Genomic DNA, 66,064 nt, shown 5'->3' on the forward strand with positions numbered 1-66,064 from the left:
TCTCAGGCTGTAGTGACTCACTCTGAGCCTTCCTGGTGTGGCACTGGTAGAGCAAGCCACCCTATTATTCACCATTAAGTTGAGTAAACAAATGTATTTAAGATCAGTTTGGGAGTCACACAGGCTGGTACAGAACAATGTTTATAATAACAAGGACATTCCAAACCAGCAATTAGCATCCCTCACCCCTGCCTCCTCATCACCCCATTCCCAACCTCCCAATGCTAAAGACTAAACTGCTTCTCATGCTGTATAATATAATATCACCAAGCCCATTATAAAGAAAAATGACCAGAGATGAAGACTTCTGTTTAATAATCCTCTTGAGGTACTGCAGCAGATGTGTCACACACTAAGTTGAAGTCTGAATCATTGTGCGTTATCAAGTACAAAGAACAGGGATGAGGAGGAACTAGCACAGCTGCTGGCATCGAGTCAGAAGAGGGACTGGATTCTTTTTAGAGATAGTCTTCAAACTGGAGAAAGTAGTTAGTAAATAGATATAAATAGTTAAAAATGAAGGATATTATCTCATATCTGCCATTTGATCCACAAACCCATCAGGATAGCTCAAAGTTCCTTGTTATTCTAAGTAAAACATGATGAAAGAAGGAAGGGAAGGGGCTAGGGAAACCCAGCTCCCTCATTATAGGATGCCTATAAAATGAATCATTAGAAATCAAGGTCTCCTAATTTCAGAATGCTCAGTGTGACTCCTGGGAAGGTGTGGGGGGGAAGGTTTACAAACAAATATATTACTGGCATAAATGATGACAGTGAGGAGAATTCTGTGCAAGGCAAGATCTCCTTGTATCCTATTGCTGCAAAAACAAAGGAAAAAACATGGAGAGACAGCGAATAGGGATTTATCAATATAAACATTGCCCAAGCAAAGCAGAAAGGAACTTCTACAGTGCATGGAACCCAACTTCTGACAGGAAGAAAACAACCAATTCTTTCCAGGCCCTGAAGAAGAGCTCTCGGTGGCTCAAAAGCTTGTCTCTTTCACCAACAGAAATTGGTTCAATAAAAAATATATTACCTCACCCACCTTCTCTCCAAAATCAATCCTGTGATTTCTAATAGGATTTAAATCTTGTTAATTAGAATATAGTAGGATGCTATTTACAAAACAGAATTTCAAATAACATCCTACCTGACAATTATTTCATTTTGAAACAAACCTCTTTTGTTAGCCATATTTCTAATGAGAGAGAGAGAGTTGCTGGAGTGGTTTGGAAACTAGTTCAGGGCACCAGGAGCCTGGCCTACCTAAGTCTCCACCCAGTTGTAAAATCAGCCCAGCTGAACAGGTTTTCAAAATAGTTGGAATACTAGCCAAAGTTTCCCCAGTGTACACCAAAGCCTAGACAAATGGGCTGGATTCTCTGTAAGGTAAGTTTGTGCCATGCAAAATGGCCTTAAAGCAGCCAGAGAAGGTCAGTGGAGAATTCACCCCATGCAGGTAAACTCTGGTGGTGAAAAGCTGGTGTAGGCAGCAGAACCACCTCCTATGCCAGGTGCTCCACCCCCCACACCCAGCTTGGGGATGGTGTGTTCCCTCCCTGTCCCAGCCATGCTTTGTCCTGGGAGGGGGACTGGCAGAGCAAATCCCTGCTACATCCAATCCACCAGCTTGTACCAGCCCTGAATAAGGGAGCCGCACAGACTTCCTGCAGCTGCCACTCTCCACTACAGCCAAGAGCATTGAACATAATGGAGAATCAGGGCCTGTGGCCCAGCTTCAGTCTGGATGAGTAACAGCTAATTTGTTGGAAAGGATGAAGTTAGGGAAGTCTTTATGCACCAACTTTGCAAATTGGTGTTAAAGTGGCACATCCTCATGGACATCTATTTTACAATCATTTAGGCTCAGGCAGGTTGCTATGACTATTACAGAATGTCTCCTATCACAGTCATGTGTCGTCCTCTCTGGGTTGTTTATGGTACATTTCACATGATTTCCAACAATATCTTTATCCAGTGCAGTGAGATTACAGCGATATAGAATCCCCTTGGTTGTCCCCACTCCTTGGTCTGTTGCTCAGCTGTGGACCAGGCACATATTCGTGGGAAGGGTGTCCTTAGACTTGGCCCGGCAATCTTAGGCTTGGTCATGTTCGCTTTTTGAGCCTCTCCTCCATCTGTTTCTCATACTGAGATTCACCCACAACACACATCTCCAGCCAAGAACATCTCTTTAATTGTTTTTTGCTGTACATAGAAATTCCCACATGAGATCAGTCTTGTGGTCAACCAGTTACCAGTCTGAAAGTAGCCAGTACCAGATGATTCAGAGGAAGGTGCATGGAACTTTACAATAAAGAATTACATTTCTAACCTCATCAGTTAGTTGTTGGCTTACGCCCTAAACATGAAGAATTTATATTACTTAGGATAAAAATAACTGGTTCTATCATGTCTAACGTAACTGTGAGTGATCTCATTTAATCATAAATGTATAACTGTCAGGAGAAACGTGACCTTCTTTGGAGCATCTCATCCAAATCAGCTGGAAGAGGCACATAGGGTCAGAACTCCTCTTCAGAAAAACTGGTCCTAGCCAAGGTTAAGACCTGTATCACCAAAACCCCTGACTTTAGGCTTCTTTTCTCTCCTCCATTCTGGCTCTGTGATGTAGTGACATCACATCCTAACACTGAGAAACAAAGGTGCAATATTGTGTAGCACAGATGTCAATTCTTGGTCCTGCTTTGAAGATTTTGCAAGAGATGGCATTTTCACATGAGCATTTTCAGTGGAGAAAGTATCCCCTGACAAAACACAGTGGGTAGAATTTTAACTCAGATGCTCACTCACAACAATTCAATATAATTTACCAATAGACCAATCAGCCAGCCCTTTACCTCTCACCAGTCTTAGTAACTATCAAATCCTGGAGGACAACTATGTAGTTAGAAATATAAGTGTTGCGAGTTATTTGTTTTACTTGGCCTTATTTTCCTTTTGCCATTTGGCAGGACTATTTCCACCTAAATTCACAACCGTGGTGCTATCTTTGACTTCTCTTCCCTTCAACCTTTATATTCAGGACCGCACCAAACACTGCCATTTTCTTTACAGTATCTCAAATTCCTCCTTTCCATTCCTATTGTTTCTGCCAAAATGTTGATTCACAGGATGGTCATTTATCTTTATTACTGTAAATTTCTCACATCTCTCCCCACTCCACTCCATCCAAAATGCAGTTGTCAAGGTCACCTCTCTCCCCACAAGCCTGACCATTCCTTTCTTCTCAAAACTTTTCAATGGCTTCTTTTCAAATTTCTCCTCACTTCCCAAACATCTTTCTGCAACTGCTTACCCTTCCTTCTGCTCCCTGCGTTGCACTCAAACTTCTCAAACTTCAAACTTCTCTTCAAAAAAAGGGAAGAAGGAGCACCCAGGGCATACAGGGAGATTTTGGCAAACCAGTAAAGTGCCTGAAACCACTATTGCTTATTGCTAAAAGCAGCCGTGTCAGCAGGCTATACATTGGCCATGCAGCAGCCTTAGCTTAACCAAGGGAGGAGGGGAGGGGGTTTAAGGTGCCAGAGACAGGGCAGCTTGACCCGCATCCTTCCTGATAAGAATTGTGTTGAAATTTCTGAAACAAGCATTTTAGAAGAACAGGAAGCTTGTCCATGTGCCCGCAGGAATGTGTCTGACAGGGCCTCAAGGCGTGCAAACTCTGAAAAACCACACCTGGTTAATTGATGACCAGAAGGAAACCTCTTGCTTGACCTTTGAAACTGCTTGTTTAACAAGTTTTCTTTAAGTGACAAGAGGGTTTCTTCAGGGACTCTTCCTCTGGACACATCATGGTCCCCACCGGCAGACGGAAGATTTGGCCACCAGAAGGCTGCTGTTGTGCCACTCGAGAGCCACATTCAGCTTCAGTAATTATCTAGGGTTGGGGGTGTTTTACTAACCTGTTGCGGACGTATGTAAGTGCTTGAGACTATGTAAAGTTTAGCTTTAAGTGAAAGCATTCTTGTGTTGCCCTGTTTGTGCCAGCCATCTATCGGTCAGATGGCTGCGTCTCCCTTGATTTATTTCTTGACACCACCTCACACAGAGTAAAAGTTACCAAGAGCTTTGGGTTGAAAGAACCCCAGGTAACAGGGGAACTACAGACCGGTCAGCCTCACCTCAGTCCCTGGAAAAATCATGAAGCAGGTCCTTAAGGAAACCATTTTGAAGCACTTGGAGGAGAGGAAGGTGATCAGGAACAGTCAACATGGATTTACCAAGGGCAAGTCATGCCTGACTAACCTGATTGCCTTTTATGATGAGATAACTGGCTCTGTGGATATGGGGAAAGCAGTGGACAGGATATATCTTGACTTCAGCAAAGCTTTTGATACGGTCTCCCAGAGTATTCTTACCAGGAAGTTAAAAAAGTATGGATTGGATGAATGGACTATAAGGTGGATAGAAAGCTGCCTAGATTGTCAGGCTCAATGGGTAGTGATCAATGCCTAGATGTCTAGTTGGCAGCCGATATCAAGCCGAGTGCCCCCGGGGTCAGTCCTGGGGCCGGTTTTGTTCAACATCTTTATTAATTATTTATCTGGACGATGGGCTAGATAGCACCCTCAGCAAGTTCGCGGATGACACTAAGCTGGGGGGAGAGGTAGATATGCTGTAGGGTAGAGATAGAGTCCAGAGTGACCTAGACAAATTGGAGGATTGGGCCAAAAGAAATCTGATGAGGTTCAACAAGGAGAAGTGCAGAGTCCTGCACTTAGGACTGAAGAATCCTATGCACTGCTACAGGCTGGGGACCGACTGGCTAATCAGAAGTTCTGCAGAAAAGGACCTGGGGATTACGGTGGATGAAAAGCTGGATATGAGTCAGCAGTTGCCCTTGTTGCCAAGAAGGCTAACGGCATATGGGGCTGCATTAGTAGGAGCATTGCCAGCAGATCGAGGGAAGTGATTGTTCCCCTCTATTCAGCACTGGTGAGACCACATCTGGAGTATTGCATCCAGTTTTGGGCCCCCCCACTACAGAAAAGATGTGGACAAATTGGAGAGAGTCCAGTGGAGGACAAGGAAAATGATCAGGGGGCTGGGGCACATGACTTATGAGGAGAGGCTGAGGGAAACTGGGCTTGTTTAGTCTGCAGAAGAGAAGAGTGAGGGGGGGATTTGATACCAGCCTTCAACTACCTGAAGGGGGGTTCCAAAGAGGATGGAGCTAGGCTGTTCTCAGTGGTGGCAGATGACAGAACAAAGAGCAATGATCTCAAGTTGCAGTGGGGGAGGTTTAGGTTGGATATTAGGAAACACTATTTCACTAGGAGGGTGGTGAAGCACTGAAATGGGTTACCTAGGGAGGTGGTGGAATTTCCATCCTTAGAGGTTTTTAAGGCACGGCTAGAAAATGCCCTGGCTGGGGTGATTTAGTTGGTGTTGGTCCTTCTTTGAGCAGGGGGTTGGACTAGATGACCTCCTGAGGTCTCTTCCAACCTTAATCGTCTATGATTCTGTGATTCTCTCCTGGCTATTCCCTTTATCTCTTATTCTGACTCCTGACTTCATGCCTCGTGTTAAGCTTCCTTATGTGCTTGGAACAGCTTCCCACCTAGGTCTTGTCTAGACTAGGATGAGAACATGTTAATTAACATAGAATCATAGAAATGTAGGGCTGGAAGGACCTCAAGATATCTTCTAGTCCAGCCTCCAGCACTGAGACAGGATCAAGTATACCTAAACCATCCCTGACAGGTGTATGTCTAATTTGTTCTTAAAAACCTCCAACAGCAGGGATTCCACAACCTCTCTTGGAAGCCTCTTCCAATACTTTACTATCCTTATAGTTTAAGAAGGCCAAGACAAACCTCTGCAGGACACCACTATATAAGCCCTTCTAGTTTAACTATTCTGAGTATGGTTTTTCGACCAATTGTGCCGCCATTTTACAACAATTCCATCTAGACCACATTTCCCTGTCTTAACAGTAGGGCTGGCTGGAAAACAATAAATCGGTTTCACCAAAAATGTTGAGGTTTTGGTGTTTGTTTCCATTCCCATGAAGAATAAAACCAAGACTTTATGAAAATGTTTGTGAAAAGAGGGAGGGATGGTGGGCAGGCAGGCCAAGAACCCAATAATCCTGGGATGTGGGAAACCCATGTTCAAGGGCCTGCTCCAAATCAGGCAGAACAGAGACTTCAGCCTGGATCACCTATATCCCAGGTGAGTGCCCTAACCACTAGGCTATTAGCTATTCCGAGATGGGGTGTTCTCTCTTTCTGAAACCTTCCCATTAAAAGTTGCATCAAAACACAGGCTACGTTGGTGTGAAGGCACTCTACCTTGCTTACATTAGGTTGCTACCACCTTCCAAATCCTAGTCTAGACAAGGTCTTAATGTTCTGCTAGTACCTTCCCCAAAATACCATCTATATTTTGATAACACTTTGGACCACCATGACATGCCACCATTTTTAAATGAGCTCTGTATTAAAAACATTGTGCTGTTAGGTTAAGGTCTTTGACAGTGGATTTTCTATCTTAAGTGAAGTCTGCTCTTTTTTTTTGTTTGTTTTTTAAATAAGCACCAACTTCCTTTGTAGCTATACACATTTGTATACCACATAAATATACTATGCACAAATTCAGAGTGCTCTGCATCATGTAGTAATTCATCAAGTCTATATTGATGAACCATCGTTGGTTTTTGCAGGTTGGGGTAATGCTCTGCAGAAATCTTCCTCCATAAGAGGGGAGGGGGAAATTCTTACCATTTGTAAAAATTAGTGATTTAACACAAATTGGAAAAACTGCCCATTAGTCAAAAATTACACATGCATTTACCTCAACAGTTACAAACTGGTAGTTCAAATCTCTGGTATTTGCTCATGTCACTAAGATGGCACTGAAGATTATGGGTGGTTTAGGAGTCTTTTGGCAGACAGGATATTTAAGTCCAATTGCCTGGCATTCTTTCATTACCACTCATGTATCTATTGACCCAGAAAGCCAAGAAAATAACACCCCCCCCCACACACACACACACACACACTCCATTCCCCATAGACATCAATTGTTCCATTTTTAGAAGAGTGTGTCCCAGCCTCTTGCATTATTCCTAGTATGGATACTCCCGTGATCAACAACTAGCTGCCCTTCCCCTTGTGTCCTAGCAGTTCAGTAAGAATGAAAGGTGGAAGCTACTGAGATAGAAGCAGGATCCTTAAGACCATATCCCTGTGTTTCTTCTCCTATCTTCCTCCCTTTGTAGGTGCTGGAACTAGGGGTGCTGGTGGTTTCCATTATATACAGAGGTTACAGCTTGGTTTAATGGCTCTCAGCACCCCCACTATATAACTTGTTCGAGCACCTCTGCCTCCCTTACCAAAGGCTGGCAGAGAATAACAATTTTCACACACCCACAAGAGGACTTGGGAAAAGGGGAGAGGATTGGAAGGAGAAAGAAGAAGTGAGAGGCTCAGAGAACTAAGAAAAAGCTTGAGAACAGAAAATGTCAGAACAGAGCTTTCAGACAGAAGCAGAGAAACAAAATGAAAGATAAACAGAGTGAGATTGTTAGGGAAGGATGGAAAATATAATAGAGATGAATGGAAAATATAAAAGGAAATGGGAGTGGGAGGAAACAGCAATGAGATGCAGAGAGACAAACAGTTGTTTGAGGGATAGAAAGAAGAGCATGTTTGTAACAGCTTTTCATTCTAAAAAGGTGGTTATAGATTTTAATGATGAATACATCTGTAACACCTTCAGATGCCTCATGAAAAATAATAGAAACACAAACACTGAAGTTAGTGACTTGTATCTTTTTTTAGAGTAAAACTCAAGCAGCAATATGCATCACTACTAGTCAGCTGTTTGCTACAATGCTTCAGTTTAGGCAGGCACGAAGGACTCTAGCCCTTTCTCTGTGACTGATCTGTGTAAGTATTTCCCAGCAGTAGTACCTTCAACACTAATTTAAAGATGTTAATGACACAGAAGAAAGGATCCACATGGGCTTGAAAACTTGTCTCAAATTGTGTCTTAATTTATCACTTCCACGTTTGCCTAATACACCTGATAAATCTATTTCCATACACAACTTATTAGCTATTAAAAGCTAATAATGCATTACTGCAATTTCCAGACATATTTATCTTAAGAACATAAACAGCCTCAGGCCCCAGAACATGTGATAGCAGATGAAGATACAGAATATTACTTCTCTGAATAAGCTCTTAGAAGTGCACATATGTTATGATTAATCCGCTGGCTTCCTTTACACTTGCAGAACAGTTAAGCATCACATGACAGTTCTGCTTAAATGAAGAGCTAGATAAAGCAATACTAATACAGACTACTCACATTCTGGTTTTGCTGGGGGATTTTGATATTGGTTAGCTATTGTTTATTGCTCTCTACTACACTGAAGGCAACTTTCTTTGGTTTCTAATGACCCTCGGACAGAAGGCCGTCAGGAAGGCAACTCTCATAGTAAACCAAGAAACAAATGGCACAAACATGTGTGGCCAACTTACTTTGATGCACACATGAACATGGCCCTTCTTCAATGGCTAGGATTTATATTTCAAAATAAAAAGATTGTCATTTAGCCCCATTTTGAGGCTGAGAAGAAATTCTGCTTTTTTGTCTTAGCTACTTTGCTACTGAATCCACAGCCAATGAAAATAATCCAATGAAAATATGTGCCCATTTCCAGCAGAGGGTCTGTTTGCAGTTGCCAACTATTTTAAATGGTCAGTCTCCTTGATAAAAGTGGGTAGAATTTATATTTTTTTCTTCCACTTTGCCCATATAAAAGCATTAAAGTATTTTTTATTAAATAGACAAAGATAGAATAGGACAGAGATGGCTATTGTGTATTTGTAGCCAACACCTAAAGCAAGAGAGATATATTCACTCCTGTGTCTCCAATACATCATCATTCAAAGGGAGTTTTCCCACACTCTTTACTTTGGACTGGGAGAGACTCTTTTGGAGGGGTAAAAAACCCAAAACACTTATGCAACTTTCTGATCCTTCCCTATCAAGGCCACCCTTGCTAAGCATTGACTCATCATCTACAAACTCCCACTCCCTTCCCCTCCAACAAAATCAGTACGCTCATGATGACCTTTGCACTCCAAGTTGGTTCAGTGCAATAAGAAAGGATAGCAGCAGTTGGAGGTTAGCAGATTTTAAGAAAGGAGTAAGTTGACAGCTGAAAGTTTGTATTCATTCTGATATGTCATTGGCTCTAGGAAGCACAAATTCCAGGTACACTGCCAGTGATGGCCATATGCCAGCAAATATCCTTGTTCCAATGCAAATAACTGACTTGACACACTGCTGGTAAGCTAGTCTCTTAATTATAGTCCTCAGTGGGTCTGTTTTAATCATTCTCATGGAAGACAAACATGCAGTCTTACAGTGAAAAATTATTTACAGGTACTGCACTTTAATGTCTTTTTTTCCCCAGTTACAAGGTAATTTGCCCAGAAGTCGTTACTAACAGTAAAGAAGATTCCCAGAATATGTCATTCGATCACCAGAGCTAGCTAGATTTAGATTAGCTATCTGTTAATAAAAAGGGAACAAGTTGCTGGCTGTTTAAGTAGTGACGCAGTAGATGAACTCCATTGTTTTGGGTAGTGGTTATGTAGGCAAGTGTTCCCAAGATGTAAACAGTGTTATGTTAAGTTTACAAATGTTAAGCAGTTAGAAAACTGGATATTTTGGTGAGGATAGAGTTGAAAGAAAGGAGCTCTGTTTAGTTTGGTCTGTTTAACTGTAGGTACATCATAACATATAGTAGTTAGCCAGACAAGCAGAGCCTTACAAGATTAGAAAGATGTCAACAGATTGTTTCAAACAGCACAGTCTTGCACTTAGGTGCTATGAGAAACATGATGAAAACTTTTTCTTTCTTCCCTGAGAAATTCATAAGCCATTGTAGTGAGTGATGCAGTGAATCCCTGATTCTGAATGGCTATGTATGTAATTCCTACAAACCTACAAAGTGTAAATATTAGATACCTGTAAGTATGCCCCAGCATGTTTCCTTACTGTGCCAAAAGCTCTACCTGCCATCTAGCTCTAGAGATCACCATGTGTGCCCCTAGCTTCCTCATTCACCCTCACCTTGTCCCTCCACCCATGACCCAGCAACACCATAACTGGGGAGAGGGATCAGATTAATCTGTTACCAGAGACAAAAGTATTTGACATTTGGCAAAGCTGGAAGAAGTGGAATTGTCTCATTCTTTAGTCAACTCAGAACTGACTGCAATCTAGTTAACTATAGGTACATCTACGCAGCAAAGAAACTCCACGGTTGGCATACCCTATAAGGCCTTTCATATGCAAACTTGTTTATAGGGAAAGAGGTTGGGTTAGCTGATGTCACAGAAAATTAAACCTACAGGGCATTTATATCTGTCACTCAATTCTGACAGCAGATCTGGTAGTGAAAGTAATGAACTGGTACTTACAAACCCTGTTAAAATGAAGTTTAAAAAATTTAAAAACTTAAGACATGTTTAAATGGTAAAGGAGCCTTCCCACAAAGCTCACATCTATCAGCAGTCAGGCTGCAGGTCTGTGTCACTTATAAGGGACAAAGCACTGACTAAACAAGCAAAATCAGGAGCCGAATAAGTCTGAAAAGAGCAGCAATGCCAGCACAGAAACCACAGCACAGGGGGAAAGGGTTTTCTTTTAGGAGAACTGATGTCCACTTGACATGGGCTGGCGCTGTATTTCAGCTTATACCAATTGCTATTTTATAAGGCAATGGAGGAAATAATAGATGAACTGAAGCGTTAGCCCATTTTTTCCTTTAAGTGTTATAGTAAAACAGTCATCACACTCTCATTTCTAAACCCCTGGGAGTTATGAGCTAGGATTTCCCAATAAAGTGTGCATGCCAAAAAGTATGAAGATAGCAGCAGATTCAGACTTGTTAGTCCCATGAATATTTATCTTGGCCAAAACACAAAATGTGTGCAGAACATGCTACACATACTAGCAATTAATCCTTCATTTTAGACCCAAATACGCTCCACAAATTTGCTGTTAACCCATGTTTGGAGCAGGAAGCCCTGCATTAGAAATGCTTAATCATGAAACTGAAGTTATATAAAATATCTTTTAAAAAATTAATCCAACATTTAAAACTTCCTGAATTTCTGTGTTAAAGCCATTCCTTCTGGGACACTGTCAGGTTGAGAACTATAGTACCAAAACCAAAATAGAAAACAGGGAAAATATAAAGCACGACCCCGGTAAGTGGGAACTTTATTAAACTACCAAGTTACTCAGAAATGTATAAATGGTCCATTAAATACATTGTTTTTACAGATATTTATATAGATATTTATTTACATTTTCCAAACACATTTAAATTACTTTTTTTCAAGCTTACTACCAATAAAAGATTTTTTTTTTTTAAAGTCACCTGCTCTCACAAATGTGTACACAAGGACACAGAGAGGGCTAAGGGACACACTTTCATATTTAACCCACAAGGGAGGGAAGATCCTAAAGCTTATAAGATTTAAAGCAATATTCACTCTGAGGTCCTTGCCTGTGAATTGATTATAAAAATTCTCACTTTGAGACAGACTTTCACAAGAGGTCCCATGGAACAGCTGATAGTGTTTTGGTATGCTGTCTACAGTGGGATCTGCTTGGTTAAGGGCCACTTGCTTTATTAAAATCAGCTGGCTGTACCCGACTGGTTGGTTGCTAGCCCATGGAAGTGCATGGGCAGGTAGCTAATTCTGAATGAAGTATACACTCCTAATGGAAGGGGGTAGTGGGAGTGATGTATCAGTAGGCAGAGATAAAATGAAATCTATTTGGAAAGTTGCATGTTGTTGTTTTTTTGAAAATGAGGTTTCATTCATAAGTGAATAAAAAGGCAACTGTTTAAATAAGATGTTTGGAGACAGTCAGTTTCCCCACACCTACATACATTTATCTTGGAAAGGCACAGAGCATGTTAAAACAAGTTTTCCCTCATTCTCTGTATCTTAGTCTGACATGGTGTTAAAATTTGTATCTGCAGAAAAAGAAAAGGTATTTTTTTAAAAAAAGCTTATGAAACACTAGTTTAAAACATGTCTTTAATTCATCCTTTAGCCACTTTAAACATTAAAAACCACATTTGAAGCAGCCAAAGCAGCTTAATTTACAAAACATTGTCCATGTGTAAGCTGTGTGTTTCCTGCTAAATGCTCCTGCTGACAAAGAGAGGAGGAGGAGGCGGCAGGGAAATGGCTGTTTCGGAGCCATAGCAACATTCAAGTAATTTGATAGTAGATAAACCAGTGGAAATAAGGAATGGTAAGAAAGTGCTCGGCACCAGGTTGCAGCCTTCAAATGTTGAGCTGCATCACCTTTGATATGTATTATAAATATGGCACTTTTGTATTACCAAAAGCTGGCAAGTTTGCATCTGACTGAAACGCGTCAGAACATGAGTAATTATTATCCCTAACAGCTACTGGTGATATTTCCAATAGGCATGACCTCCAGCTACGCTACTACATCCAGCACCAGTCATTTTTTTACTATATTCTACTTGTACGTGCAAGACAATTCTGCCACACTCATGGAGAATAAACTTTCTGCTCAGCAGAGTTTTCCTTCCTTCCTACACAGACAGACACACATACACAATAAGACATGCCATAAATTCTTCAATGAGGTTAAGACAGCCACAAACAGTGAATGTCCTGTTTCACCATTTTTAGGCCAGCGGTTCCCAGTGTGTCCAATTGCCAGCAATGGACTTTGCAACAGGCACAGATGACTCCTGAATCCAAGGAATTAAGAGTGACAGAAAGTGTCTTCACCTAAGTTCATTTTCTGCACTATTCCAAAGGCGTTGTTTTAACTTTGAATAAAGGAACCAACTAGTATAACTGCTTACGCCTAAAAAAAAAAAAAAAAAAAAAAGCTCCTGTGTACAAAAACTGGCCATAACCCCCTCTTTTTTTTTCTTCTCATGTCACAAAATCATTTCAATTGGTAGTTTTAAAATTCCTTCAAGTTTGTTTTTTAACAATGTACTATACCACAAATGCACAAAAGATTTGTGGCATTTGTACTCCACCACAGTAAATACATTCAAATTCATGCTTATAGGACGAAGATCAGAACAAAAGTAGTTGCTGTCCTCTGATGGTGTACTGTACATTAGATACCAGGAGATAAATAGTGATATTACTATCTTGCATCTGAAGAAGTGAGGTTCTTACCCACGAAAGCTTATGCTCCCAATACTTCTGTTAGTCTTAAAGGTGCCACAGGACTCTGTTGCTTTTTAGTGATATTACTGTTTTGGATATTTCACAAGACATCCAGTGCTTAAACATGTGTTCATATTCCAAGATGTCAAAAAGCCCAAACCCTTATTTCAATAATGGTTTAAATATCTTCCCTATTGTGGTCCGGTTTGCATCTTTCAATTTAAGGGACGACTTTTCCATTATACCTTGTTCCTTTGCTGTAGGTTCCACTTTAGCACTGAGAATATCACTATGGTCTGTGTTCCTTTTGACAACTCTAGCACTACTTGCTCGTTTTAGGAGGTTTCCAGTATTCTCCTTGGGGATGAGGTCATCAGAGTTTGCTGCAGGCCTCATTCTAGGTAGCCTCTGAGACACTGATCTTGTGATGCTTGGAGTTTTCGAAGGGTTAGGTAGATCCACCTTTGCACTCCTTGAGGAAGAGGCCACTGTGTTCCTTGCAAAGTTTGGTATAGAGGACGGTGTCTTGGGAGCACTGGCTGTTGTGCTTTTGTTAGCATCTGGAGGGGCCTGGGGTTTTACAGTGGAGCGACAAATCTTACTTTCATCTGGTTTTGATTTGGGAATACTTCGGACAGATTTAGAACCTAGCACTTTAAGAGAGCCCTTGCGCTGAACTTGGTCCCTCTCAAAATGGGCACTGCTGGAAGTTGCAGTCCCTCGCTGCAATTTTGGCTCCTCTACTGATAAGCTATGCCTGTAAGGAGTTCTTGGAAGGGTTTCTGTTGTGCCTCGGATAGAGTTGCGACGTGACAGTTGTGTTTCAGCTGTACTGGCCTCTCGAAGTGCTGGTTTGGCTTCTGGCTTTTTCAGACTGCTTGGTGCTTTGTTTGACCTGGAAATGGGCACCACTTTTCTCATACTCACATTTTCAGATGCATTCAAAGTTCTTACTGGTCTGGCAGTAGTTGTCTGGGTAGGGCGAGTGCCACTGGATTTTGAGGAGTTTAGAGATCTATCTTTTAGAGAGTTTCTCTTTGGTCCCAAGGATTCTCTATATTTTACAGGCTTTTCCTTAGGAAAGTTGTGCTTGCTGCTGGAATCCTCTTTGTCATTTGAGGAAGTATGAAGAGAAATTTCCTTTGCAGAGGATGAATTCAGATTTGAGGTGACTGTACTACTCCCACCTCGAGCATCATTTGCACAAGAGTAAGCTCTGCCATCTTGCTCTTTCATTTCATTGCCAACTAATTTTAAATCATTTCCTTCTGAACAGTTGAAAGTCAGAGAACAATCAGTAGTATCAGATAAGTAGAATGTCGGCCCATGTTCTTTACTGCCAGAAACACTTGTATCCATAGATGTGGGGCCACTACTGGCATGCTCTGAAACTTCATTTTTGCAGCTTGCCACCTTGGCTTGACAATCATCGGCCTCTCTGGAACTTTTGTAAGAGGGCATTGGATCATCATTATCCACAGTGCTGAGGGAGTGCAAGCTCAAATCATCTAGAGTCTCTAAGTCTGCTGCATCAACATCCTCTAAGTTTATTAAAGGCATGTCTTCCATAGGTTTTGTTCCTTGAATATCAGACTTATGTAGTCCTTTAACAACTTTACATTCCTCAACAGCAAGGGCCAAAGCATTTATATCTGTTGCTTCCACACCAGGCACACTGGACCTGTGCTGACTTTTGTCGGTATCCTTTTCTGAGTAACAGAGGTTAGTACTGGTAGAGCCCACCTCCATGTCTTGTAAGCGACTGGGCTGAGCTGAAGGCAACTGAGACAGATCTGCGCTATCCATTTTGGTTTCAGATGCTTGGTGTAAATTCAAGTTATTTAAACGGAGATCTCTAGGCTCTTTGGATTCAGTCAAGGCTATGTTGGGTCTTGCTTGTCGTGTGTTTGCACGAGGAAGGCTGTTGAATTTGTTTGGATCCTCATCCTTGGAGATTTCCAGGAAAGTCCGAAGCTCTCTATCTGTAGTAATCCCTAAGGACAGTCGGGAGCGCCTAGTGCTGGGGTTTCTATTCAAAGGACTTTGAGGTCTCTGCTGCAAGAAAGGTAGAAAATCCTCCAGTCCTTTTTTAGCCAACGTCTGAACATCATTTTCACTGCTACTTCTCCCAAAGTTCCCAAGCTCTCCAGCGGCCCAGGATCGGCGCTTTTCCTCCAGCTCCCTTAATCTCTGCAGTTGGTGAATTTCTTGACTCTCTCGTTCCCTATTTTCCTGTCAAAAAAAAAAAAAAGGAGGAGAGTGAGGAATAAATACACATTTCAGAGTGAAGCATCCCTTATTTCAAAACAAGCTAAATGAGGCCACCTATCCCTTCATTTTTTCCTACTGTGGTCAGTTCCCCACTCAAATCACCATGGCAACTATTGTACCATATGGAGAACAGTTTCCTGCCTAACTAATACAGCTCATTAGACCGGCCAGCATAGGAAGCACTGAAAAACACTATCAGACCCCCGCAGAGACCAAGAATATGAACTACAATATGCTAGGTTTTAAGTCCACTTTTAGTAAGTTTTAAGTCAGCAATTTTCATTGCATATGCAAACATTTAAACCAGAAACATTTTAGACAAACAATTAACCTCAGCCATTAAAACAATCTAGTTTGACGCCACAAAGATCCATATGGTCCCCTGGATCCATTCCATCCTTCTGGACTTGACGTATCGAAGAGCTTATACTCAAGTACCCCAGATGCAATTGTTCCTCGACAGGTGGCATTCTATAGCCAAGTTCCTATGAACTCCACAGTGGCATAGCCCCAGATTCTGTGGCATTCTAGTGCCGCAGGCAGGAATTCTGTGGCAGAGACTTCAATCAATTATACATGCAAGTGATGCTCTAATCAGCACAATTAACTTGTGTTCTTTATTTTTATAATAAATTCAGTGTTACGCTGTCCCCACACTCAAAATTGGGGGCAGCCTGAATGTTTTTTCTGCTAAAATCACTGGCAGTGACATAGTTAAAGACAGCATTCAAATTGTCACCATTAGATTTCATATTTAAACTATTAAAGCCTTATCTGCACTACATTGTTTTTTGAAACATGTACACCTATTCCTAATACCACTGCAACTGCACAATGGAGCGAATGCTAGTATAGACAAGGTACTGATGACAGCCATCATTTCCCACTATTTTGCTAAAACCTAATCAGAAGAGGGCTATGCAGCAACATTGAAAGACAAAAACAAACCACACACACCAATATTCATATGGAGGTTTGTCTACCCTAGCACGTCTTCTGTTGCTACAACAAGAGGAGCTGCACTAGTGGTAACAGCTGCAATGGGATGAAAAATTTTCAGAAAAACAAAAAAAATTAGTGTGGACATAGTCTTCAATGGGTGGAGTAGTTCCTACCTCTCTGAGCTACTTTTCAGGCTGCCATCAGACTCAAGAAGATCAGAGATCAGATAGCCTCGGAAAGACCTACAACACTGTTTTTTCAAAAATCAAACTCTCTTCTTAAAAAAAGGGAACGCTTGTATGTTGGAACAAAATTCTGGGGCAAAGGGTTTATTCCATGATAATGGAATGCACTAAATCCTGTCTGTAGGTGGTCTCATTGAAGACCGATCAACTTTAAATAACCACTTTCTAAATATGAATTGGGTAAAAAAAAATTGCATATAATATACCTAATAGTGGAGTCATCCGTCAACCGTCTATGGTTCTACTAATTATTTCCCTTAAAAAAATACACATCTTTTTAAGGAACTTTATAAATTGTTACCATACACTTTGTTGTAATGTATCATTGCATGATGTTTCTCTACATTTTTCTATTTCTTAAGGTTACACATTGAACTTTCTTACCCCAACCAGGATATATTTCTGGGGATTTTCTTATGCTATATTTACAAACATGACATACTCAGACACATTCAAACATATTAATATTCAAAAAACTTCCAAATGCAATTCTTCTGGATCCAGTGCACTCCTAGTATCAAATGAATATCTTCTGTCCTCAGTCTATTTTGCTGTGTGTCTACATGCTGCATTTCCGCCCCCCCCTCCCCCACACACACACTATAACCTCTTATATTTTTTGGAACCATTCCTCTGTTTTAGGGCTGTTTCTTATTCACCGCAAGAGGCTACCATTAGTCTAGTGGCTATTAGCAAATATGAAATTAATTATTCATTTATCTGAGTGTGACCTTTTCCACGAGAAAGAGCCTGGAGGATCACCCGTGGATAATAAACAAACAATTTGTAAAGTTTGGTTATGAAATGCATCCCAATACATGAATTGAACATGTCCTCTATATGCATAAAATCAGCTCTTTCACTATAATTTATTCACTTATCCAAACTCATGGTTTTGTATTATAGGGGCACGCATGCACACACTAACCAGGCTGGTGTAGAGTACTACAAAACAGTATTTTTAAACAAAATATTCTTTTATCATGCTACACACAGAGACTGCTGACCCTCTCTTCCAAACTGAAGAGTATTTCCCTGGTGTAATTTGTCAATCCTACTATATATGATAAAATACCAAAAGGATTTGGATATTTTGTGAGAAGTTGTCAGCAAGTAATAAATTACTTTTTTTTATTTGCTATCCATCCAGAAGTCACCACTTTTATTAAAGTTAACTTTCTATATAAAACAGCTTTCTAGAAAGTTGGAAAATAATGCTAAATTGAAGGTGTTGATACCAGAGGAGACTGCAAGTTAAAGTTGGGTTTGATTTCTTTAATTAAAAAATAAAATAAAATAAAAACCACTAGAGAGAAATCTCTTTAGTATACAACTGGCTAGTTGTGCTTATTCTATGACTTTCCCAATCTTGAAAGCTCTCTGGTTCACAATTGGCAATAAAGTCTGGATTATTTGCAATGGATGTCAAATCTCTAGCTCTATCCCAAATGGAAAGGGTAGCTTGCCTTTGCCAAAAGGGTGGGTTCACATTTCTGGAAGGCATAATTTTTATTATTAATCCATCAGAGCCTAGCAATATTCACACTACTAAAAAAAATTATCTACCCTGCTGTCAACACAGAATGACAGAATATATGAGTTAGAAGAACAGGGGGGGGGGGGGGGGGAGGGGGGAGTCAGACTCTACAAATTGCTGTCCAATGCACAAAGTAAACAAGCAAAAAATTATTATCTAGCTTATTCCAATGTGATTATTTTAAGTGTACAGTTAACAGTATTCAGAACTTTTTTTTTCGTCTTTTGTTGTTGTTGTTGTTGTCAGAAATGCAATCCAGGTTGATGGTATTCCTTTAATATTGAAGTACCCTGTACAGGCTAAACAGAATAAGGATTGGTCTGAGATATTATACATTTTGAATTCGTTTTGTTCAATATAATCCCAATTCAGACTACTTAAACAGGTGAGTAGTCACACTGAAGGCAATGGGACTACTCCAGATGCTTAAATTATTCGTTATGAACCTGGGTATTGTATATCTGTTTTATTTATGTGTATTTATAAGCCGGGAGTATTGTTCAGATCTTCATGTCCCATCCAACAGTACTTTCTAGTGTATTTTTAATATGCCAATATCAAACAGCTACTTAATTGGAAGTTGCCTGTTTATACCATTATACAGCACTGTAGGGGAAAACAGGCATGACGCATTGGATTAAATGAGACAAAGAACATATTTATGTACACAAAGCTGTCCCTGGAAAAAAGCAAAAGCTGCCAATGACAAGAGTAGAGCAAAGGCTACGGAGGCTGCTTTCACACCATAGCTGCCATGACCACACTGGCAGGACTGGAGGTCACATATAATACAAGTCTTGAAATAAATAAAATCTGTTAGTCTGCTTTCCCATATCACCCCCCAAAAGGTCACAAAGTCTCTTCATGGGACCCAAAACACCACTTAATGCCTTCCTCTGGAGGGAGAAAGAATGCAAGTCAGAGACAGGGAATTTTTACAGACTTGTAAGGAGGGTGAGGGAGGAAGTTATCTTATAATGACACTTAGATGACTGGCCTGACGTCCTCTAAATAATCTAATTGGCTAGTAAAAAAATATTTGGGGCAGCAAAACGTTTGACTTGATTATTAGATTGGCTACAAGGCTGGGAGAGGTAGCTATTTTCCAGTTTGCTTAGAGCAACAAAAGCCCTGGAAATGGGCAATTTGCCACATTATATTAATTCAAACAAATATGTCAAATATAGGGATGTTAGGTCCCTGAAGCAGTCTTAGATCACATAAAATAAATCTCTTTATTCTTAAGTGAAAGAAAATGTGTTTTCATTCTCCTTACCTTAACAGCCTTGTTGAACTTTATGCAGAAGTCCCTGAATATCTGGAAGCACTCATCTAGTTTCATGGTTTCTTTGTCTTCACAGAAAAAGTCAATAAGTGTATTTCCTTCCTCCTGTAATTCTCGTTTCCAGTATTCTAGTTCTTTTAGTTCTTTTACAGCAAACTGCAGTAAAACATATACATTGTAAGCCAGACATATTAAGAATTTATACATCTGATAGATATAGTAGGTGCTGATGAAATCCATGTTCCCATCTACCAGCTATCACAGAGTCCAATAAATCAGGACTTTGAGAGTAACATCCTACAATGTAAAAGCAGACGTGTTGCCATTTCAGTGAATTGAGGAAGAAAGAAAAAGAAAAAGATAAATCAAAACAGTAATTCCAATGAGCAAGATGTGTCACTAGATGAAGGATTAAAAGCAAAACAACATGTTTCAAACTTTAACTCTCAGAACAATACAGTCAGGTTGGAGTTGCCTCTTATCAAGCTGCACTAAGAATATGATGAGCTTTCTTGTCTACAGCTGCTGATCCTTCCCAAAATGACTTTGCCTTTCCTGCTGGCAGGTCCCTTCTCTCCCCTAGAATTTACCCTTGCTACACTAATTTCCCATCCTTTCCCTCTGGACTAGATCCATGATTAATTCCATTACTAGTTCCATCCCATTCTTGATCATATTACTGGATCCCAAACCCACGCACATCCCAGAAGCCCTCCTGTATACCTCACACATACAACTCATTCACAGCACCCCAATTATTTAGTTTCCAGGAGCTTGTCTTCATTACAATATTTTATTATGTTTGAACATGGTTGTGAACAATGGAGCTAAGTAACATGACAGTGATGAGTTAGTGTAGACCAGGACAATTTTTGGTCAATGCCATGCCATTGCCCACATTTATATGCCATGTCTGATTGCTCACAACTGTATTTAGGAGTGGCTGAAAGATTTCCTTCAAAAAGGGATTTGATAGAAGATTGGCCTTTCAGCTAATGAATAGATTTAAAAAAAAAAAAAAAAAAAAAAAAAAAAAAAAAGGTGTCTGCTCTCCATGGGTAGTTTCTAATTTTCCATCCCAAACCTGAAATATTTTGATTATGAAATGCTGCTGTGGTGCTTTATGGGAGTTGTAGTTTCAATGCCTCATGCTCCTATTCTCTTCTATAGGGCAGGTTCCCCAGTTGGACTACATCTCCTATGATGCATGACGGTCTCCCCTCTTGGAGAGTGGAGGTGGTTCATCATGTGAGACAAAGTCCATCTGGGGATCCAGGATCATAGAAAACCAAAAATGGAACCCTAAATATTTAGGCTAAAAGATCTTATGTGGGTTAAAAATTATTTCAGATTCCAGTTTTCCAAGGAAGATCCAGACAAATTTCCTCCCCCCATTTTCATGGAATAATACCCCCTCAAAATTTCTGACTAGATCTGGTTGTATTTAAACAGTATAGCATTTTGAAATATACACAAGGTCTGAGGGTCTTCCATGAGGAAGTTGCTCAGATACTACAGTGATGGGCATCAGTGTAAGAACCTAAATAAGAATCTATATAATGTTTTATACAAACGTTTAACGAAAAGCAGGAATGGACTTAGACATTTTAAATCCAAGCCTTTTTTCCCCAAGGAATTGACAAAATAAAAGTTAAGTCTAACAACCACTAAAGACAAACTAGTGTTTGAACAAGCTTAGGATATCGCAATATTGCTCTAAAAAAAATATTGACTAGATTATCTTATCCTCCCTCTTTTCTCTTAAATGTATATACATAAATAGACACAAATAATGCCATCAGCTCTTTTATTAGTTTAATGTAGACAATGAAAGAACAACAGTCTTAAAAGTATAACAAAAAGATGAAAAAAGTGCCAGAGATATTAAAAACAACCTAGTAAACAAAATTGCTGTATAAAGTAGCAGTCTGTATCAGGAGCCTAAGGCTTTATATAGAAGGTGGGGGGGATTTTGGGGGGCGGAGGGGGAGAGAATTACTGTAGGAATAAATCTTTGCTTGTCAGTCTTCAGACACGCAAACACACACACCAAAACAAACAAAAGCTGGATTGAAGATAAACAGGACAGTTGACATGCATGGATAATTAGTTCTACCACATAATATTAGTAGCTTATTCACAGGGATGACATAATGTAAGCTGACTTATCAGTGTAGTTATTGCCCATAATTTAAAAATCTGAAGCATTATATAAAGTATATATTTGTAAAGTGAAAAATGGTTCCAAGATTCCACTTGGAATTTGTCCTAAGCAAGGTTTTAATGGTACGTAAAGCTAGCTATTAAAATAAAAAACATGTTAAAACACAACATTAAGGAGTCTTAATGCAGTGGATAAAAGCTAATCATTCAGAGTGATGGCAACTACTCCATTCTTAACCCACCCTTTTTCTCCATCAACTTCACAGCTCCTGACAAAGTGCAATAGCTAATCCATTAACAACTTTTATAAATTTAAGTCACACCTGCCTTAACAAGTTTCTTGGTAAATCCTGTATTCTTATTTGCAGTATTTATACAAAAAAATATATAAAAGACACAGATACACTCTTACACTTCATTGAAACCCAAGTATAGATTCTTCTACTCATCACTACCCGCTAAAAGGTGTTACACTTACGTGTGTCAAGACTGTTTCAAAAATTAAGTACTCTATTTACATACCAAAAAAAAAAAAAAAGGGACTGGAAAATCAAATAAAACCACCACCCAAGAACGATCATGGGGCTCACACTAAAGTATATGTTAAGGGTTAATCCACAGCAAATCCACACCAACAGCATGATTTTTAATTGCCGTCACTGCTCTTTTACAGGTATGTGAACTGCAGCCCCCTTGAGATGCTTCCCAGAGTACACAGGGCTGTAATGAAATACTCAGTATAATCTCAACTAAAACTGGCATGCTCCAGCATAACAGCAAGTTGGTAAGAATCTAGTTTCTGCGTATTAAATACAAAGCAGTAGAACCATGCAAATAATCTGATATTCTAATCCATCAGCCATTTCACAATAGTTAAACATGCTTGTCTGATCAGCCCTCAGGGCAACATACATCCAATATTTTTTCCTCTAAATAGTGTAGTCCTTTATAAACTCATATTTGACAAACACAGTAGTGCAGTGTGAGCAACTCTGAATGGATGATTTATGATGAGGAAGACATATTAAAGTGAATCTACTGCCTGTTAACATATCCATGCAAATTATGTTAGGCTGAGAAACACAGCTGTATTGAAGTGACAGTAACACATTAGCAAGGATATTCTACAAACCTGGATAAAACCTTCCATCTGGTGAAAGAGTCCTGGGTCCTGTCGAATATGGTCTTTAAGAGATCTTGTCTTGGCAGATAGAGAATGAAGTTCTGCTTCTATATTATCAATGGATAATCTAAAAAATAGCATATACAGAGAGCACTTACTAAGAGAAAGGAGTTGCCCATTGTTAGGTGTTGCATGCTTCATAAATCTGTCACAATGCACCACCTGTACATCAAACAAGACCTGCCTGCTTGGTAAACCTTCCCAGAGCAGAAGGTAAGAGTTAGCAGAGAAATTTGCTTATTTTTCCTTATTTGCAATGTTGAAAGGTTCCCTAAGCTTTCTTAGAGGATATTCCTTCATGAAGTCACAGCAATGCAGGCAGCTCAAAGAGCCACTAGTTCCCTTTGGCCCAGCAGCCATGATGTTTCATCCTTCTACCTTATTACCTGCATAGTTGCAACAAACCCCTCCACATCACTTATGTGATGTGGCTGCTAAACAGACACGCTCCTGACCACGACACAGCCCTAGTCTCCCAAGAACTGCTGGTTCTCCCTGAAAACAGCAGTGCAAGTTACAGAAGAATCTCCCCCTCTGCAGGTTTCATGCACTGTTCCTGGGGCATTATTGCTCACTAGGCAGGGCAGTGCAACAGGCCTAAGACTCACAGAAATAGCCCAGTTCTTAGAGAACCTGAGTCTCTTTGTGTTTGAAGGCCCAGCTCCTACAGTTTTTACAGCCCCACTTGCAAATTAGTAGCAAATGACTGAGTCTCTCAACCACCTCAGCAATGGATCTTTCAGGGTAACTCCCCACAGGGAGATGGTATTACCCTAACACAGTGAGTTCAACACCACCCCAGAATTTTAGCCTCACTTAGGAACTGAAGCATTAGTAATTTCTCCCAGATGGCCCAACATTACTGACTGCATACACTTATTCTGGATAGAGGGCATTTCACCAACAGCAGGATTTTAATTGCTGTCACTGCTCTTTTACAGGTATGTGAACTGCAGTCCCCATGACATGCTTCCCAGAGTACACAGGGCTGGTGATGATGGCAGCAGCACCTATAATTATCAGCACTAGAGCAGGCAGTGCACATATCTATGGGTATGAGGTAAGCTATTTTTCCTCAGCATCCTTCATCTCTACTGATACACTCCCTGCTTCAGTGAAGATCACAGATGCTTCAGAGATCTGCATCCCAGTGCATTGCAGAACCTTTAGCAGATCAAAAAGTCTGTAGATGACATGGGTTGCATTTGGCAGGCCTATGAAAGAGAGCAGTAAGAAAATGCCAGAGAACTAAGTTAACAGAGGGCACAACAACAAATGTGTGATTTTTAAGGTTTTTGGGGTTTATCAGCAGCTTGTACTAGCGAGTTTTCGATCTTGTTCATGTCCAATGGTATAATATGTTTTGGTTTGTTTCATTTTTGTCTCACCATTGGTTTTAGTCAGATTAAATGACAAATTGTGTCTGGGCAGAAAACAGTCTTTTCCCTCCCGTGAAAAATTTTGAATTGGGGAGGGAACTTTCACCCAAATGGGATAAGGAGGTCAAAAATTCTAAATATTTCACAGGAGGGAAAAGCCAGGAAAAAAATTCTATTTTGGGAGAAGTTGTCCGTTGTCAAAATGGAAGTTGTCCGCTTACTCCCTGAGAAGCCTGGGCTCCTCAGCAGTCTGCCAGGCGGGTTGCTGAGGCATCAAGGGCAAGACAGCAGGAAGCCAGGCAGGTTTCCATCAGAAATTTCCAGTCAAGTCTATTGCCAACAGATTCGCAGCACCTTCCCTCAGGGGGAATCTCGAAGTAATTTACAGACATTAAATTAAGACTCAGTATATCCATGAGATATGAAGTATCTCCATTTTACAGATGTGGAAAGAAGTTAAGCCCAACGCTGAAGACAGAGATGATGGCCAAGATTAGAACTCAGGGGTTCCTAACTTCCAGTTCTATGCTTGAAATCATACACTGCCTCATAAAAGTACATATATAGTTTAGCCAGGTATGAATTAATGTTTGCTGTAGAATTATACAATTCAAGGCCTCAGGTTGAAAACTGTACTCAGCCCCAGATATTATAGGTTTTCTTCTATACACAGAATGAATACAACATGTTCATTCACAAGCATAATCTTCCTTCCCTCTACCACCTAAGAGACGTGAGGACTCAAGTGTGTAAAGTTAGTTCATATTTTACAAGAATGGGGTGGTCCAGTATTTTGAATGTCCCATAGTAGAGTGTGTATTATGGAGGGAGGCTCTCAAGGATAGAAAGGGAGGGGATATTGCAAAAATGGGAAAATGTAGTCTGTAGAGGAAGTGAGAGCCACTAGTAATCTTTGAGTGTACATGGCACCAGATCTGGAAAGAAAGGTACTATACCAACCCAACAAATAGCTGGAAGTTATTCTATAGAGCAGCAGTAACAGTAACATGACAGTATTTTAAAAACATGCCCTGTAGGTTGATCTCTTAAAAGTAATATATATGCATTTACCTAATTGAACGTGTTGACAAAGGCAAAAAATCCTATAAAAAAATCAATAAATAAAAACCTCTAAACCTGAAGGCACATTGCAGGCAAGCTTCTGTTTGCAAATGAAAATGAAGCCCTAAAAGCTATGGTAAACACTTGTAAAGATCTCAGTTTTAATGCCAAAGCTCTGTGAATGTGCTTCTGTGCTTCACAAAAAGAAGTCTCATGTCTCTTTCTAACAATAAGTTCTCAGTTTTCTTTGCTTACCTGGCTGCATCATGAACATGCTGTAATTTTTCTGAAAAGGTTAGAAGAACCACATCTTTCTTTTGTGCTTCCTAAAATTAAAGAAAAAACAAGCAATGTCCCTTAGATTTTAGCAGGGTAATGGAATGTCAAAGTAAAAACTGTTTCTAAAGCTTTGGGAAAGGCACTTAGTTTCTGTATTACACTGCTGCTAGGTTCTATTTTTCTTTCAGTGAGTGAATTATTGGAAAAAAGCCTCACTTAAAGGTGGACAAGGATCAGACCTAGAGAGAGTTTAAACAATTTCCATTTCACAGAGCACAGATAATAGTACCTTCTTCCACTGAAAACAACCCATGTGCATTAAGAGAGAATCTTAGGTAAGGGCAATTAACTAATGCCAATTGTTTGGGCTAATGCAGTATTTCCTGCCTAAACATCACCTAATACTTATGTCATTAGCTGAAGGTGTCTTGCTGATGTAAAAGCTGTTAAACCAGTTTGCACACAGACAGTGAAAACAATCACAAGTGGAGGTATTTCAATCTTTTCCCTTCCATGGAGGGAAGAAAAATTTGGTCAAGACAGTGACACCCGGTGTCTTTCAAAGTCATTCCAATTGGAAAAGGAAAAAAGGCGAAAAACCCTGAAGGAGCTGCAACAGATTTGATGGCTTTAAAAACTATCTAATGAGTCAAGCAGTGCAATGAAATAGGTCATTTCTCCTCAGAAGTTTTAACAGAAAGAAGTTTTTATTAAAATTGACAGCTCCTTTAACAAAGTATTCCAGGATTCAAATAGTCAGGGGGATGTTACACTTGAAGAGCTAGATAGGAGAATTATTTTTATACAGTACCAGAAAGCTTCTGCTGAAGATTTAACTAATCTTTATATTTGTTCAGTTTTCTGTGGATGGGATCACCGTACACAGGTAGGCTAGTGGAATGTGTGGAGGCAGAGAGGGAAGGGTTAAGGACCAGAGCCTTAAGGTTTACCCTCTTATTGTATGCCACATACCTCTTCCACTTAACTAAAATAAAACCATCAGTCATCCGTGCCTCCCCTAATTAGATTATAACATTTATTCTCAAAGATGGTAGTTTTTACATACCAAAGCAACAAAATGCAGCAGATTCATCCCAGGTTTGTTTGCTTTTGTGTCTGCCAGCTTGAGCAGTGACGAGAGTTTAAAGCCAACTGCATTGCCAGCATAACCCCCCTAAAGAGGAAAAGAGACAGAGAAGGCATGTGACATCAGTGGACTGCAACAGTCAATCAAGCCTCTTCATTTTGATGCACACTTACTGCATTCATAATATTCCCAGCCTGAAGGACCAAGTGTAATATGGAATGTAGTTCTTCACATGACATTAACTCTGCAGAGAAACAAACAGAAAATTGCTGTCTGGGGGCTGTTTAGAAATATATACAGTGTGTATATTATACATAGATTGTCAGTTACCAAAATCCATTTCATCCTCAAGCTCATAAAGGTGTGAATTTTTTTATTTTTATTTTATTTTATTTTTTACAGAAAACTACAATTAACTGAAAGGTCATGGGAGAAAATGGTATTATATAATCCAAAGTCACAGGCACAGTTGGCAAACCACAAGTATACGTTCAGACCTTAGCTCAGCTAGTATAATGTTTCCAAGGCAACCACCAGCAGCTCATGAAACATTTGGGGTCTAATCCTGCCCAGTGCTGAGTGTTTCATAGGATCTGCCAACCACCCTCACCTCCCACTAACTTCAGAATGAAGCAAATGTGCATAGCACCTTGCAGGAACTGTTCAATGTCTGACAGGATTGGGACCGTGATTACTAAAAGTTTGTATATAAAAATAATTGGTTGGGTCTGAAAAGGTGTAAGGAAAGTATAACTTTCCTTACTTACCCCTCCTCCCCCAACCCTGCAGACTTTCTGCATAATCAAAAGACACTGAGTTACAATAAAGACAGCTCTGAGATACCAAAGATAGAATATAAGGCTACATTAAAACATCATACAGACAGTAATATGAAATAAAACTTCTTTATAAAACTCTCATAAAGAAAGCTTATTTCCTACATATTCTACTTTTGCAAAACACAACAGTACTTTAGATGAAAATATACATGGACATTTTCAACAAGATTTAACTTAACATACATGTATGTGCTTAGAAACTATCATGATAAGTACCTTAGAAATAAGAGAAGCAGAGCTATGGAGCTGTGAAGAATTAATAAAATTAGTATTCTACAAATGCTGTAGAGTAAAAAAAATCTTTGCAAATTTGCAAGGTATTCACAGCATGGGAATAACACTATAGAGAATTAATGGAGATATCCCATCTCCTAGAACTGGAAGGGACCTTGAAAGGTCATTGAGTCCAGCCCCCTGCCTTCACTAGCAGGACCAAGTACTGATTTTGCCCCAGATCCCTAAGTGGCCCCCTCAAGGATTGAACTCACAACCCTGGGTTTAGCAGGCCAATGCTCAAACCACTGAGCTACTATAGAGAATTTTATTTTATAAGGTTGATAAATATCTAGCCACCATTCATACTAAAATATGGAACCCTTAAATTGTAGAAGGCTTAAAATAAACACACTTGCAATCACTGCACTGTGAAAGAAAAATTTTTATTAAAAGACAAGACATTATATTGCTCCAAGATTAGCATTATTTAAATTATCCTGTTTTTAACCGTTTAATCCAACATGCTAATCTGTCATTATGGAAGCAGTCAGTAGTGGTACCTCTCAAACCACTTTGTTCAGTGTTAGCAGCCTGCCAAAACACAAGGTAATTAAAAATGTTTTGATATAAAAAGCTTTATACAAGGAAGCATGAAGCATTTGACTTGCTTGTAAGTCCCCAGTTAAACCCTCAGCATTAGCAAGATAATAGGCTTTTTTGCCAAAAATTTACAGCCATTACTACCACCAAATCAGCTCTACTAGTGGAAGCATTAGTGTAGACAAGGCTCCTGCAGCTGGACACTTTGACTACTGTGTTGTCTAATGCTGCTTGGGGCAGGTGTGAGCAATGCTTCTGTGGCTTTCAATTTGTTTACCAGTATTCCCACACTAAGGATCAGAGTAAATGGGCAACATCAGGATTAGGTGAAGGTCAGAATCATAGGAAGGCACAAAACCAGAAAATTAAGAAGTTAATTATTTTGCATTAGCTTAAGAGAGAGCTAGGAAGACAGGAAAACAGCAGAAGGCAGGACTTAATTAGGGTTTGGGTTCCTGGACCAAAGGAGCAACATATCACCAGCGCTTCGGTGTCTGTAAAGTTTAGAAAATAGAGAGTTCAGAAGAGCAAAAGGAAATGGATCTATAAGAGATTATATGAGAATCCTTTATGATAATGATTTCAGTCAACCAATATTGCCATCTTACAGACAGCTTTACCAGGCATAGAGGAATGTGAAAGAGATGCAGTAACTTCAGGATCTTTGGCCCTGGGAGCAGAGTAAAGATTCAACAGACACACCCTTATGGAATGTGTCATAGTTAGTTAGCGTCCTTTAAATAGCTACTAGGTACCTGAAATTCAAGATCTAGTCTCCATAATGCAGATTGATGAATCCTCTTGCAAAAACAAGTATGTAATGCATGTCACAGCCTGTTTAGTTACCTTTTGTAGCTGTTCTTATAATTGCCATGTCTTTCTTCAGAGAAGTACAAGAAGGTGTGAATTCTCTCTTTAGCACCATAGCTTCAATCCGAAGAGAATAGCTGGAACATAAACAAACTAAGCTTTAAAACTGAGAGCCAAAAAAGAGAGTTTGCCATGAATAGAATAAACCTAGTACCTCCTTACTTTGGCACCTGGATTAGTAAATACATAAAGTAATCAGCTTGACACAGTTTTGCTACATCTCCATCAAAGGCTTTTAATTTCTTTACCTAGAAAAGAAAGAGAGACAATAATAAACAACTTAATCTCTAAGGTCAAGATTAAAAATGAAAGTAAAAAGGATACACCTTTACTGAAGAGAGGCAAATTTAACTTAAAGAATTACACAGTCAGTTCAGTGACTTGCTTTAGGGGAGTCTTGAAATCAGAGTTCCCTTTCAGAAAACTGAAAATCAATTGCACTTCCTTCAATCCCAACATGTTAGCAGAGAAGCAGAGGGGGAAACTTGCAAGTCATTATATACCTCTCATACCTCCACAACTAGTCCTGTGTGCCATCTTGCAGGAGCACACAAAAAGACAAAGACACAGTCATGATGTTTGGGAGAACAGTGCCCCAGTTTCCACGAGAATTAGGTTCTTTCATTTTTGATTGCTCCATTTGTGATTCTCCATTTTAAGCAGGTGAATTTCCTGTCTGACAGGTGCCAGCTATTCAGGTGATCACAAGTCTGGCATACTGGTTGTATGCTTGAAAGTTAACAGTATTCAGTGCTTATAGAAATAAGATGATCTAGCAATATATTTCAATTGTAATAAAAGTGTGTAGTTAAGTTGCAACATGTTTTCATCGCAGACATGCTTTCACTCATTGCTTTCTCTACAATTCTCTTTTGTGGTGAGACTGCACATTCTTGGTCTCAATCTAAATGTGAATTTGTGGGAGGTTTTATCTTATTTTGTAATATTGAAGCCAAATCCAGGGAGTCATTTTAAAGTATTTGGGTGTGGCTGGAAAGATACTTTAAATGTAAAGGAAACAATTTTTTTAAAAAGCTCAACTTTAGACCCTCACAATAGGCTAGCCCTCCATGAGGATTGGTCACCTATACAGGTTTGGGAAGGGAAAAAAATAAATAAAGATACAGTGTAACAACCAGAGTTCCCTAACATGGTTATATTTGATGCACAACACGGCCTTAAAAATATACTGCTGTCTAGTTTATGTGCCAGAGACTCATGGCACTGTGCATACATCACAAAAATATCCAGAACCATCCTGATCTCAAATACAGACATTATGAGTAAATGCAGCAGATACCACCCCCACCCCCAATACACATTTGTCTGTCATCTGTATTCTCCTCTTTCATCATGGCTGCATCAATATCCATACACATTTTGGAAGCCATAGATACAAACAGTCTGTTTGTACACAAGCACCCACAGATAGAGTGAAGAAGTACACACACCCTTGTTGAAGCCCAACTGCAATTTTGTCCAGATAAGTTATAAGAATGTTTCACAATATGTAGAAGTCATGCATAAAATCATGGCCACATCCAGTCATCCTCCTCTATCTTCCCCCACAGAAACTTCGTATCTAGTCTCACCCTCACATTTCTCTCACACCCCGCATACATACATGCATACAAACAACTCCATCCTCTGTATTATAAAGATCGTAAGGCTTCTGTCATTGTGCTCTTTTATGACATTAAGACAAAGGATCCTACCTCTCCACACAAAAAAAGGGGGTGGGCAGAAGGGGTTATTCTGCTTGTTTCAAGATTTGTTTGTCGTGGAAGTCACTAGAGCTTTAACTAAGTTATGGACTTCTTTTTTTTTTTTTAAAGATCCCCTACAAGTGACAGACAAGGCTCTGCAGCTGGACCCTTTTTCACCACTGTGTGTTAAGCCTGCTGAAGATCTGGGTAAACTTAACTTAATAGTAAAGAGACTGGAAACTGCTGATGCTTTGTCGATACTAGAGTTTGCAGTATACACTTAAGGATTCGTCCTCCCCCGCCCCACCCCACATCAGTACAGTTCCCTTGTGAAGACAGCCATACATGACAGGAGAACTAATTAAGTTATGACAACACAGGAATCAAGAGAATGAAAGCAGAGTAAAATGAGAGATGAAAAGATATTTAATCAGACTGTTTATTTTTGTGAACTCCCAGTGCCTAATGAACATTCTAAAGAAAGGATTGCTTTCAAAAGAGCTTTGTTGAAGATTTAACCCTTGCCTCTTCACTTAAGATAAAAGAGCCACCAATAAACCAATTCCAGACCCCCCAACAAAGCCACAAGAGACCAAACTTGATACTTCTTTTTAATAGTGTAGAAATACAGCAAAGTATAAAGAGCTGAAAAATTAGAGGAAGCCTAATTTTAAACATCAGAAATGCAGGCTCTACCTAACACGAAGGTAGATCTGATAAAAGACATTTTGCACAAAAAAGTTAATCAGAAATTGCTATTATCAGCATTTTCTGCAGATCAATGTTGCTTTCAACATTTTTTGAATTTTAAAACAAAAATGTGTTTGTTTCCAGCCTACATTTCAAAATGAATTCTTTCCTTTAACATACCATTTTGACTTTTGGAAAATGAAAGTTTTCTTTCTCTTCTCCACCCACCACCACCACCATTTTTACGCTGGAAGAAGAAATAGGAGTGGAGATGGCAAGTTTAAAATAAAAAAAAAAAAAAGAGAGAGAGGGAGAGAAAGGAATCAAAAATCAAAAGACCAAAACCCAAAACTTTTCAGTTTCCAAAAACCAAAATGACATTTCACATTGAAACAAAATGAAAAAAAAAAAAAAAAACAAAAAAAAAAACTGTTGATTCAAAATGAAAATGCCTATGAAAAACCCAAATTTTGTCAAAAAGCAATAAAGCTTCTATTTTTCCAGTTACGACAAAGATATACCAAGAAAGAGAATCCTGGTTAGAGAGGAATTGAACTACATACACACTACTTACATACAACTTGCGTAGTCTTTGCAGGTATCCTGACGTAATGGTATGCCTACACAGCAACGAAAACCTCGCGGCTGGCCTGTGCCAGCCAATTCGGGCTCATGGGGCTTGGGCTGTAGGGATGAAACCAGACGTCTACACAGCAATGAAACATCCCCACAGCCAGAGCCCGAGTCAGCTGGCATGGGTTTTTCTTTGCTGTGTAGATATACCCTAAGCATACAGGCAGTTTCCCCTCTTCAAAAAAAAGACAGGACATACATGTAGAAGACTATAAATGCAACTTTAAAATTTAAATGCACAAAAGCCAGGAAGCAAGATAGCAGACATCAGTTATGGCAGCGGGTGAATGCACCATTGGGGGAGGCTAGCCACTGCCCCTCCCCCTCTGCCCGAGGCCCCTCCCCTCCCATCCCTCCCTCCCTCCCCAGAGCGCGCACACACACCCGTGGCTGCCAGCCCCCCCAATGTGCCCCTAGCCCCAGCACACCCAGCGGGCGGCGTGGCCAGAGTGCCCCCAACCCCAGAGTGCCAGGTGGGCGGTGCAGCCGAAGCATCTCCAGCCCCAGCGCTGGGCAGGCGGTGATGCAGCCAGAAGATATTAGTAACCCATTTTACAAATGTGAGGACAAAAGCACAGAGAAGCTAAAAGATCCTTTCTGCACTTTATAATCTAGTGTGTTATAACTAGGTCCCCACATTACATATAAGTTTTGCAATTTATTAACTAGGTCATAAAGTTATAACAATCTGGAGGAAATCTAAGGCAATATCTTAGACAAAATTTTATCCTGTCTACACATTTCTTTGCTTTAGCTATTTCATATTTTCCAATGTAAAAAGTTTCAGTCACCCAATAATGAAACAGAAAAAAATGCCACATGCACCATGTTTTCAAGCTTCTCTCTGCAATCACGAGAACTAGAAAAGTTGTTCACATGAAAGTCAAAATGCTCCCATAGTCACATGACTCCAGGAGATGCAGCTCTCATTAACACCCCGAATATTGTAACAGCCATGATGAAATCATGAACTTTGGCAACACCGCACACTATTTGTCATATACTTAACAGACACACCAATGGACTTTGGATAGGTTTACGAATGATTTGAGAACACAAGAGCTAAAATTAAAAAACACCACCACAACAAATAGGTCAGACACTCCCTGTCTAAGCACTACAGTCACATAACTAGAGAGGATATTTTAATGAATGTGAACGAGGGAGCATAATTAAACTTCATGCTCAATTTTTCATTTCTCGAGTCTCACACTTAGCTGCTGTTAATTTTTCATTTGCTTTTTAGATGGATTATATATTTGCAATGGCCATGAACAAACTGATTTTCCATACACTTTTACATATATAATTCACCCTCACTTAAAAGTCTGTAATGAAAAGGAGAAAATCTGACTTCATTTGGTTTGAAGATATCTATCACCAATATTTAATTATTTTTTTAGATCCAGGAAAGCCAGTAGATGAGTTATAAGCAGCTTTCCACCAGCAACATGCAGTACACTAGCAAGAAAGTGAATTTTATTTTATGAATACAGGACAATTATGCAAAACTCCTGAATGAGAGTTCAGAGTCCTTGACTGAAACTGTATCAGTACCACTCATTCTTGGATGCATATACTCATATTAAATCAGAGTAGATTACTCCATCTCAAAAAGAGGCAGCGGTACACAATGGAAGAGATGAATAGGGTAAGTCTCCTCCATTTTTCCATGTTTCTATACCATTGTGAACATACATGGCATTTTGAAAAATGAGGCCCTGTTCCCACAGTGCTTACTGCTAGAACAAACAATGACACATGGGAAAGCAGCTGAAGTGCAAGGAATGGAGACACCACATGTGAAATGCCCCTCCCCTTACCTGTGCAATATAGCAAGGACATAAGAAAAGGAGACAAAGGGTGCAGTCAAAAGAAGACTACAGCTGATTTAAGGGGCAAACAAGGATGTAGGAGGAGATGAAAAATATAAAGGAAGGGCAGAGCCACACACAGCATTGAAGGAAAGGAAGAGGAGACTGAATTTTATGTAGAAATTGGGAAGGTATTTAAAGGGAGTGGTGCAAGCAGAGAGAAGTTTTCCAGTAATCTAGGCGAGAGATTATTAGTGTTTTTAAGACAAAGAACTAGCAAACAACTGATTTTTAGGCATTGTAAGGAAGGATTAACAGGATGTATTGATAAACCTGGGCAAGCATGCGTGTGGTGAGTTGATGAATCGGCTAGACTATCCAAAATTTGTACTTGCAATATATATAGAAAAGAATGTGGCATGGTGGCTGCTAACAATTGTGTTCCGTGGACTCCCTTAACCCTTACCAATTTGGGCCTGTTGAGCCCGTGTGGTGGTATGCATCAAAAGCAACTAGAAGATTCCCCCTGGTTTGATCAGGATGCCAAGGAAAAGTAACTGTCAGCCATTTTAATGGGATATAGGCCCAGCTGCGTAGCTCGAATCTTTTTTTAAAAAGGGAGTGAGTTGGGGAGGCTCTTATGTATCAGAGATTGCTAGCATGGAAAACCAGCACATTTCCTCGATAAATACGCAGAAGGCTGACCTGACAAGAAATGGGCTGGGGAAGGAGGAAGCGACAAATACAGATATGTCTTTTTCTCCAGTGTTGAGAGATATGGTAGGGTGGTAAATGATTTATCACAGGAAGACCTGTGGTTGGCATCTAATGATTTGGTGGTGGTGGTGGGTTTTTTTTTTTTTTTAATTTATTTATTTTAACTATCTAGAAAAAAATTACACTTGTTTTTTGCACCAGACTTTCAGACCATTTTCTGTGGATGCTGGTAACCCTGGTAATAAATCCTCAGTACTCCACAGAGAAAAGCTTGTGGTTTTAAACAGCAAATTTGAGAAATTTCACTGGCTGGAAGCTTTGTCTGACCTTGACGTTGTCAATTTTGCAAATCACACATTTGAAAGTGTTCAAACAATTTCTGTTTGACAAAATCCTTCACAACAGTGCCAGTATTTTAATAATGCCTATATTCATAGTTTCACAAAAAACACTGAACAAAAGTGCCATTTATACACAATTCTAACAGCTCAGTTACCAACTAAAATGTTCTTAGTGTTAACACCCTTTTAATGCATGTAAATAAAGTTATCACAGTACAATTACAGTGGGGAAAGCACAAAACATTTTGAAGACAACAAAATAAATCCTTTCTCTTTGTTTTGTTTTAATTATCTAGCCTTGTTTTTAAAAGTTAAAAAAGTTGTTCCATCTCAAAAAAACCCCACAGAAAGGTGGAATAACCATCAGTGGGAGGTCAGTGGGGGAGGGACAAATTGTTAAGATATAAAACTTGCAGCATAAGTCAAGCTGGTGAGTAGGGAAACACTGAGGTAATCGGGCTATTTATCAACACTTTCTAGGACACTGATAAGATTACAGCATAAATCAAGTGTTTACAATTTACCAGCAGTCGTGTGAATAAAGGTTGAGGGTCAAACTGAAAAGAGCATGAGAATTCAAAGCTGACCCCCTTCACAGCTGTGACAAGGAATGCATTTTCAGTGCAAGGTTTCAGAGTAGCAGCCGTGTTAGTCACTATATCATGGAAACTGCAGAAAATCTCTTAAATCACAGCTGATTGGGTGGGAAAAAAAAGACTGTTCAGGACACACCTGAGGATGGCTCCTCAACCTAACACACAAGACAAATCAAGAGAGTGCCCACAAAGAGGTCTACAAGCATCCCAGGTCCACATCAGAAACTCTAAGGTGTTCGGCAAGGGACAGGCAGAAAACAGGATGGTGTATTGTCTTCCTGGAACCAAGATGTGACTGCAAGATTAGGTAGGCTTCTGAAGTCAGTGCACAAAGATCCACTGGCATGGTGCATGTTGGTATTAATGACACTGTTTCAGATGATACCTCAAAGATTACAGACCACTTCAGAGAAGATAGAAGAGTACTGAGGGGGAGGAATGTGATCTTTCCTGTCCCACAAGCAAAGGAAGAGAGAAAGCAGAAGATTCTGGAACTGCACCACTGACTAGATAAGTGGTTGAAAGGAAGAGGGTTTTGATTTCGTGGAACGAGTCAACCTTCTCAGGAGAGGGAGCTGTGCAAATCTGGATGACCTCCATCTCAAGAGAAGGGGAATCAATCTTTAGGGGACAGGCTGGAGTGTATTTATATTTAACAAGAGAAGCAGATGAAAAAAGGAATAAATGAACATTCATTTGATACAAAATAAATCCAGGCACCAAGGGATGTGAAAAGAAGAAATTATTTAAATTGCCTATGTACCAATTATAGGAGTCTGGGTAATAAGAGGAATTGCAATTGCTCATTTATAAGCATAAATTTAACTTAGTGGGTATTATTGAAATCGGCTGGGAAGAGTCACATGACTGCAATGTTAAAATCATTGGTTATAACTGCTTTAAATAGGATTGAAAGGGAAAAGGGGGAGCGGAGAGGGTACTCTGGCACCCTGTCAAAAATAGAGTCACTGACCACTTGAAAGCAAATTACTTTGAATGCTTATGGACCAACCTTCTAACAGATAAGGCACAAGATATGATACTTGCTGGTGCCTGCTACAGACCACCAAGTCACACTAAAGTACAGGACCACCAGCGCCTTAAGCATCTACATGTAGGGGTAGGACAAAAAGCTACATTATCGTGGGGAACTTATATCTGAGTGACCTATGTGAGAGGTCTCATGCTGCCAAGACTAAAATGTGCTTGGAATTTATAAATATTATAAATAACAGTTTCCTAACTCAAATAGTGTGGCATCCTACATTGGAGAATTCTGCATTAGACCTACTCTTGACAGATGAAGAGGAATTGATCATAAAAATAAAGAAGTTTGTGTTGGCTTAGGTACAAGTGATGATGACTTGATTACATTTATTGTGTGTAAGCAAAACAACTCCAGACCAGTAATATATGTGATGAAATTGGAGTTGCTCTGTAATAATATATGAATAGTGTGTGTTGACCTGGTTACTGGGATGCTTACTGTATGAACACATGGGTGTAGTTTAATAGGGGGCTATAAAGGAAAAAAAACAAACAGGAAGGGGAAGAACAATAGTTCAAGATAAACCACTTTTCAGCAAACGTGAGAAACAATGCCAGAACCAGAAAAGGCCTGGGAACCAGAAGATCCAAAGAATGATAGTAGTTAAGAGAGAGAGACAAGAAAGAAGGAGGGGGAAACGAAACTAAGATGCAGGTGACTACTGGGGTGCCTGAAATTAGGCCTGTCTAGTTGACCTCAGAAGATGGTCAGACTTTAGGTAAGATAAACCTGTGTAGACTATTGTTTTAAAATCTCTCTCTAAATGCTTTTTTCCTATTACAATGACTGTTTTGTCACTATAAACACCACTAGTCACAAACTCCTGAAAGGAAGAATACAGGTGCCAAACCCAGTCAGACCTGCTGGGTAAGCATGATTGATAGACTGGGCCGTGGGTACCCTGTTTAAGGCCATGTCTACATTACGGGGACTAAACCGACATAGCTACAGTGCCATAGCCATGCCACATAACCCAGTAGTGTAGACACAGCTGACGCTAATGCAAGGGGTTTTTCCATTGGTGTAGAAACACCACCTTCTTGAGCTAGGTTGGCAGAAGCATTCTTCCATCAGCCTAGCTACTACTACACTGGGGGTTAAACTGAAATAGCTCAGTGTTCAGAGGGGTGGATTTTTCACACCCCTGAGTGATGTGGCTATGTCTATCTAAATTTTAAGCACAGACCAGTCCTAAAAGTAGGAGAAACCACCCAGGATGGGTAAATCCACAAGGCCTGACACCTGAAGAAGTGGCACACAACAAGACCCCCAAAGAGGATGCAGCTAGCACTGCAACTGTGACAGTGCTTGGTGCTTTAAAAATATCAGTTTCACAAAGCTGAAAACAATTATGACCCAAATCACCTGGGAGAAAATTTAAACAGTGAATCTGAAAAGGACTTGGAAGTCATGAATAATCAGCAGAACATGAACTCCCAGCACAATGCTGTGACCAAAGGGCTAGTGCAATCCTTGGAAGTATAAACAGAGGACTATCAAGTACAAAGATTACCCCTCCTCTGTATGTGCCCCTGTGTCCAGTTCTGATATCTACACTTCAAGAAGGATATTAGAGAGGGTTCAGAGAAGAGACATGAGAATGATTCAAGGATTGGAAATCATGCCTTATAGTAAAAACCTCAAGTTGCTCAATCTATTCATCAGAAAAGGGCAAGGGGTGACTTGATCATAATCTGTAAGTACCTACACAGGAACAGAAATGAGATAATAGAGGGCTCCTGAATCTAGCAGACAAAATGTATAACAAGAACTAATGGCTGGAACTTGACTAAACAAACTCAGCCTAGAAATAAAGTGCAAATTTTTAACCATTGGAACAACTTATCCAAGGATGTGGTAGATTCTTTATCACATGAAGTATTCTTAAATGGAGATTGGATATTTTTCTGAAAGATATACTCTAGTTAAACCACAGCTACTGGACTTTAAGTAGGAATTCATATAGGGAAATTCTATGGCCAGTGTGATGTAAGAGGTCAGACTAGATTATCATAATGGTCCCTTGTGGCCTTTAGGTCTCATAATTTAATCAGTTTTCTACTGCTGCCTAACTACATGCCAGTCTTCTTTCTCCAGAGATCAACTACAGCCTTCCCACCCTGACAGCCCCATACTAACTGCTTTGCTACAGGACATGCAAGCTGTACATTCACTACCCACAGCAGCTTGACTGGGGATGACGTTCAGCTGTTTCACATAAGGTCAACTGAACTCTCATGGTATCAGAAGCCATGCTCTAGTTATAGAGAATTGTTAGACAGGTCAGGATTTCACTACTGTAAGTTTTCCACTGCATGGAACTCAGAAAACTAGGTAGGAGTTCCAGCTGATTTAGGATTGAAGTGCGTGAAATTATAATCAGAGCACACAATTAATTTAGAGAGTCACGCCTATCTGAAAGTTTACCTACTCTTGCCACAAGTAACATCCAAGATCTATAGCTGAAAGATTGTCAGTTTATTTTGTGCATTGACTACAAATGAATTGAGGTTATGATTCAAGTTTCCCGTTATATATAGTTACTCCACCATTTTCCACTTTATGTGGGTTTTTCCACACGCACATAAAGCCATATAAAATTGGAAGGGAGAGGGGATGGTTTCAGGAACAATTTCAGTACCCAAAACTACTTTGAACTCCACCTCTAAAATTAACTAGCTACATTTCAAGTTGACGGCGTGCCTTTATATACAAACCCCTCTAACTTCAACTTTAGATTACATATTCCCTATCAAAGTTATAGACCTTACCACTATACATGTTATTTGTGCACATGAAAAAGTAAGTAGCCTGGGTTAAGGGTGTGTGTTTGAGTACAATTAACTAGAGATGTGTGGTGGTGGTGGTTATATGTTTGAAATGAAAGCAAGTTTCTTGCTGAGCAAGTTGTTGTCAGTGAGCATTTGAATATTAGGATACTCAAGTGGTATGGCATATGAGTTAAGGTTAGCCTGAATGTTAACTGTCAATTTCCTGGTTTTTAAAAATTGCTTTTAGAGAGCTTGTGTGACAGTTGACTTAAGTTTATCAAACAAATTGGCACATTTAGGATTGTGGATCACTAAGGCAGCACAGAAACAAACAGCACTCTAAGGCTATGTCTACACTACCGCGGTAAGTCAACCTATGCTACACAACTCCAGCTACATGAATAATGTAGCTGGAGTTGACGTACCTTAAGTTGAGTTACCGCGGTGTCTACACCACGGAAGGTTGACAGGAGAAACCTTAATCTTCTAGTCTGGGGTAGAGTACAGGGGTCAACTGGAGAGCGATCTGCTGTCGATTTGGCAGGTCTTCACTAGACCCGCTAAATTGACTGCTGGTTAATTGATCTCAGAGTGTCGATCCAGGCTGTAGTGCAGATGTAGCCTAAATAAAGATACTGGGCAACTGTGTTTGGTTCCTACTGTAGAACCTCTGCACCTGCTGGAAAAGCATTGAGCAGTAATTTACAAATTGCATCTAATAAAATGCATCTAAAAAACAAAGCCACCTTATCAGTGCCTTAATTAAGAACTGCCAACAAATAAACAGTTAAACTACTTAGTAGGCAGGGAATGACTAAGACTATGTCCTTGGTATCTCAAGAAAGTATGTTGTCATCCTACAGCCAAATATTCACACTTAATGGTTTTTCATCCATAGATCTCCAGAGTTTTGATGCCCCTTTTAGAGAGAAAATAAGAGCTACACCTCTACCCCGATATAACGCTGTCCTCAGGAGCCAAAAAAAATCTTACTGTGTTATAGGTGAAACCGCATTATATCGAACTTGCTTTGATCCGCAAGAGTGTGCAGCCCCCCCCGCCCGAGCACTGCTTTACCGCGTTAGATCCGAATTCATGTTATATCGGGCCACGTTATATCAGGGTAGAGGTGTATTCTGTAGAATCCCAGGCAACAGCAGCTCTGCCACAAAAACAGCCACTAAATAAAACTGCTTACTTACCTCCTCTGCTTCTGGCAATAATTTAAGGAATTCACGCAGCGTCTCAGGCCCATAGGGATCACTTTTTCCTTGATTAATATCTTCAATTATGGACTGAGCAGGCCTTGAATACACAATTAATCAATTGCATTTCAAATGCTTGAGTAACAACAGTTACACACTGGAGAAAAAACACACCTCTGCTATGCACAAAGATTGTAATTAGTCATGCATCAGTACCCACAACAGTGTTATTCTAAAGCAACATTCAGCATTGCCTCTACTGAAGAACAATTTTCTAATCAGTGCATAAAAGGCTCAACACCACCAGCTTACTCTTAAAAAGTTCCTTCGTCTCATAAGAACAACTATACCGGGTCAGACCAATGGCCCATCTAGCCCAATATCCTGTGTATTCTGACAGCGGCCAATGCCAGATGCTTCAGAGGGAATGAACAGAACAGGGCAATTACTGAGTCATACATTCCTATCGGCCATTCCCAGCATCTGACAGTCACAGGCTTACGGACACCTAGAGCACAGGGTTGCATCCCTGGCATCTTGTCTAATAGCCATTGAAGGACCTATCCTCCATTAACTTATCTAATTCTGTTTTGAACCCAGTTATGCTTTTGGCCTTCACAATATCCACTGGCAACGAGTTCCATGGTATGACTGTGCGTTGTGTGAGGAGATACTTCATTTTGTTTTAAACCTGCTGTCTATGAATTTCATAGGGTGACCCCTGATGCTTGTGTTATGGGAAGGGGGAAATAATGCTTCATTATTCACTTTCTCCACACCATTCATGGTTTTTATAGACCTCTATCATATCCTCCAACCCCAGACATATCTTTTCTAAACTGAACAGTCCCAGTCATTTTAATCTCTCCTCATATGGAAACTGTTCCATATCCCTAATCATTTTTGTTGCCCTTCTCTACACCTTTTCCAATTCTAATATATCTTTTTACTATGGTGTGACCAGAACTGCATGCAAGATTCAAGGTGTAGACATACCATGGCTTTATATAGTGTCATTATTATATTTACCATCTTATTATCTATCCATTCCTAGTGGATCCAAACACTGTTAGCTTTTTTGATTGCCGCTGCACATTGAGCAGTTGTTTTCAGAGACTATACATGATGACTCCAAGTTCTCCTTCTCGAATGATAACAGCTAATTTGGACCCCGTCATTTTGTATATATGGTTCGGATTATGTTTTTCAATGTCCATTTCTTTGCCTTTATCAACACTGTATTTCATCTGCCATTTTGTTGTCCAGTCACCCAGCTTTGTGAGATCCCTTCATAACTTTTTGCAGTCAGCTTTGGTGTTAATTATCTTGAGTAATTTTGTATCAATCTGCAAACTTTGCCACATCCCGGTTTATCCCTTTTTCCAGATCACTTATTAATATTTTTGACAGCATTAGTCCCAGTACAGATCCTTGGGGGGAACCCCACTATTTACCTCTCTCCATTCTGAAAACTGACCATTAATTCTTATGCTTTGTTTCCTGTCTTTTAACCAGTTACCGATCCCTGAGCGGACTCACCCTCTTATCCCATGAATGCTTAGTTTTCTGTAGAGTCCTTGGTGAGGGACCTTTTCAAAGGCTTTCTGAAAGTCTAAGTTCATTGTATCCAATGGATTACCCTTATCCACCTGTTTGGTAAGGCATGATTTCCCTTTACAAAAGTCATGTTGACACTTTCCTAGCGTATTAGGTTCATCTATGTGTCTAATAATTCTGTTCTTTAATATAGTTTCAACCAGTTTGCCTGGTACTGAAGTTAGGTTTACTGGCCTGTACTGTAATTGCCAGGATCTCCTCTAGAACCATTTTTAAAAATTGGTGTTCCATTAGCTACCTACTAGTCATCTGGTACCAGGGGCTGATTTAAGTGATAGGTTACATATCACAGTTAGTAGTTCTGCAATTTCATATTTGAACTCCTTCAGAAGTGCTAGGTGAATACCATCTGGTCCTGGTGACTTATTACTGTTTAATTTATAAGTTTGATTCCTCTAGCACCACTTCAATATGGGACAATTCCTCAGATTTGTCACATAAAAAGAATGGCTCAGGTGTGGGAATCTCCCCCACATCCTCTCTCACCCCATTCCATTCTTTCTTCATAAAGAGAGAAAACCAAATGAAGAGCATCTCACATTGAATTACATGAGAATTTATAGCTTTCTATTACTGCATATGAAACTTCAGCTCAACTGGCAAGGCAACACTCAAACTGAGCTCATTAGTACACAAGATTTAAGTAAAATTGGCACTCAAACACGTTTTTGTTTAAACTACGAACTGAAGTTATTTGACAATTTTGTGCAGAACCTAAACTAAATTAAAGAAACATTGCCTTTCCCATTCCATCATGTGTCTTCTTTATTTCCTATAATACTTATTGTGTAGCCATTTCACTTGAAGCTCAAGTTAATTAATTGTATGAAAAAGGAAATCTTACTTTTTGAATTGTTTGAGAAATATCCCAATATTCATACTTCTTTTTGAATCCAAGATGGAAATCTGAGAGAGAGAAAGCAAGAGACATGACTCCAGTAATACCTGTCTGGAAAACCTTAAAATACAGATACTCTTCCTTAAATTGCTATAAAAAGAATCATTATATGCAACTTTCTGTACAAAAGAGTTGTCACCAAAACACAAGTCAAATGAATGGCTAGATCTGGGTATCATTCATTAGTGAGCAGAAAAGGAGTGATCTATTATATTAAACTAGTCTTTAACAGGAAACAATGCAGCCCACCCACAATAGCCTTGGCTTGCGGAACAGATGTGAAAACCACAGCATGTTAGTGAGAGAATTAAGACAAATTATAATTCACCATGTAACAAGCTAGATTTTATCATAGAAATGTAGGGTTGAAAGGAACCTCAAGAGATCATCTAGTCCATCCCTGTGCTGAGGCAGAAACAAATATAGTTAATAGCATCCCTGGCAGGTATATGTCTAACAGTTCTTAAAAACTTTCAGTGATGGGGCGTCCACAATCTACTTTGATAATCTATTCCAATACTAAAAAGTTTTTCCTAAAATGTAACCTACATCTCTCTTGCTGAGATTAAGCCAATTACTTCTTGTCCTACCTTCAGTGGACATGGAGAACAACTGATCCCTGTCCTCTTTCCGATGGCCCTTTGCATATCTGAAGTCATATCAGGTCACCACTCAGTCTTCTTTTCTCAAGGCCTTCTCTACACTAGGATATCAGGTCAGTATAACTACATCATTCAGGGGTATGAAAAATCCACACCCCTGAGCGACACAGTTAAACCGATCTAACCCCGGAGTAGATAGGGCTAAATCAATGGGAGAATTCTCCCGTTCATCCAGCTACTACCCCTCAGAGAGGTGGATTACCTACGCCGATGGGAGAAGCCCTCCCATCGGCATAGATAATGTCTTCACTGAAGCACTACAGTGGTACAGCTGCACCGCTGCAGCATTTTAAGTGTAGACAAGCCTCAGATTAAACACAGACAGTTTTTTTTTTTAAACCTTTCCTCAATATGTCAGGTTTTCTAAACCTTTTATCATTTTTGTTGCTCTCCTTTGTACTCTCTCCAATTTGCCCACATCTTCCTTAAAGCATGGCACCCAATACTGGACACAGTACTCCAGCACTAGGTAGAGTGGAATCAGTTATTTCATATCCTATCCATACATTAATGCTGCTCATTTGGACACAGACTAGAACAAAGGTTTGAAGTTCCATGACCTCCAGGGACATACTAATGAACTATGCATTTCAAAGTATTATTTTTATTCAGGGGTAACTTATCAAATACCACGACCACTATAGTATAAGAAACTAAAGAAGAGTCAATACACAGTATTGATTTAATTCATATGAATGAACGTCACGCTGATTAAATCAGTGGCTCTCAAACTTTTTTACTGATGACCCCTTTCACATAGCAAGCCTCTGAGTGTGACCCCCCCCTTATAAATTAAAAACATTTTTTATATATTTAACACCATTATAAATGCTGGAGGCAAAGTGGGGTTTGGGGTGGAGGTTGACAGCTCACGACCCCCCATGTAATAACCTCACGACCCCCTGAGGGGTCCCGAGCCCCAGTTTGAGAACCCCTGAATTAAATGGAAGAATTTTAAATCAGTTAATCAATTTGACATCAGTATTAGATATAGGTAATGCTCAAGTTTTCAGTTTATCTGGATGCAGTACCCCATGACATTAATTTGGTTTCAGCGGCTTTCTTAGTACGGATATGTTAGGATGGAAGACCAGTGAAGTGTGAAGTATGTTTACCAAGGAATGCCGCTACTCGGCCAGCGATCACATGGTCACCAAAAGTTTTGGCAATATAAGATTGCCAATGGCTGACAGACTGAACATCCAGCCGGATTATGTTAAGAACCTAGCTAGAGATCAATGTAATTCTGGAAACCAACCAAAAAAGAAGTGTACTTTTTTTCTCCTCCTAAATTTTTAAAGTTCTTTCTAATCAAAAGAATGAGTCAGGTTTTTTTAATACCAAAAAATTGCACCAAGTCCTAATGGAACACAGCTAGGAATCTGAAAAGTTAGCAATTATCTTAGTGAATGATATCACCTCATTTCATTAAAGTTGAAATTTTACCACTGCAAATTTTGTGATAACAGCCATAAGAAACAGTCAGGAGATTTACTAGCACAGGGAAATTGTTTCATGTCAACACTGTCACCTGGCTGTCACAAACTCCAAATACACAGATGTACAGGACTCCAATGGCCTCACACTGTGTTTGACAGTTTCACAGATATCTTATACTCAGCAACAGTGTCAGAAAAAAAAAAGAAGAAGAAGAAAAAGAAGAAGAAGAACTAACATCATTTGCAATGGGAACATCAGTAAAAAGTACCAAATACGTGAAGTTCTGAAGCCAGCTGGTGAAAATAAAAATGCAGATGTAGTTAGTATGCTTCCAGCATACTCCTAGACAATACTGCATATCCAAGGCAATCTCATTTGCCAAATTACAAAAAAAAAAAAAGTAGATTTGAATATTTTCCAGAACTTTGACATTCCCTCGCTTCTTGATTCAAAATTCATTAAAAGTCTGAAAGAATGTGATACAGATTTAGTTGGGAATTGGTCCTGCTTTGAGCAGGGGGTTGGACTAGATGACCTCCTGAGGTCCCTTCCAACCCTGATATTCTATGATTCAGAGTTTATTATTTTTTTTTAAATTAGATTATTCCTAGCCTGAATTCCTACCAGTCTAGCAAATGTAAACAGTGGGGTAAACCTCAGTCTCTCTCCTCTAATCATGGCAGCTGAAAGGCCCACACAGTTCAATAAGTGAAAGCCCCAGCACCTAGTACAGGTTAAACTATCATTCCCCAGTGCATTATCTAATCTCCTTTCAAATGTTTCACTGAAGGTACCCCTCAATGACCTTTTAGATTGCAGTTCTATTCTCCAATTGATCAGCTCACTTCTAATCTAAATTTACCATTCTTTAAATAGACTGAATCCTGTAACAGTCTCATTCAGTCCTTATAGCTTATTCAATAATTTGTTCAGATCTAAGATCCCTTTCTCCATTTGTGTAAGTTATACAAGTTCTTAACCTTCTCAGATCTTACGTGCTACTCTTCGTATTCTTTTTAGTTGGAGTATTTAACTGTCCACAATTCTGTACAGTTAGACAGTATGCAGTGGGCCAAATCCTTGCTGTTAAGTCAATATAGCCTCATTGACTTCATGACACTACACAGATTTACATCAGAAAATCTGGCTCAGTGCATCAGGGAAATTGGTGAACCAATCTAATTGTTTTTATTCTTTCCCTTAAAGAGAACATATATAACTACTAATTCGGTATCAGCACAGTACAAAGTTACTGCTATGACCACAAGCTAGGTACAAAATCAAAATTCAACAAATCATCAGTACTCAGATTTTCTTATAAGGCCTAGTACATTAGCTCTCATTGCTCTGAATATGATTTTACACTCATTGTTCAATTTTTCAATTAAAACTTTTGACCAAGATTTTCATAAGCAACTTGTAATTTTGGGTACCTCACTATTCGTATGTTCACCTTAAGACCCTTTAAAGGGGGCTTCTTTTCTGAAAAATCCTTGTGCCTCAAATTGGGCACACACCACACAAAAATTGCTCTTCACTTTAAAACACTGGCCCTTAACTCTGTGTACTTGGAGCTAATATAACTTCTATTTTTACATACATTTCATCACACTAAACCTTGTTCTGCATTCCTAACATCCATCCTTCTCCCCATTGGAGTTTTCCTTTGGTTTTCTTCTTGCCCAAGGGCATAGAATAATAGGATCATAGAAATGTAAGGCTGGAAGAGACCTTGAGGTCAACCAGTCCAGCCCCCTGCACTTCAGCATCGTGGCATGCTTTCATATGAGGTTGCCTCTTGTTATTCCTCAAACATTACTTCAAGTTTTTCTGGAGTCTGCCTCAATCTTCTCTTTGTGTCAGACCTCCAGTATTGGTATCATCTGCAAAGTCTGGTCAACACAACATATGCCAATTCCTCCACATCATTTATAAAGTTACTAAAATAATGCCAGTTCCGGTGCTGACCACTACTAACAACATTTGATACATCATCTCAATTGGAGAATTTTTTGTGGATTGTAACCATCCCCTTCACCAAAGCAGATCTCACATGATTTCTAATGACCTTTTCTAGACAAGTCTCAGGGCTTCTTCTCCACCCTCATCTTCCTTGACTCTTTTGCCTCAAATCCCTCCTCAAAACTCATTTTGCTGGTGAAGCCCATTAACACTCATCACCAGTATCAAGGCAAACCCCAAGAGAACATACCTCCTTGCAGATCAAGCATAATCCAGATTGATCTCTAGCTAGGTTCTTAACATAATCCAGCTGGATGTTCAGTCTGTCAGCCATTGGCAATCTTATATTGCCAGAACTTTTGGTGACTATGTGATCGCTGGCTGAGTAGCAGCATTCCTTGGTAAATATGTTTCACAATTCACTGACCTTCCATCCTAACATATCCGTACCAAGAAAGCCACTGAAACCAAATTAGAACTGATGGAGGCAACTGCTGGACTATGACTATCCTCATTGCTGCTCTTGTTCTGCCACTTAATATGAAACATCTGATGAAGATGGCAAGATTAAAAAATTCACTCCAGTGCTCTTCAGCCTGCCTCAGTACCTACATTTCACTGTGGTACAAAAGAGTTGGAATAACTGGTTCTATATAACCACAGCTTCAAAGCAAGCTTGATGTGGCAATGTCTCCAAAGATCACTGAAGGGACTGGAACATGGAGGTGGCTGATGCTACACAAGCGTCCACATCTTTCAAACATCCTCCAGCACTGTCGGTGATGCTTCTCAAGTATTTGACAGTTGCCATCTGCTCAATGTCCCATTTGAACAGGTTAATACGGAGTTCATCATAAACTGGAGCTGGAAGCTGCTTGATGGTAATGGCCAAGGACTTGCTTTTATCCTGATTAATAAATGGACCAATGCACACTGTTTCATGCCTGCCCAGCTATCAGCTGCAGTGATTCACCAAACTAAGACAACAAGGCACTGTATGGGCATCTTTGAGATCTTGAAGCAAAATGGTGTTCAGCTCAGTGCCATCAACCACTACCTTTTCAAGCTTATTAGTCAACCAACCAATGCCAATATTGAACAATGATGGTAAGAGAATGGAGCCTTGCCAAACTCCCGTAGAACTGGAACCCATGCCACATATCTGCTACTGGCTTGAACACAGATTTCTATCAGTGACAGTATCTTCCCTGGGATTCCGTGTCACTTCATCAGACCCCACAAATGTGCTCAATGCACTAAATCGATGGCCTGATGAAAATCTATAAAAGTGCTGGACATGGCTTATTAAATTCAGCCATCTTCTCAAAAAACTGTCTCAAAAGTAAAGATCAGGTGAAAAGTGGAACCACCAGGTTTAAAGCCACACTGAGTATCCCAGCCTTTGCCATGAAGCGCATAAGTGATTTAAGATATTAGCATGGAAGTGAAGACTTTCCCTGGGACCAACAACAGCATAATCTCTCTACAGTTACTACACTTGGCCTTACTGCCTCTTTGAACAGAAGCGAGTACACCATCCTCCTTCTAGCTGTTGGGGAGATATTAGTGCACCAGATGGTCTGAAAAAGTCTATGCAGCTACGTACAACAGTACCCTCACCTGTGTTCAGCAACTCAGGACTGAGGTTACAAAACCCTGGTGCCTTCCCAGATGTCAGCTTACAGGCTGCAATCTTCTTGGTTGAAAGAAAGCAGCTCTACTTCCTGCCCCCACTTCAAGCAGAAGAGGGACAGTAGGTGGCAGACAATTAAGGAGCATCTTGAAATGGTCTTCCCAGTAATAAAACTGATCTTGTAGACTCTTGTCTCTGCTGCCATACAAATTCTTTACTGAACAGGCTGATGCCACCTACCACCACAGACACTGCAAAGTTTAATAAAAGCTGCAGAAATCCTGCCTACCCTGTACCACACTAGCAACCTCAAATCAACCACCAGGATTCCTTATCTTTCTTACCCAATGACTTGATGACAGTCCAAAGTCAAACCCATTCAGATTTTGCTTTTGCCATCAATAAATGTGTCTTTAAAGACACAAATTGTAGCCTCACTCTTTCCTGAACTCCAACTGCTGGATTGTTTTCTCACTGAGCCACGGTTGACATTCAAAGGACTGAGGCTCCAGCACCAACCTGGCAGTGACCAGCACCAATGACTTGAAACAACACCATTCCTCACCAGATGACAAGGAGAGGCTTCAGTCTATATTGTTTCCATGACCGGGAGCAGTTTGGAATAGAAGCTGACCAATAGCTCAGTTCTAATAAAATCTTTTGGTTGAATCTGACTAATTTCAGACAGTTAACTGTGTGGCAAAGTCAGAAACTAATGGTCAGTGTCTAGTTCAGCACCTCTGTATACTTTTCATCAATGACTGTTGACTAACAACTATCATTAATGAGGACATGATTGCTAAGAGTCCTAGTCAAATCATCTGGGCTGTAACAGGTCTACTTGTGAGTCTGGTGGCAGAAGAGAGTCAGTGATCACTAGGTCAGTGGCAACTGCAAGTTCCAGCAATCACTTTGTGTTCTCCTGCTTGATACCAAGATGCCTGAGTATATTTGCCCAGGTGTCAATCTTTCCTGCCTGTGCTTTAAAGCCACCCAGGTCATGATGATGTCTTTTCTCAGGGTTCCATTAAGGACTATCTACTGCTGCTGGTAGAAGTCAACTGCATCTGCACTGTTGGCCAACCTGAACATGATGGTACAATGCCAACAGCTGGTATGGAATCAGACTTTGATGAGTCACAGATTAATCACCCACCAAGCCTGTAATACTCATCGGCACTGGGAGAAAGTATAGCGGCCACCCTTTGCTGGAGCAACCCACCAATGTGGCCTTAAAACAGAAACATAGTCCTCGACTTTCTTTTCTTCACTTGCTAGCTAGTACACTTCAGATATCAATGTTTAGGCTTTTCAGTTGCTTAAGGAGGACAGCTTTAGCTGTTTTGGTCAACGTTTGGCTGTTCCAGGCACCAAATTTTACATTTGCTGCCAGCAAATGGCCCTTGCAAGGTTTAATTGGCATTTACACCTCAGCATCCAAGGCAAACTCTTAGCAATTTCGGCTACAAGGACAATTGGCCAGATTGTCACAAGTTGTCAGCTTCAATAGAAACATCCTCACAGTGTGAACATACAGACCTTGGCATCAATACCAGGTTTACAATGGTGCCAATGGCCACACTGCGAAGGGACCCATTATGGACTCCTCTAACCTATCCACACGGCTGGGTCTAGCCCATCGTGCTGGGCAGTACAGTGCCCAGGCCTTGCTGTGTGAGGGACTCCCAGCCAGCATGTCCCTCTCGTCTGGGCTCCACCACTTGGGCTGGGCAGGGCTGCTGGCCACGGGGCTGGTGGGCACGGCCAGCCGGGCTCTTGGGGGTTGTGTTCCAGGGATCTGCCGTGCTCCACAGTGCAGCTCCAAGTAGTCTCTGCTGCCCGCCTAGGACCGGTACAGAAGCCAGGTCAGTCTCAGCCAGTGCGTGGAGCTCAGCCAGGCCCCGCCAGACAAGTGGGTCCTGATGGAGCCTGGCTAGGGCAGGCCCTGCACCCACTCTGGCCTGGCTGATTGCACCGCTCCGGAGGGACCAAAACAATCCCCACCCTAGGACTGGCCCTGGCTGCGCTACCAACTCAGCCCAGCAGACAAGGTCACCTCCCAGTAGGGCCACTGAGTGTGGCTAGGTGGCAGAGTGTGGGGGAGTGGGTCTCTGGGAGGTCTGGCGGGGGGTGCTGGGCAATGGAGGGTGGGAGAGGTTTCTGTGTTTTGGGGCACTGGGCATAGGAGATCCTGGGGGGACACTGTGCAGTTGTGGTGTGGGGACTGTGTGGGGGGGGGGCGCTGGGCAAGGGTGGTACCATGCAGGGCACCGCAGTTGTGGTGGTGGGATCTCTGGACATAGCAGGTCTGGTGGAGTCCTGGGCATAGAGATCTGTGGGGGAGTCTCCAGGCATAAGGGGTTAGGGGGCACTAGGTGGGGAGACGATGTGGCACGGCATAGGCCCACCGCTGAGAGGAAGGAGCACTCTGGCAGCACAGGACCAGGAGGGCCAGTGTGCTTCTGGCAGCTGCCAGTTTGTAAACAGTGCCCTCGCACTGGGCGGGGTGGAATGGGGCTGCCCCCGCCGCACTGTGCCCCAATGCTCCCATCCAGCCCCTCACCCTGGGGACCGACACCCCCATCCTCTGCACCATATCCCATTGCCCCCTTGGGAGCCCACAAATATCTTTGGCGCAGGCCCACAAAAGGTTTATTCGGCCCTACTTGGCATCCACACCAATAAAAAAGCTATCATTCATCCACCATTTAAAAAAAAAAAAAAAAAAACCCACACATACACAATTTTCCGCCTATTTGGAATATAAACACCTAAAAAACAGATTTCATCTTGTATCATGGACAGAGCCAAGATTTTTTTCCTGCACTAAATAATACTGTATTCTTACAATATTTTATTTATATAAGACCTGCAACTCCCATTAATGTTAAAAAGAGCTGCAAGTCCTCAGCATCTCAGAGGAGATGGGAGAAGATTAGGATGACCAGATGTCCCGATTTTATAGGGATAGTCCCAATTTTTGGGTCTTTTTCTTATATAGGCTCCTATTACACCCCACCCCCTTTCCCGATTTTTCATATTTGCTGTCTGGTCCCCCTAGAGAAGATCAAAAAAATACTCAAAACACCACATAAGCAGCTACATACCACCTCTAAACCAAAACAATTCCATTAATGGCTGCAGTGTTCTCATTTCAAAGAAAATCTCACATATCAACACTTTGCTCAATTGGAATATCTCCTAGGGGCATCATGTTTGTTATTATATTAATGAAAGCTATGAAGTTTTGGTAGATATTTTAGAAATCATGTTATCTGATGCTCATTATCCCATCATTTATGATACTTAATAAGCAGAGATTCATTATTCTACTCTTTGCTTGATGTAAAAATTACTCATGGAAGTCTTTAAAGAGTAGCACTATATTTGCTTTTTTTTTTTTTCATTTGTCCCCCACCCCCCACCTGTTCACAATGAAATAACCAGATCTCCAATGTTTGTCTATTTCGTTAGTGTTTATAAGGAATTAGTTTCCTTTTTCTAATATCTGCACATTTGTTTGTTTAACTTTATTTTGACACCCCCTTTTCAAGTCTACTGAAGTTACAAATGTCTGATGTTTTAAATCAGTTCCAACACCTTTTTATTTTCTCACTAAAGTTTGATACAAAGCAGTTACATTTCCAGCAGTCTCTCTTATTTGGTGCTTGAATTAATATTGGTTCCATTCTTTGGTCCTTTATGCATATTTAACATTTCCTCTCTGTAAATTCCCTTTGCCTACCAGTACTTACATTTGCATTTTTACTTCCAGTTTTGCAAATATTTAATAGAAACACTTCCAAGCTGTTTATTCCAAAAAACATAGGTTGTTTGTAAGAGTTTAAAAAAAAAAAAAGCAAGAACAAAATAGAAATACTACTGAGTGGTTCATTGGAAAGTTTTTGACTCTAAAGATTCCCTTAGAGTTGAGGTAAATGCTTTGCTCTCCCCCACCCCACACGACCCCCAAACCAGATTTCCTGTTGCACCAGAAAATGAAACTAGTCTATGTCTATTGACCAATATTAAGAAGGTAAACTTGATAAATAAATGGAGAACAACTTAAACTAGATCTAAAATTAGTAACAGATGCAGTGAGCAAGTCTACACTACTGTGCTATGTTGGTACAGCTGCGCCACAGTAGCACATCTGGTGAAGACACACTATGCCAACAGGAGAGCACTCACCCGTCGGCATAATTGCTCCACCTCCATGAGAGGTGGAAACTATGTTGGCAGGAAAGTGTCTCCCGCTGACATAAAGCAGTGTCCACATCACGCTAAGTCGATGTAATTTACATCGCTCAGAGGGGTGTCATTTTCACACCCAGAGCAACGTAAGTTACATCGACGTAAGCGGTAGTAAGAAGAACAGGAGTACTTGTGGCACCTTAGAGACTAACAAATTTATTAGAGCATAAGCTTTCGTGGACTACAGCCCACTTCTTCGGATGCATATAGAATGGAACATATAATGAGAGCATATATAAAAACCAGTGGGAGAACACTTTAACCTGTCTGGTCATTCAGTGACAGACCTGCGGGTGGCTATATTACAACAGAAAAACTTCAAAAACAGACTCCAAAGAGAGACTGCAGAGCTAGAATTGATATGCAAACTAGACACAATCAACTCCGGTTTGAATAAGGACTGGGAATGGCTGAGCCATTACAAACGTTGACTATCTCCCCTTGTAAGTACTCTCACACTTCTTATCACACTGTCTGTACTCGGCTAGCTTGATTATCACTTCAAAAGTTTTTTTTTTTTTTTTTTTTTTTCTCTTAATTAATTGGCCTCTCAGAGTTAGTAAGACAACTCCCACCTGTTTATGCTCTCTGTATGTGTGTATATATATCTCCTCATTATATGTTCCATTCTATATGCATCCGAAGAAGTGGGCTGTAGTCCACGAAAGCTTATGCTCTAATAAATTTGTTAGTCTCTAAGGTGCCACAAGTACTCCTGTTCTTCTTTTTGCGGATACAGACTAACACGGCTGTTACTCTGAAACTTGTCAGTAAGCGGTAGTGTAGACCAGCCCTAAGAAAAACATTTGTTGTTTCACTCATATACTTACGCGTTCTCCCCTACATTATCTCCAAACAGTCACATTAAGAACAAAGTTTTCATCTCTTTACAGGGCTGTCCTTACCCTTATGCAAAGTACACAGCTGCGTAGGGCACCGGGAAATTTGGGGCACCACATTTCCTGGTGCCCTGCGCAGCTGCGTGCTGCTCCAGCCCCTGCCCCACCTCTTCCTCATGGCTCCCGCCCCTGCTCTGCCCCTGCAGCAGGGCCAGGCCTGCACTCACCAGAGGTAGGAAGTGCAGCGACCCGGCCCCAGCCGTGCCGCCGGTGAGTGCTGGGGGGCAAGTTCCCCTGCCCCCCAAGCCAGCCCCCCTCCTCCCTGGCCCCCCTCCCCACACACACACCCCGCGGGGGGCTGCGTAGAGCCTCAGAATAGCTAGGGACGGCCCTGTCTTTTTACATTTGTGTTAGGATGATTCTTTTATCCTCCTTCAAGATACAACGTCATTTACTTTTGCCCCTCAGAACTACTACTAATGGAACGCTGCCTACTAGATCCCTTTAACAACTCCTTGAAGTCTGTGCTTTCAAAAGTAGCAACTGAAGAGGAAGACAATGACATGGTGCAGTTATGCATATAAAATAATGCATGTAAATTACTGTATTTGTACTCTTCATGTAGGCAATGCCCAGGAATGAAGATTTATCAGGGGCTAGCCAGACAGAATCTACAGTAATCACTGGAGACACATTCTTTCTTCCTCAAATACAATATTTTTTGCCGGTGATCAAATTAAGGGACTTCATTGAGATAACTTAAAATAACAGAGCCAGCCTTTCACGAACAAGTATCTTTAAATAAAAGCATAAATCTAACAGTTTATGCTCTGCAAGTTTTTGGGTAAAGTGATAAGAAAACATATGGTGAATAGCAGCTGGTCAGATTTCACACCAGTTTCTAAGACATTACGGTGAATGAGAGAGAGACAGAAAAACACAACAATGTAGGGCTACTTCTGAATTCTTACCTCTTCTTTAGTATCTTTAAAGGATGATTTTGAAGTTCGCCTTCTAGGACCCTGAGGGTTGGTTTCCTCTTGCTGCCCAAAAAGCTCCTCAATTGTTTTTGTGTCAATCTGGAACTGCTGCCGTCTTGCAGCAATAGTCCAGATATTTGTTTTACCACGGACTTGCTCTTCAGGAATTGTTTTCCAGAAGAAACTCCGCATCCGTTTTTTTTTTGCTGTGGGGGCCATGCCCATTTATAAACTGTGTTGGAGCAGGTGGGGTTGGTCCTGGAGGAGGAGGTGGTGGTGGTGGCGGGGGCACCCCGGGTGGTGGAGGTGTAAAACCAGCACCTGTGACTGAACATGGTGGAGACAATGGCGGGGCAGGAGAAGGTGGTGGCACTTGTTCTGTTGTCGTATCTTCAATCATTAATCCAGTTGCAACTGAAATAGCCCCATTTTCCTTATCATTGACCAAGGAGAGACAATTCATAACATGCATTTTAGTCTCTCCTATGAGGAGAGACTTACTTCCCTGGGTCTCCTTGAAACATTGAACAGTGCAGTAGCAATTTGTGTCAGACACTTTCAAACTCTAATCTGCCAGCAGTGAAAACAATGCAGGAGCCCTGAACCATCTTCACAACCTACAATAAAAGACACAATGGTTCAATTCAGATCAAAGAGACTGGATTTTTCCCTGGTACAAGTAGCAACGTATTAGTGGGAAATATACAAAATTAAATGTAAAACAATCATTAGTCATTTTAAGTTTTAATCTAGATGGAAGATTTTCTGAAAAACAAAGTTCTCTAAGGCCTAATTTTGTAAAATGTATGTACATCCACAATAAAATGTCAACTAATTATAGGGAATAACATTTAAATAAAATTAAAAACTTTAAATTTAAAGCATTGAGTGCCTCTGGGGAGACCAGAGGTTACTGAAATATCTATTCTGGATTCAATATAATTTTTAAAGATAGAATATTTATCCCAAGCCATTTCAACAAACGGAACACATTCCAACTATTCATTTTAGATTTAAAATACCATTATACAGATTTTAACATGCAGAGTTAGAATGTACTTATATATTGGCAAAAGCTCTGCTTGAAGCTTTTTAAATGGCTTCCCCTTCATCAGTGAATCAAGACAATGAATCATCCCAAATTGTTCAACTATGTAGCATATGGCTTTTTTGCCCTAATATTTTTCATGCAGTTTTCATTAATAAAGTGTACGGAGTCCCAAAACTCTGGATTCTTAATAAAACTTTGCAATATTTATGGTTACTGACCATAAACATGCATCTTCAAAAAGCCCAGCATCTACATTTTGTCATTAATGGTCATGTTACAATACATTTAACAAAATGTACACAACAGAAGAGAGACTGCAGTTTTATTAGGATGTGTCTTTATAATTCACTCAGATATCTAGATTACTGTAGCTACCTCAATAAGCACGTCTCACTACAGATAGAAAAAAGGTGGGCGAATATAAATTGGAATCATAAATTATATACCCTAAGCTCTATGCACATGCGAAGCTGCAAATATTTACTTAAGAAAACTTATATGTCTAGATGAGATAATCTGATCACTCAACAGGAGTTTTCAAAGTTATTGTGACAACTGCATTATTTTTTTATGTTGCCACTGTGGCGGAGCAGATGGTAATGTCAGTGGCAGCAATTTTAAAGCTAGTTAGTTTTTTTTAAAGGCGCAATTTAAAAGTTTGTCAGGTCACTCATATTAATGAACAGATTTACACTTTTTAAATATTTTCCCTGAGAACACATCAAACTAAAAAGTTTCAAAAACAAGGCCCAACTAAGAATGCTATTGTTTAATCTCCTTATTTGTTCACTGGAGGATGTGATTAAACAGCATTGTAATCCGAGATAGATACTACCAAATTGAGTGGTATTGCACAGGCAAGTTAGATAGAGACTGAAGAAGGAGTACCAGGCAAAGAATGGCAATAGGAAATCTAATGAAGTTACAGCAATGCACTTGGGCAAGAATACTACAAACAAAAGTTTGTTGATTAATTAGCCTTATCTACTTGGCATTATTCCTCCCATTTGACAGAAGGTATACATAATTAACAGCAATTCAGATCATTTAATATTTTGGAACAAAAAATACTGGCGGGGTGGGAGAGGAAAAAGAGACACCTTCACCGCTGTCAGATATGAACCATTATAGCATACATGCACAGAGAAAAAAAGTTAGAGACAAGCCATGGGGCAGATCTTCTGCGGATGTAACTTGACATAACTCCATTAGCTTCAGTAGAAAGTGATAAGACATCAGTCAATTTCACCTGTGCTCTTCAGAATCTTGTGGGCAGCAGCAAACCAGACATTTACTTCAAATTTACTAGTCATATTCATTTCACTCTCTTGAGTAGTGAAAGTACTAATGAGTGTGGGGAACCCAGAAAATACAGGCTCTGAAGCGTTAAGGAGGATACTTTGATGGAGGAAGGAAAAGAGAGAAAAAAAGATGCAAGAAAGAGGTGCTTCAAATTTAAGTCAGCTATCTTCTATATAAAGACTGATAAAATGAATACATCAAGGTTTGTCTCAACTCTTAGAGTGATACAGAAGAAGTGGAAGTTTCTAATAAATTCAGATGCATTAGGAAGAACTGGATCAAATCCTAATCAAACAGTACGGGATATGCTAATTCATCAATGTCTCAACGTTAACCACACAAGAGTAGAACTTCAGATACATTAAAGCAATGGTTCTCAATCTTTCCAGATTACTGTACCCATTTCAGGAGTCTAAGGCCCAAGCCTCGCCACCCAGGACTGAAGCATGTAACTTAGCTTTGCGGTGGGCCTCCCAGTGCCTCTGCTTGCCACCCCCTAACACCGACCCTGCACTTGTGATGCCTCTAAACCTGTCTCATGACCCATCTTGGAGTCACAACCCCCAGGTTGAGAAACACTGGTCTAGAGGAGTTGATATATCCCCTGGAGGACCTCTGTGTACCCCTGGTTGAGAACCATTGGATTAAAGTATTGCGGGGGGGGGGGGGGGGGGGAGAGTTCAGCATGCAACTTCTAGCTGTTGAGTAAAGCCTTTAGATTTCTTAAAACTTGAGATATTTGATTTTTATATATTACTTATATTTAAGCTAACTTTAATTTTTTGATACGCATAATGATATAAAAAACTGAATATCTATTATGTATTCATTAACAGCTCAAAACAGTCTTGGACATTAGAATCTGTTCTATTGAGACAGGAAATGTTGGCAAAAACAGAGCAAAGACTGACCTATCTGAAGAGTGCCATGGGGCTTTTAACTTCCTTTTAGAGCACTACTAGAAGTCAGAAAGAAGGCACATAGTTTCCTGTAGGTGAAATATTAAAGTCAAACAGATTGCACTACTAATTAGCACTAAGTTTCATCATTGGGCAAAGCCCTTGAATACACAGCTTTCTGTCCCAAAGTAGAATTCTATCAAAAGCACTACATCTCCCCAAATGTTTTGGTCATTTCTAGAGATGGGACTTATGCTAGAGGCCCCAGAGAAATACCCCCATGCCCCAACTTTTGAAGGGTTTGAGTTTTGTATCCAAATGTTGAGGCTTGTACCCTATTCTAATCAATTGAATAGCTATACATAATCCCAAATGAAGCCTCTATTCCCCAGACTGGCAGGAGTGTTGCAACAGCTGTTACACTCTTTACAGATGAGTATAGGAGATGGATGGTCCAAAAAGGAAGTGAATCATACATTCTATTGCCTTTCCTTGGGGGGAATTAACAGGGAACAAAAGCGTCTCCTCTCCACTTCTGTAAGATTAAGCCCATAAGTAGAAGAGGGGGAAAAGCCCGGGGAGTAATGGTAAACCTAATAATAGAGACCATTTTAAACCCACCACTACTGCATGCTGCTTTGGATGATGGCAATAGTGATAAACTTAATTTTTCCCATAACCAGGATGGAGGGGGAAAAAGAAGTCTGGAATGAATGTGTGAAAGGAAAACTACAAAAAACACACAAGCATTCAGCTATTGTTTTCCCACAGATAAGCACAGTCAAGTAGAGGAGGTCACCTGCCCTTAACAGAAGCATGAAGTACCCTAGTTACTAGGCTGAGATACAGAGGAATGTCAAAATTCCTCTCTCAAAGAATCAGTTTGTGGATGCACCATAATACTAGCCACTAATTTGGGTGGGTGGGGGAAGAGAAACTAGCAGACTGGGACTCTGTCTGCACAGCTTATTGATAGCAGCAGGTGTCCCCTTGCCCCTGTAGGAAGTAGAGGGAAGGACATTGGGGGCGGGGGGGAAACACAGCAATTCCGACTCATAACTAGAGGGCAATTCCCACTCCTAAAATACACTGGGAGCAGGATAGTGCCCTAAACACTTAATTTGATAAAATTGAACTGGAGTTGACATTTTAGAAGGAAGGATAGAAGGGGAGAAGACGTGAGATCAACACTTAAAGACTTCCAACATTATAATCTGCATCTTTGCACATTTGTTACATCTAAATCAGTCTGAGCAGCAAAACAGTTTTAAAGTGATGTCTTTAGTACATGTTTAAGAATGTTCATATTGAAATTGCTGTACACATATTGAATAATATCAGATCTGCAGATCATATTTTTCAAAGGAAAAGGAACACCAATATTTTAATTCAATAGAGCATTTTATTTTTGTCTCACTTATAATTTTATTGTACAGAATTTCACCTATAACCATTCTTCAAAGATGAAGAGCAATAAAGAGCTTTTCTCCAGTTCAGAAGACAAGCATTCTAAAAAATGTTGTTTCCCAACCACAGTAACTGCTGTTTTGAAAGAGACGCAAAATATTATATTTGCATACACAAATTAACAAGTGAAATGTTCAGTGTACAAAGTGATTTTTAGAATTCATATTTGTTCCCTTTAGTCCATACCTCCTGTTCTCTACCAAATGCATTTCTCTGTAAGATATCTCCCAAACTCACACTAAAACAGCACTGCCTTTGAGTGCTCACACACCACAATCCTCACCACAATACTTAGATGTCTGGATCTCAACAATAGCTATACAAAGAAGTAAATGGAGCAACTAGTTGCTAACCACAGTTACAGCAACAGAAAACACTGGCATGTATAGCTAGAAATCTAATCTGTCAAAATGTGGGTTGTAAACGAAGAAAGGCTCATATTAATCACAACAGCTTAAAAGATGACCATTGAATACATCCTGAGAAAATTCTCATATGAAACATATCCCTTAAAAGTATGACTGAAAAAGACAAAGCCACTTTTAGTTCAGTGCACAAGTAAAACAGACAATGAAGACTAGTGACTGTGTGGCCCATGGCCACCGGACAATATAAAGACATTTTAGCTTTAAAAGCTAGCCTTTTGATTCCAAGGATACTTTTAGATGGTGGTAAAAGACAGAGTGTTAATATTTTATTTCTGATTGGGAATAATAAGCCAAAAAGGTTTGTCCTCTATGCAGATAAAAAGGCATGTGTGTGTGTGTACACACAGAGCTGACTCAAGAGGACCACCCAAGGGGCAGTAAAAAATGGGTTACTTACAGGTTGGTCTTTAACTGAAGGTCGAACTACGTGGTCCTGGAAACCTCGGGACACTTTAGGTTTGGCTTTGGAGGTAGGCTGTTTGCCCGGCTAGATTCTGTCCTGTGCACACACTTATACGGGAAATAGCAGTGACTTGATTCAGCTAATTACAGCGAAGCCAGCAAGTGTATCCCGTCGGGTGATTCTTCCTCCCCCTCCCTGGTCAGCTGCAGCCCAGAGAGGAAAGGGTCAACCCCCCCTTCCTTACCTCATTCTCCCAGCCTCTGCTGGCTGCTCTGGGCGGATCCTGAGAGGCAATTAAAGAAACCCTACTGAGAGCCCAAGTTTGCTGAGTGTGTTCAGTCCTGGAGCTAGGGTGAGGTGGTGCGGGCTGCGGCGCGGAAAGGCGGTTCCCTCCCTCCCCCCAGGGAGATGCTGCCTGCGCTCCCCTCCACAACAAGGGCTGCAGCTGGAAGAAAACCCGGCGGCCAGCAGCTGTGTCCTTCCCCACCCCCAGAGAGCGCCCTTTCCTCGCAACACTCCCCCCCCCCCCGACCTCCGTTCCTGCCCGGCTCAGGGCACCTCTCCTCTTGCCCCAGCCGCCCCGCATCCAGGGACCCCAGCCTTGCTCTCACCTCTCGCAGCCACCCTTCCCACCAGCGGGAGCTGGGGCAGTTCTGCGCTCTCCCACCGCGTGCGCAAGTAGCTAGACGCCCTGGGCCGGGTGCAGCACGGCCGCCTGCCCCTCTTCCCGCACTGCCCGCGGCTGCACCTGGCCGGGGGTGGAAAGCCCCGCCGTGTCTATGCCAATCCCTCCCTATTGTTTCTCCATTCCGCCCAGAGGCGACAGGGGGCGCTGCAAGCCGGGGTCCCAGGCTCCTCGGGGCACCCTGCGCAGCCAGGGCGGGGCTGTCTCTCCATGCCCTAAGCTGACCTCAGTCCCCAGAGCCCCCGCAGCAGCAGCAGGGATTCCCCTTCCCAGCCACCGCTTCTCTCCCCTGCAGGCTCGCGCAATGCACTGGCTCCTAGGCTGCGACTCAGCCCGTCCCATCACTCCCGGCAGGAGAAAGACTCGCAACCATGGCTGCGGCTCAGCAGACGACAGCATTTCCAGCATCAATCACCGAGGGGGGCGTGAAGAGAAACACACCCGTGTGAAAGCTCGAACAGATCACGACGCGATCAGGGGCCCATCAATACGTGTCTTGGTCTGCAGCTGAGGGGGGAGGGCTGTACCCGCCTCCCATCTCTTCAACTTCAGGGGACTCACAGTGGCGCATAATTGCCGATGAAGCCCTGGCGACTAAGATCACCCTCCACAATGCAAGGGTGCAGCATGGACCTGCCTTTACTTTTAATGTCCTTTCCCCCTCTGAAGTTGAAGATACTGAGTAGGGAGTTAAGCAAGCAGTAAATATACGATCCTGTGTGAGGAGCCAGAGAAAAGCAGCATTTCAGACTCCAGTAAAGTCACAGGTGCTGGAACTAGGGGTGCTGCAGCACCCCCTGGCTTGAAGTGGTTTCCATCATATGCAGGGTTTACAGTTTGCTTCAATGGCTCTCAGCACCCCCACTGTACAAATTGTTCCAGCGCCCCTGCACAGTGGTGCAAATATTTGATTTTTTTTAAATGGTGGGGCCTTTGAAAAAGACAGAACCAGCATCTACCTTAAAATGAGATTGTTCCTCTTCTTCCCAGGGAGAAAAATCGATTTTAATTTGCAGTAGAAGGAAGGGGGGGTTTTATGGCTGTGTTATTACTTCTTTTTAATCCTGCGGGAACAGAAGCGAGGTCTCACTGCTCCTGAGCCCAACCCCTACACTTCATCACCCAGCCAGGCGCGAGCACTCCCAGGGAAGCCCCAGTAGCTCAGGTCCAGATGATCTGGTTTCTGAGCTAATGCACAGACCGGCCGGAATGCTGGGCAAAGCCGCAGCGAAAAAAAATGAAGAATTCAAACAGACCTGCCATACGGTCCTAACCTCGCTCTGCAAAAGCGCGGAAGAGAAGGCGGCACGCGTGACAACTCTATAACGCAGCCTTCCCTTGGCCCCTTGTGCCCGTGCCCCAGTAGTCGGGAATTGCCATGTAAACAACATCCATGTCCATAACAACATACATGATCCACTCACATGCAGGCTTCAGTCGCGCTATTCGCATGTCACAGCCTTGCTCCCGTTTTCAGGGCCACTTACCTTTTCTGCCTCCAATCGCACGGAACCCCCCGCGGCCCCTCTCCCCCTCCACAGGGGCGGCGTGAATGCGCACTGCCTCTTCTCTCTCACTCCCCACTGCCTTGGTCTGCCGCTGGGCTCTTCCCCGGGAATCCGGGATAATGCCACCACCTCCGCCCATCTCACTGCAGCCGGGACCAGGCAGCAGGAAGAAGGAGGTAACACGCAGGCGCAGCACTAGGCGGGGCTGCCTCAGGTGACAATGCTACCCTAGTCTCTCCAAGCACATAGCAAAGGACAATAGAGCCGGGTGGTTTTTAATTTTCTCTCCACTCTCTGGGCAACATCAGGCTTCCACTGAAGGCCGTGGTGAAACTCTCTTTTGACTTCAGTAGTACAGCATCATCAGGCCCACACTTTGCATTTGCGCCTGTAGTTCTTCTATCCTAGGAGCTATTGCTTTGGACAGAAGGACAGGAAGGAATAATGACACAAAGGTTGTGGCTTGGGCTAAAGCCATGTCATTTACAGGGGAAGGACACTACTCAAACACCGAGACCCCCATCCTGCAAACACCTATGTACCCGCTTACCTCCAGGTACCCGAATACTTCCTCTGTTGCAGTGGGATTGTTCCGGTGCCTAATTAAACAAGTGTGTACAATGTTTGCTGGATGGCATGGCCAGTTTATTGAAACTAATCACAGAATGAAGAAAGAGATGGGACCCCTTTGGTTCTGTTCAGAAAGGACAGCCGCTGGGATTTTTGTTTATGTGCTTGGGGTTTTTTTAATGAAACTTCTATCATTTTCCCACTCTGGCCTTCAAAAACGTCTCTGTGTCTACTGATTTCTGTGGAGTTAAAAGATGTCTTATTTTTCTCCATAAATGTTCCTCTTTGCAAAATTCAAATATCTGCAGATATAGCAGTCTGAAGAGGATTGGTGTTTAAGAAAACTGGCATGGCAAAAAGATTAAACCAAATATTGAAACATTTTAAATTCAGTGTTATTTCTTTTAGAGAGGCTTAGAAACATCTAAATTTTCCAATAAATGGTCATAAAGAACTGTTGGTTCATTCACTTGAGACAAAATAATATAATGTATTACAAACAGTGGGAAATAAATGGGTTGTGTCTTTGGATATCTAATTGGTAATTTTGAATAATGATATAGGTCCTAATGCTACAAAAATAATGCACATTCTTAAATTTATGTAGTGGGAGTAATGGCATAATCCAATGAGGTCAATAGTACTATGCATAATATATAAAATTAAACACTTTCCTCTTTGTAGGACTGGGGCATTTGTCTAAATAAATTCCTCTGTGGCAGCATGTGACAGGGTCATCTGTACTGCCCCAAGTGCAGTACTGGCTACTGATCAATCCACCTTGACCCCTGTCATAGCTCTTTAAGAGTTAAATGGTCTATTATAGATACAACAACCTGCAGAGAGGAAGGGCAAGGCTCCTCCCTCAACCAACTGGGGATAAGCTGGGAGAAGGGGACAAGCATAAATGCTGCCTCCTCCCACATAGCAGGGCAGTTTCCAGCTTGCATCCACCAAAGGGAATAACAAGTTTCCTGTAGGGCCCTGAGTAAGCAGGGAGTAGATATCAATAGGAGGAGACCACAAAACCCTCTGAACTTGAGGACTATGTGGGAACAGTTGAGGAAAACAAATTGCAGCCCAGCTCCAGGAGGAGAGCTGGGGGTTCCTGCTATAAGGAGGAGACTGAGAGGTAATCCTAAAGTAATAATTGCTTGAACTACCCAGCTCCCCCAGGAGGACCGAGGACTCCCGCCATAAAGAGAGACAAAGACTGACATAGTATCAGGGGGTAGCCGTGTTAGTCTGTATCTACAAAAACAACAAGAAGTCTGGTGGCACCTTAAAGACTAACAGATTTATTTGGGCATAAGCTTTCGTGAGTAAAAACCTCACTTCTTCGGATGCATCCGAAGAAGTGAGGTTTTTACTCACGGAAGCTTATGCCCAAATAAAGACTGACATAGAATGCTTGAGGGGACTGGGAAGGGAACCTAAAGGGCAGGCTTCAGAGGAACTCTCAAAACCAGAGGCATCTTTTATTTATTTGGGGCTCTTTGTTCTGCCCCCCTTTGTATGAGGTTTTGTAATAAACAAGCCCTGAGGAGAGTATTATTGAGTCAAGCATTATGAGTGCCTGACGTGGAGTTACTGGCTTCCTGAGAAAGGAAACTGAGACAAGGAGTTCATACAGTGCCGCACTAACTCAGCAGGGGGTGCTACAGGGCAGGCTTGCCCTAAAACAAAGCTATTTCCCATTTGATCACATATGGGAATCACTTACCACACTTTATCAGAGGAAAGTGTGTCATGGGAGAAAATAATCTGTGCAGGAGGATTAATCTTTTGTTAAATGCTATTGCCAACATTGATGTCATTGTAACTATTTATATAGAAACAAGGTAAAAGCCTTCTCTAAACAAACTCAACATAGCCCTTAGAAAGAAGTCTGTTTCTGGAGATGAAGCCTTTACAGACTCCATTCTTGCTCCCAGATAAGCATCACCCTTTTCATTCCCATCTCAATACCTCCTCCTCAATGAGTCAATACCCAGGATCTCAGTGACATCAGAAAGTGGGTAGGCAAAACAGGCATGTGAATACATTCTCAGAATTTTTGGGGCAGAGACTCTTACTCTTTGTCTTTACAATGACTAACACAATGGGGCCCTGAGCCATAGTACCAGTTTTACTCAGTAGGATACAGATGTGAGCAAAAAGTTATTGATGGACATACATGTTTACAAGATCAGAGCCTTATTTTGTAAATTTGTTTTGGAGAGACAGGGTTGAAAAATAATAACTGTCTTCTAGTCAGTGTATTTTAATGGGTATAAAAGGTATGAGACCTATTTTTTCCTCTGTTTACAGCTTTCAAATGGCAGCAAGTAGGGAAGCACAATAGTGATATTAGTTGAGTATTGTAGCAGACAAACCCAAACAATTGCTAATGTATTTTAAATTGTGCTAAAGTCCTTTTAAAATCATGATTAGGACTTTAGGGCTTGTCTACAAGGGGAAATTTACCAGTATGACTCCCTTCATGGACATTTATTCCAGCATAAGAATGTCCATATGGATTATAATGTTGTGTATGTGTACACCTGCTCCCCACCCCAGTAAATTTCCCCAGGCACATAAGCCCTTGGAGTGTTTTTCAAAGGTTGGGATTGTGGAAATTCCTCCTATCCTAGAAAGCACCTCCTAGCCCAATAAGATATGCGACTCTATATCATCGTCGGACTCCTCACTGTCACTTTGGATCTTAAGGAATAGCTTGACTGCCAAACGTGACGTGCTGGCGAGACTCGTC

The 66,064-nt window shown here is 40.9% G+C and overlaps 1 protein-coding gene across 1 annotated transcript; it reads right to left on the minus strand.

Annotated features, from left to right (window-relative positions):
• Positions 1-11,247: 11,247 nt before the first annotated feature.
• FHDC1 (FH2 domain containing 1) lies at positions 11,248-60,697 on the minus strand. The gene is given in 13 exon segments (XM_054031129.1): positions 11,248-15,467; positions 19,507-19,671; positions 22,811-22,928; positions 25,558-25,628; positions 26,648-26,755; positions 26,842-26,912; positions 29,170-29,270; positions 29,356-29,441; positions 40,712-40,814; positions 43,176-43,237; positions 54,991-55,215; positions 55,217-55,616; positions 60,544-60,697. Coding segments are annotated over 12 exon segments (3,435 nt in total). The 5' UTR covers positions 55,472-55,616; positions 60,544-60,697; the 3' UTR covers positions 11,248-13,397.
• Positions 60,698-66,064: the final 5,367 nt, after the last annotated feature.

Source organism: Malaclemys terrapin, chromosome 5 (genome assembly GCF_027887155.1).
Source record: "Malaclemys terrapin pileata isolate rMalTer1 chromosome 5, rMalTer1.hap1, whole genome shotgun sequence".
NCBI lineage: Eukaryota > Metazoa > Chordata > Testudines > Emydidae > Malaclemys > Malaclemys terrapin.